At 41.9% G+C, this 72,089-nt stretch overlaps 2 protein-coding genes across 2 annotated transcripts; one reads left to right on the top strand and one right to left on the bottom strand.

Annotated features, from left to right (window-relative positions):
• The first annotated feature begins 39,879 nt into the window (after positions 1-39,879).
• On the top strand, positions 39,880-53,099 carry ttc36 (tetratricopeptide repeat domain 36). Its single transcript, XM_036965680.2, has 3 exons — positions 39,880-40,244; positions 50,556-50,744; positions 52,704-53,099. Exons 1-3 carry the CDS (start codon positions 40,139-40,141, stop codon positions 52,970-52,972), a joined length of 564 nt encoding a protein of 187 aa, XP_036821575.1. The 5' UTR covers positions 39,880-40,138; the 3' UTR covers positions 52,973-53,099.
• A 5,405-nt stretch (positions 53,100-58,504) lies between these two features.
• On the bottom strand, positions 58,505-69,497 carry LOC110508133 (F-box only protein 40). The gene is made up of 6 exons (XM_036965521.2): positions 69,406-69,497; positions 68,685-68,724; positions 68,190-68,524; positions 65,654-65,768; positions 64,085-65,551; positions 58,505-60,815 (listed from the first exon to the last, which is right to left on the bottom strand). The coding sequence occupies exons 2-6, from the start codon at positions 68,685-68,687 to the stop codon at positions 60,603-60,605; spliced, it is 2,133 nt and encodes a 710-aa protein (XP_036821416.2). The 5' UTR covers positions 68,688-68,724; positions 69,406-69,497; the 3' UTR covers positions 58,505-60,602.
• Between the last annotated feature and the right edge of the window lie 2,592 nt (positions 69,498-72,089).

The raw sequence follows: 72,089 nt of genomic DNA, 5'->3' as shown, positions 1-72,089 counted from the left end.
CAAACTGAATGGTGATCAGAGATAGACGGGAAGGTTTGACTGTAGTAGTTGAAGGATGGGACTGGATGGTGTTTAGAGATAGACGGGAGGGGTTGACTGTAGTAGTTGAAGGATGGGACTGGATGGTGTTTAGAGATAGACGGGAGGGGTTGACTGTAGTAGTTGAAGGATGGGACTGGATGGTGTTTAGAGATAGACGGGAAGGTTTGACTGTAGTAGTTGAAGGATGGGACTGGATGGTGTTTAGAGATAGACGGGAGGGGTTGACTGTAGTAGTTGAAGGATGGGACTGGATGGTGTTTAGAGATAGACGGGAAGGTTTGACTGTAGTAGTTGAAGGATGGGACTGGATGGTGTTTAGAGATAGACGGGAGGGGTTGACTGTAGCTGAAGGATGGGACTGGATGGTGTTTAGAGATAGACGGGAGGGGTTGACTGTAGTAGTTGAAGGATGGGACTGGATGGTGATCAGAGATAGATGGGAGGGGTTGACTGTAGCTGAAGGATGGGACTGGATGGTGTTTAGAGATAGATGGGAGGGGTTGACTGTAGCTGAAGGATGGGACTGGATGGTGTTTAGAGATAGACGGGAGGGGTTGACTGTAGTAGTTGAAGGATGGGACTGGATGGTGTTTAGAGATAGACGGGAGGGGTTGACTGTAGCTGAAGGATGGGACTGGATGGTGTTTAGAGATAGACGGGAAGGTTTGACTGTAGTAGTTGAAGGATGGGACTGGATGGTGTTTAGAGATAGACGGGAGGGGTTGACTGTAGCTGAAGGATGGGACTAAAAACAAACAAAATATAACTAATGTAAAATATACTGTGTCCCTAAAATGTATAGTATGTATAAGCTGGAAGTAGAAGTGTTGTTATCCTCTAGTTTACTTCAATTAGGGGAGGGATGGTAGGGTCAGGGGACAATAAAATAAAATATTAAATAAAAAATATATGGGGGACTGGAAATGATGCAGACAGCTACTTTGATGGAAGCTACAATCTATCTGCTAATCTATCTATTACAGCTCATCTACCCCACCAAAATAACAAATAGATTAAAAAAGCCTCAATCCCTCAGAGGCATAATAAATGTTGCTGCCAAGTTGTATAAATTGGGGATCAATGATAATTGATTTCCCAGTCTGATACATTTATTAAGGTGACAACCATTTAAGCATTTGCTTGCTTGTTCCACCCATCAGCCCCCAGCCTGTTCCATCTATCAGCCAGCTGCCTGGTCCCAGTCCCCAAGAGATAGATCCAGCCCACTGCTGACTAACCACACCACTTTGGTAGCAACTATCGGTCTTAGGAATTTAATTACAATGAAATAATTGCCGAGCACTGTCAAGGCAGATTCGACACGCATGGAGGCAGCAGTTCATTTTTCATTTTGGAGCAGACTGAAGAGGTCTCGGGCATAATCTGTTAACCACATGATGTGGATTATTGCGTGTTAAGACAGTCCAGAAATTGAATTTCCCATAAGAGCAGAATAAATTGGTTCTGGAGTGTCAGCTCCTGTCATAGAAGGTGATATACAACTGCAGATTAACCCTGTCATTCGGAAGGGAAGGGAACCACGGGTGATTATTTCATCTCAGACTTGGTGGCCCCTTCATGTCTTTCTTCAAAGTGATGGCACAGACATGGGCTTGTATATTGAACCAGGAATCATGACGATAATATTATTATTATTATTATTATCAGAACTCAGCCTAGCATTTTTCTCAGATGTTTTGTGTGCCATAGGATGAACCATAGGATGAACCATAGGATGAACCATATGTAACATGACATTTATATTTAACAAATAAATTACATTTTCTGATGGGGTTAAATATATATTGCGCACTTGCAATCAAATTTGGTGGCATGGGGTTTTCAAAAACCTGAGCATGTCGAACATGCAGAACATAGACATTACTGTCTGGTTGAACATATAGACATTACTGTCTGGCTGAACATATAAACATTACTGTCTGGTTGACCATATAGACATTACTGTCTGGTAGAACATATAGACATTACTGTCTGGTAGAACATATAGACATTACTGTCTGGTAGAACATATAGACATTACTGTCTGGTTGAACATATAGACATTACTGTCTGGTTGAACATATAGACATTACTGTCTGGTTGAACATATAGACATTACTGTCTGGTTGAACATATAGACATTACTGTCTGGTTGACATGCAGAACATATCAACATTACTGTCTGGTTGAACATATAGACATTACTGTCTGGTTGAACATATCAACATTACTGTCTGGTTGAACATATAGACATTACTGTCTGGTTGAACATATAGACATTACTGTCTGGTTGAACATATAGACATTACTGTCTGGTTGAACATATAGACATTACTGTCTGGTTGAACATATAGACATTACTGTCTGGTTGAACATATAGACATTACTGTCTGGTTGAACATATAGACATTACTGTCTGGTTGAACATATAGACATTACTGTCTGGTTGAACATGTAGACATTACTGTCTGGTTGACATGCAGAACTTATCAACATTACTGTCTGGTTGAACATATCAACATTACTGTCTGGTTGACATGCAGAACATATAGGAGGTTGGCATTACATAAGAATAACCATCCTCCATTCAGTATCAGACAGGGACAACGTTCTCTGTAACTTCATTAAGGAAACCAGACAGGGTCAACGTTCTCTGTAACTTCATTAAGGAAACCAGACAGGGACAACGTACTCTGTAACTTCATTAAGGAAACCAGACAGGGACAACGTACTCTGTAACTTCATTAAGGAAACCAGACAGGGACAACGTACTCTGTAACTTCATTAAGGAAACCAGACAGGGACAACATTCTCTGTAACTTCATTAAGGAAACCAGTGTTGACTAAGGGTATCAGTGTTGATTAAATAAATCAGTGTTGACTAAGGGTATCAGTGTTGATTAAGGAAATCAGGGATGACTAAGGGTATCAGTGTTGATTAAATAAATCAGTGTTGACTAAGGGTATCAGTGTTGATTAAGGAAATCAGGGTTGACTAAGGGTATCAGTGTTGATTAAGGAAATCAGGGATGACTAAGGGTATCAGTGTTGATTAAGGAAATCAGGGTTGACTAAGGGTATCAGTGTTGATTAAGGAAATCAGTGTTGACTAAGGGTATCAGTGTTGATTAAGGAAATCAGGGTTGACTAAGGGTATCAGTGTTGATTAAGGAAATCAGGGATGACTAAGGGTATCAGTGTTGATTAAGGAAATCAGGGTTGACTAAGGGTATCAGTGTTGATTAAGGAAATCAGTGTTGACTAAGGGTATCAGTGTTGATTAAGGAAATCAGTGTTGACTAAGGGTATCAGTGTTGATTAAGGAAATCCGGGATGACTAAGGGTATCGGTGTTGATTAAGGAAATCAGGGATGACTAAGGGTATCGGTGTTGATTAAGGAAATCAGTGTTGACTAAGGGTATCAGTGTTGATTAAGGAAATCAGTGTTGACTAAGGGTATCAGTGTTGATTAAGGAAATCCGGGATGACTAAGGGTATCAGTGTTGATTAAGGAAATCAGGGATGACTAAGGGTATCAGTGTTGATTAAGGAAATCCGGGATGACTAAGGGTATCAGTGTTGATTAAGGAAATCAGGGATGACTAAGGGTATCAGTGTTGATTAAGGAAATCAGGGATGACTAAGGGTATCAGTGTTGATTAAGGAAATCAGGGATGACTAAGGGTATCAGTGTTGATTAAGGAAATCAGGGTTGACTTGCCATGCACATGGAAATCCCCAGGCAAAGAAAATGCGAAGATTGTGTTTGACGGCTCACATATTTGTTGTCACAACATGAATTTTAACTGAATGCCACACTATTAATTGACTACAGCTCAATGTTCAACACCATAGTAAAAAACTCATCACTAAGCTAAGGATTAGCTCAGGGGTGCGTGCTTTGTCCCCTCCACATACTCCCTGTTCACCCACGATTCCAACACCATCATTAGGTTTGCTGACAACACAACAGTGGTAGGCCTGATCACCGACAACGATGAGCCATCCTATAGGGAGGAGGTCAGAGACCTGGCAGTGTGTTGCAAGGACAACAATCTCTCCCTCAATGTGAGACTAAGGAGCTGATCGGGACTATTGGTTCTGCTTGGTGCTGTTGAAAAACATCCCCACAGCATGATGTTTCCACCAGGGATGGTGCCAGGTTTCCTCCAGATGTGACCCTTGGCATTCAGGCCAAATAGTTCAATCTTGGTTTCATCAGAAAAGAGAATCTTGTTTCTCATGGGCTGAGATTCCTTTAGGTGCCTTTTGACAAACTCCAAGCGGGCGGGCTGTCATGTGCCTTTTACTGAGTAGTGGCTTCTGTCTGGCCACTCTACGGCCAGCTATAGGAGGAGTCTTGATGGTTCCAAACTTCTTCCATTTAAGAATGATGGAGGCCACTGTGTTCTTGGGGACCTTCAATGCTGTATAAATGTTTTGGTATCCTTCCCTAGATCTGTGCCTCGACACAGAATTGTCTCGGAGCTCTATGGACAATTCCTTCGACCTCATGGCTGGTTTTTGCTCTGACATGCACTGTCGACTGTGGGAACTTATATAGACAGGTGTGCCTTTCCAAATCATGTCCAATCAATTGAATTTACCACAGGTTGATTCCAATCAAGTTGTTGAAACATCTCAAGGATGATCAATGGGAAAAGCATGCACCTGAACCCAATACTTAAGTATATCAAATATTTCCATTTTATTTGATAAATTTGCACAAATTTATCACAACCTGTTTTTGCTTTGTCATTATGGGGTATTGTGTTTATTGATAACAAAACATATATAATTTAATACATTTTAGGATAAGGCTGTAAAGTAACAAATGTGAAAAAAGTCAAAGGGTCTGAATACTTTTCCGAAAACAGTGTATTTTTCAAGTTTCAACCTATGTGTTAACAGAACATACATTTCCCCCTTTGATTAACCCTAATAAAGAACATACATACTAACTAATATATATTTGAATGTTGTTCCAAGTACATACATCACATAGGAGATACCTACATTTCTTCAATTCGGGTTTCAATCAATTAGATCAGTTTCCTGTTAAGGAAGATACTATGTTAGTTCCATAACATGATGACTCCAAACACTTTCTTTAAATAAGATTGTCACATTTACTGGCTACAACATCTACAATATTGTAGCCAATTGATCATCTCAACAACAACACAAAACTGAACACATTAACTTGCTGACCAATATATTTTCATTCAGTAGAGTTTTCAGTACATTTATCTGACATCCCTCTTAAATACGCTGTACCATCTAATTACAATGTTGTCAGACTCACTAGAATACATTGAGAGATATTGGAGATCAATTAATTAAAGCCATCTAAATATATACATGTTTGTCTCTGTTTCAGCACCAACTGGTAGATGTAAAGATACTCAGGTCTTGTAGATTACTTATATTTATGAATCATAAAAAACTAATTTGGAGAGACTTTACACACGAAAGAAAGAAAACAGTGGCTTGATTCATTCAGAACATTTCCACATTCAGTTCTTGAACCCATGGTAATGGTAGAAGAGTAGTATACATAGAATTATAATATGGAGAATAATGTACAACAGCAGGCTAGCTATACCGTCCTCTATTGCCTGCACTAACCACTTGCTTCCCGACTCCCAGCGTCCACATTACAGTCAGATTCAATCTGTTATGGACTGTTCTCTGCGACATAACGATGTTTTTGCCTTCATGTCATTTAAAAAAATATATAATCAACTGTTACTAATGATCCTCAGCAACAACCACACGGCCGTGACGGCGTTTACAGAGGAAGCAAATGAAGGTAAACGAAATGGACCCAAATTCATGCAGTCAAATGACCTAGTGGCCCCATGGGTGGAATGTTTTTCATATTTTTCACAATTTTATAATGAATTAACTTTTTTTTTTTTTTAATGCTGAAAATCTGTTGTTTCTATGTCAAACAGTTTTGTTATATTTTCAGTCTTCTGTGATGTATTTGAAGTGTAATATTTGGACGCAAACTCCAAATGGAATACATTTCAACTCTGTATCTGACATGGTACAGGTGTCTTCTTTCTTTAAAGCCCATTTGTGTGAGGTGTATACTATTGTTTCAAAATTAGATTTGTTTAAGACTACCAAGAAACACTCTGACCCTGATTTAGTCCACTGGAATAAAAGGTTCAATGTAATTATAATGTAGATCGTACCAAATGAACGGTACTAGCAGTACATTTGCAGTTGAACATGTGCAATTATAAGGCAAGCCAAATGAAACTAGTTCAGACAGGACAAACCGTTCGGCAAGGGAGAGGAACGGTTAAAAAACAAATGTCACTTAAAGGGAATGTTTCCGGTTATGGGGGAGGGGAGTGCTTAAGGGAAGGATAGCAGGAAGGAGAGGTTGATGCTTAGAGCTGTGTGGAGGGAAGAATTACCACTGATGAATTGGTTTACAATTTCCATCAGTCATAAAAACCAAAACATTCCTCTTTTAGGGGTTATTGACTCCTGTTAGAAATGTAAAAACCAGCAACCAGACGGTCATTACTGATAGTGACTAATATTTAACATGATAGAAATAGGTAATAGAGAAATTCAGGGTAGCCTATAATTATGACATTCGAGAGTGCCCAGACCTGAAAGATAAAAAGCTGACTCATAATGGCACAGCATTTAAATCAACTTTTCTGCTTCAGTTTGCTGCCATACGACTGGTTTCACATTTGTCTGATTTATAAGGTAAAATATATCTAAAACAAGTGTCATTTACAACTCAAAACAGATTACTAATTTACCTAGCTCTTATCAAGTTGTAAATTACAGTGCATTGAGAGGTGTTTCAATCTGAAAAAATTAAGTAGATGCTGTTTCCAATTGGAACCAGTTCCCTCACAAGGTTGCTGTATCGGAATTATTAGGCCATTATTAGGCACATTGGGGTAGGTACTGACAGAGATCTGGGGAGGCAGGTAGCTTAGTGGTTAGACCAGTAACCGAAAGGTTGCTGTATCGAATCCCTGTTAACCTACTTGTGACGTAGAAGTCGGTCACTGGCCGCATTTGGTACTTTAAAGCACGCACACATTCATCACTCCTCCCTGCTCCATTATCAGATAAGGTAGCAATGTGGGTCGACACACAAGTTAACTTCTCTGTCTTAGTACATACATTTCACACTTGTCAGTGTTCAAATTTAATATAAGCAATATGTATTATACTTATCTATGTTGTGGATGAGCGCATTGTTTGTTTGTTTGTTTGTTCTGTTTCTCTCTCTCTCTCTCCATCTCTGTAGCTTCCGGGTATGCTGGATAAGGACCCGAGCAAAGGGAATTGGGCTAACTTTGTAGTGCCTGTCCTGAATGGCTCATTAATGTAAATGGACATATTGAAAGACACTGTCACTAGTGATGTAATTTTGTAAATGTTGTGGTGATATTGTTTAATAGACATGTTGCAATGTATAGACTTTAGTATGTTTAGTTAAATGGAAAATGTAGGTTTGTATAGGTAATTGCTTAATTGATGAGTGTTAATTGTTCTGAGGGGAGGGGCTAGCCCTACAAAAGGAGCCTCTCTTTCAGTTCATGGAGAGGCCATTTTGGATTGAGCTGTGAATGGGGCAGCATTGTTTTTAGTGGTCCCATAAGGTATATGTTTGATGGCAGTACGGTTGTTTTTGTTCCAGAATCACTTTGTAAATAAACACCCTGAAGCACAGAAGAACTTTTGCAGCTCCGCCATCTTTTTTTATTTTATAGAGGTTAGGTTCTCCAGTATAGCCTTCTGGCCTACTCTACGTGACATATGGTGGCAGTGGTGTTATGGCGCTCCGCAAATCCGTGAATTCCAACTAGAGAGGTAAAGGAATGTTTACAGGATTGCATACTCAGCAGCAAAATCAACTGTCAGAAAAGGTACCTGAAGTTGAACCGGGGTGGAAAACCATTGCATTTTCTGGTGAAGAAGAGGTCAAGTATGAGAAACTAGGAGCCTGACCAAGGGGCCAAACACAACCCGAACCTTTTGAGCTACCGGTTAAACCAGCAGATACAGCCATAAAAGACCATCTGACTGAAAGAGCAGTTGGGGGACCAGAACCACACCCAACCATGGTAGCCCTTTTCCAGCAACTGTTCACCTGCATTGAGAGGAGGGACGAAGACCTCAAGCAAGAGAGTTACGGGGTCTACGCCAATCTATCCTCACAGCTCCTCACCAAGCGGAACATGTCAGTGAGAGCCCAAGATTGGGTCTGCCATCACCGGGACGACAAAGGCTCAACGCAGCAGGAACTTCAACTCCACAGCAAGCAGTAATGAGGCCAGCCCCAGTAGACCAGTCCAGCAGTCCAACATCCATCTTCCAGCATTCCTGAGGAAGGAGCTAAAGATGCCCTCATACCAGCAAGGGGAGGACATTGAAAACTACCTGCTAAGGTTTGAGCGCATGGCCAAGACGTGGCAGTGGCCGAAGGTAGAGTGGGCCTGCAGGCTTGTCCCATTGCTCACGGGCAAGGCCTAAGAGGCTTACACAGCAATGGAGGAGGGGCTGTCCAACGTCTACAAGGGCTTGAAGGAGGTGCTGCTGGTGAAGTTCGACATCTCCCCAGAGACCTACCGTCAACGCTTCAGAGCTGCATCGACGCCATCGGGTGAGTCACCGACAGAGACGTACCACCGCCTTAAGGGCCTCTACCGACGATGGGTTTGACCGGAGGAGAAGACACAGGAGAAAATCGGTGAGGTCATCGTCCTCGACCAATTTCTACCATTTCTACCACACGACATTCGAACCTGGGTCCGAGAGCACGAGCCCAAGGACGGGCTTATGGCAGCCAAGCTTGCACTGCAGTACCTTAACCTTAAGGGGGCCCACCACGACCTGCAGCACCCGCTCCAAGGAGTCTCAGAGACACAAGGGACATCAGAGACACCAGAGATGGTGGAGGTAACTCTGGGGGTTATGTGTCTGGGAGGAGGGAGGTAAGGGATCATGCAGTTTGCTCTGATGGCAGGGGTCCGACCTGTTTTTACTGCCGGCAGCAGGGGAACAAAGCTTCAATGTGTCCCCTAAGTAAATCCAAGCTCTCAGGTTACTGTTATGTACCCAGAGGGTATATGAGCAGTCAGTTTGCCAGTCTGATGTTCAGGTGTCGTGTTCAGTTATCACTCATGCCCAGGCCAAAGCTGGTTTACAACCTCTGCCTGACTTGTGTGATGGTCTGTGCGAGGGGGGAACCAAAGGGTCCAGAAAGTCATGCCGCCAGGGGCGTCTTGAGAAGTATGTGGGAACCCCTGTACCTGTTGCTGATGTGTCTGGGTTAGAGGTGCAATGGGATGTTCCGCAAAATTTTGCTACACTGCAGAAGTCTGATGCAACCTTGACAAGTTTGACTGTCCCCAGCTAAGGCCTTGTCAAACTTCATGTGGGGGGATTTACACAGTAGACAACTACATACTCTACCTTGGGTCAGAGGCAGATAGCAGGAAGTTGGTCAAATCAAATCAAATCAAATTTTATTTGTCACATACACATGGTTAGCAGATGTTAATGCGAGTGTAGCGAAATGCTTGTGCTTCTAGTTCCGACAATGCAGTAATAACCAACAAGTAATCTAACTAACAATTCCAAAACTACTGTCTTGTACACAGTGTAAGGGGATAAAGAATATGTACATAAGGATATATGAATGAGTGATGGTACAGAGCAGCATAGGCAAGATACAGTAGATGGTATCGAGTACAGTATGTACAAATGAGATGAGTATGTAAACAAAGTGGCATAGTTTAAAGTGGCTAGTGATACATGTATTACATAAGGATACAGTCGATGATATAGAGTACAGTATATACGTATGCATATGAGATGAATAATGTAGGGTAAGTAACATTATATAAGGTAGCATTGTTTAAAGTGGCTAGTGATATATTTACATCATTTCCCATCAATTCCCATTATTAAAGTGGCTGGAGTTGAGTCAGTGTCAGTGTGTTGGCAGCAGCCACTCAATGTTAGTGGTGGCTGTTTAACAGTCTGATGGCCTTGAGATAGAAGCTGTTTTTCAGTCTCTCGGTCCCAGCTTTGATGCACCTGTACTGACCTCGCCTTCTGGATGATAGCGGGGTGAACAGGCAGTGGCTCGGGTGGTTGATGTCCTTGATGATCTTTATGGCCTTCCTGTGACATCGGGTGGTGTAGGTGTCCTGGAGGGCAGGTAGTTTGCCCCCGGTGATGCGTTGTGCAGACCTCACCACCCTCTGGAGAGCCTTACGGTTGAGGGTGGAGCAGTTGCCGTACCAGGCGGTGATACAGCCTGCCAGGATGCTCTCGATTGTGCATCTGTAGAAGTTTGTGAGTGCTTTTGGTGACAAGCCAAATTTCTTCAGCCTCCTGAGGTTGAAGAGGCGCTGCTGCGCCTTCTTCACAATGCTGTCTGTGTGAGTGGACCAATTCAGTTTGTCTGTGATGTGTATGCCGAGGAACTTAAAACTTGCTACCCTCTCCACTACTGTTCCATCGATGTGGATAGGGGGGTGTTCCCTCTGCTGTTTCCTGAAGTCCACAATCATCTCCTTAGTTTTGTTGACGTTGAGTGTGAGGTTATTTTCCTGACACCACACTCCGAGGGCCCTCACCTCCTCCCTGTAGGCCGTCTCGTCGTTGTTGGTAATCAAGCCTACCACTGTTGTGTCGTCCGCAAACTTGATGATTGAGTTGGAGGCGTGCGTGGCCACGCAGTCGTGGGTGAACAGGGAGTACAGGAGAGGGCTCAGAACGCACCCTTGTGGGGCCCCAGTGTTGAGGATCAGCGGGGAGGAGATGTTGTTGCCTACCCTCACCACCTGGGGGCGGCCCGTCAGGAAGTCCAGTACCCAGTTGCACAGGGCGGGGTCAAGACCCAGGGTCTCGAGCTTGATGACGAGCTTGGAGGGTACTATGGTGTTGAATGCCGAGCTGTAGTCAATGAACAGCATTCTCACATAGGTATTCCTCTTGTCCAGATGGGTTAGGGCGGTGTGCAGTGTGGTTGAGATTGCATCGTCTGTGGACCTATTTGGGCGGTAAGCAAATTGGAGTGGGTCTAGGGTGTCAGGTAGGGTGGAGGTGATATGGTCCTTGACTAGTCTCTCAAAGCACTTCATGATGACGGAAGTGAGTGCTACGGGGCGGTAGTCGTTTAACTCAGTTACCTTAGCTTTCTTGGGAACAGGAACAATGGTGGCCCTCTTGAAGCATGTGGGAACAGCAGACTGGTATAGGGATTGATTGAATATGTCCGTAAACACACCGGCCAGCTGGTCTGCGCATGCTCTGAGGGCGCGGCTGGGGATGCCGTCTGGGCCTGCAGCCTTGCGAGGGTTAACACGTTTAAATGTCTTACTCACCTCGGCTGCAGTGAAGGAGAGACCGCATGTTTTCGTTGCCGGCCGTGTCAGTGGCACTGTATTGTCCTCAAAGCGGGCAAAAAAGTTGTTTAGTCTGCCTGGGAGCAGGACATCCTGGTCCGTGACTGGGCTGGATTTCTTCCTGTAGTCCATGATTGACTGTAGACCCTGCCACATGCCTCTTGTGTCTGAGCCGTTGAATTGAGATTCTACTTTGTCTCTGTACTGACGCTTAGCTTGTTTGATAGCCTTGCGGAGGGAATAGCTGCACTGTTTGTATTCGGTCATGTTACCAGACACCTTCCCCTGATTAAAAGCAGTGGTTCGCGCTTTCAGTTTCACGCGAATGCTGCCATCAATCCACGGTTTCTGGTTAGGGAATGTTTTAATCGTTGCTATGGGAACGACATCTTCAACGCACGTTCTAATGAACTCACACACCGAATCAGCGTATTCGTCAATGTTGTTGTCTGACGCAATACGAAACATGTCCCAGTCCACGTGGTGGAAGCAGTCTTGGAGTGTGGAGTCAGCTTGGTCGGACCAGCGTTGGACAGACCTCAGCGTGGGAGCCTCTTGTTTTAGTTTCTGTCTGTAGGCAGGGATCAACAAAATGGAGTCGTGGTCAGCTTTTCCGAAAGGGGGGCGGGGCAGGGCCTTATATGCGTCGCGGAAGTTAGAGTAACAATGATCCAAGGTCTTTCCACCCCTGGTTGCGCAATCGATATGCTGATAAAATTTAGGGAGTCTTGTTTTCAGATTAGCCTTGTTAAAATCCCCAGCTACAATGAATGCAGCCTCCGGATGAATGGTTTCCAGTTTGCAAAGAGTTAAATAAAGTTCGTTCAGAGCCATCGATGTGTCTGCTTGGGGGGGGATGTATACGGCTGTGATTATAATCGAAGAGAATTCTCTTGGTAGATAATGCGGTCTACATTTGATTGTGAGGAATTCTAAATCAGGTGAACAGAAGGATTTGAGTTCCTGTATGTTTCTTTCATCACACCATGTCACGTTAGTCATAAGGCATACGCCGCCGCCCCTCTTCTTACCAGAAAGTTGTTTGTTTCTGTCTGCGCGATGTGTGGAGAAACCCGTTGGCTGCACCGCTTCGGATAGAGTCACTCCAGTGAGCCACGTTTCCGTGAAGCAAAGAACGTTACAGTCTCTGATGTCCCTCTGGAATGCTACCCTTGCTCGGATTTCATCAACCTTGTTGTCAAGAGACTGGACATTGGCAAGAAGAATGCTAGGGAGTGGTGCACGATGTGCCCGTCTCCGGAGTCTGCCCATCTACCTGTAGACCACTTGTTCTCAACCTTGCACATACAGTTCCATGGACAGATCATCTAGGGCAACATAAGACCTATCTTAGGCTCCCATTTCTTTTGGCCCTCCATGTATACTGGTGTACAAACCTACTGCAAATCATGCCCCATGTGCCAGAAAACCAGTGCTGTCCGTAGGTCTGACCTGGCTCCTCTATGTTCACTGCCAGTTATCTCTACCCCAGTCAAGAGAACTGCAATGGACATTGTTGGACCCTTGGAGAAGAGTAGTGCAGGTTACAAGTATATATTGGTGATCTGTGACTATGCCACCCGGTTCCCAGAAGCCTTCCCACTCCGTTCCATAACCACTCCAAAAATAATCAGTGCTCTTGTTCAGCTCTTCTCTTGTGTAGGAATCCCAGATTAAATCCTGACAGACCAAGGGACAAACTTCACCTCGCGACTGATGGTTCAACTCCACCAACAGCTTGGCATTAAAGGCTTGAGAACTCCCCACCATCCCCAAACGGATGGGCTTGTAGAGAGATTCAATCAAACGCTCAAGAACATGCTGAGGAAGTTTGTGGCTGACACTGGTAAAGAATGGGATAAGTGGTTACCCTTTCTGCTTTTTGCTTACAGGGAGGTGCCTCAGGTATTGATAGGTTTCTCGCCATTCAAATTCCTCTATGAATTGCTAGTGCAGTGACCACTGGACCTGCTGAATAAGTGCTGGGAAGGTTCACCAATAGCTACCTCAGGACAGGGGATTGTCCAGTACCTCCTCCAGATGCGAGACAGGCTGGAGCAGTACCGAGAGGAAGCTAGTGTAAACCTTCAGCAAACCCAGAAGGCCCAGAAGAAAGGGTATGCCCAGCACACTTGCCACAGGACAGAAAGTCCTGCTCTTCCTTCCCTCGTCTACCAGCAAGCTCCTTGCGCAATGGCAAGGACCGTACCTAATCGGGAGGAAGATGGGCCTGGTGACCTACGAGGTGCTGCACCCAGACAAGGGTAAGAAGAAGCAAACCTACCATGTGAACCTTCTCAAGGCCTGGGAGGAGAAAGAGGAACTCTTTCCAGAAAGGGAAAGTCCTTTCTGGTCCGCAGAGTAGAAGAAGACTACGATCCGGATGGGTTCACAGAGGCATGGAAAGGACAAGCAGAGGTCATACTGGCTCACCTATAAAAAAAACAAGCAAGATGAGCTGAAGCAGCTGTTTGGCAAGTATCCGGCCCTCGTCAGTCGGAGACCAGGAAGAATCAAAGTCCTGGAACACGGAATTTGTTTGAAGTCTTGCCAGAATCCTGTACACCAGCATCCTTACCGTGTGCCTTAGAGGCTGGTGGTAGCCCTCAAGGAAGAGGTCCACACCATGATAGAAATGGATGTTGTCGAGCCATCTTCAAGTGAATGGAGCAGCCCTATTGTCATTGTCCAAAGAAGGATGGGTCTTTGCGCGTCTGCATGGACTTCCGTAAGGTGAATTCCATCTCCCAGTTGAATGCCTACCCCATGCCCCGCATTGATGACTTACTGGAGAGAATAGGTAGAGCTCATTACATCACCACATTGGACCTCTGCAAAGGGTACTGGCAGGTGCCCCTGGATGAACAATCCAAGGCCTACACTGCGTTCCGGACGCCAATGGGACTGTTCCAGATCAAGGTCATGCCGTTTGGCCTTCATGGGGCCCCATGACTACCTATCAAGGCTCCCGAACATGGTCGCTTCAGCAGAGGAGGAAGGTAATGTGACGTAGAAGTCCATCACTGTCCGCGGGCAGCATTTGGTTCTTTAACGCACGCACACATTCATCATTGTTCCCTGCTCCGTTATCAGGTAAGGTAACAATGTGGATCGACACACAAGTTAACTTCTCTGTCTTAGTACATACATTTCACACTTGTCAGTGTTCAAATTTATTATAAGCAATATTTATTATACTTATCTATGTTGTGGATGAGCGCGTTTGTTTGTTCTGTTCCTCTCTCTCTCCATCTCTGTAGCTTCCGGGTATGCTGGATAAGGACCCGAGCAAAGGGAATTGGGCTGACTTTGTAGTGCCTGTCCTGAATGGCTCATTAATGTAAATGAACATATTGAAAGACACTGTCACTAGTAATGTAATTTTGTAAATGTTATGTTGTGATATTGTTTAATAGACATGTTGCAATGTATGTTTGTTTAGTTAAATGGAATATATAGGTTTGTATAGGTAATTGCTTAATTAATTAGTGTTAATTGTTCCGAGGGGAGGGGCTAGCCCTACAAAAGGAGCCTCTCTTTCAGTTCATAGAGAAGCATGGTGGATTGAGCTGTGGATGGGGCAGCATTGTTTTTAGCTGTCCCATAAGGTATATGTTTGATGGCAGTACTGTTGTTTTTGTTCAGGAATCACTATGTATACACCCTTGCACAGAATAACATTTGCGTCTCCTCCATCTTTTTATTTTGATAGGTTTTCCAGTATAGCCTTCTGGCCTACTCTACGTCACACCACTGTTCCCCTGTTGGCTGTCATTGTAAACTGGAATTTGTTCTTAACTGACTTTCCTAGTTAAATAAAGGTCCTGTTCTGCCCTCTCCTCTAATTTTGTAAGGACAGTGCACTGGGTCGAACCTACTCTGCCTTCTCATAATTTTTTTTTTTAAAAACATGGTAGGCTAGTTGAGAACAAGTTCTCATTTACAACTGCGACCTGGCCAAGATATAGCAAAGCAGTGCGACTCAGTGAACTGAGATAATGCGGCGCTTTACCTAGCATGGACTTGTAGATGACCTGGAGCCAGTGGGTCTGGCGACGAATATGTAGCGAGGGCCAGCCGACGAGAGCATACAGGTCGCAGAGGTGGGTGGTATAAGGGGCTTTGGTGACAAAACGGATGGAACTGTGATAGACTGCATCCAGTTTGCTGAGTAGAGTATTGGAAGCTATTTTGTAAATGACATCGCCGAAGTCGAGGAAATAATGTCTGCACTTGGCTCGTCACCATGGTGAAATAATGTTGAGGTAATATCTGCTCATGGCTCGTCACCATGGTGAAATAATGTCTGCTCATGGCTCGTCACCATGGTGAAATAATGTCTGCTCATGGCTCGTCACCATGGTGAAATAATGTCTGCTCATGGCTCGTCACCATGGTGAAATAATGTCTGCTCATGGCTCATCACCATGGTGAAATAATGCTGAGATAATATCGGCTCATGGCTCGTCACCATGGTGAAATAATGTCTGCTCATGGCTCGTCACCATGGTGAAATAATGTCTGCTCATGGTTCGTCACCATGGTGAAATCATGTCTGCTTATGGCTCGTCACCATGGTGAAATAATTTCTGCTTACGGCTCGTCACCATGGTGAAAAAATGCTGTGATAATGTCTGCTTATGGCTTGTCACCATGGTGAAATAATGTCTGCTTATGGCTTGTCACCACGGTGAAATAATGTCTGCTTATGGCTCGTCACCATGGTGAAATAATGTCTGCTTATGGCTCGTCACCATGGTGAAATAATGTCTGCTTATGGCTCGTCACCATGGTGAAATAATGTCTGCTCATGGCTCGTCACCATGGTGAAATAATGTCTGCTTATGGCTCGTCACCATGGTTAAATAACGTCTGCTTATGGCTCGTCACCATGGTGAAATAATGCAGTGACAATGTCTGCTCGTGGCTTGTCACCAAGGTGAAATAATGTCTGCTTATGGCTCGCAACCATGTAGAAATGATGCTGTGATAATGTCTGCTCATGGCTCGTAACCATGGTGAAATAATGTCTGCTTATGGCTCGTCACCATGGTGAAATAAAGTCTGCTTATGGCTCGTCACCATGGTGAAATCATGTCTGCTCATGGCTCGTCACCATGGTGAAATAATGTCTGCTCATGGATCGTCACCATGGTGAAATAATGTCTGCTTATGACTTGTCACCATGGTGAAATAATGTCTGCTCATGGCTCGTCACCATGGAGAAATAATGCTGTGATAATGTCTGCTTATGGCTCGTCACCATGGTGAAATAATGCTGTGATAATGTCTGCTTGTGGCTCATCACCATGGTGAAATAATGCTGTGATAATGTCTGCCTATGGCTCGTAACCATGGTGAAATAATGCTGTGATAATGTCTGCTTATGGCTCGTAACCATGGTGAAATAATGCTGTGATAATGTCTGCTTGTGGCTCATCACCATGGTGAAATAATGCTGTGATAATGTCTGCTTATGGCTCGTAACCATGGTGAAATAATGCTGTGATAATGTCTGCTTATGGCTCGTAACCATGGTGAAATAATGCTATGATAATGTCTGCTTATGGCTCGTAACCATGGTGAAATAATGCTGTGATAATGTCTGCTTGTGGCTCATCACCATGGTGAAATAATGCTGTGATAATGTCTGCTTATGGCTCGTAACCATGGTTAAATAATGCTGGGATAATGTCTGCTTATGGCTCGTCACCATGGTGATATAATGCTGTGATAATGTCTGCTTATGGCTCGTAACCATGGTGAAATAATGCTGTGATAATGTCTGCTTATGGCTCGTCACCATGGTGAAATAATGCTGTGATAGTGTCTGCTTATGGCTCGTCACCATGGTGATATAATGCTGTGATAATATCTGCTAATGTATCTCAATGGGGATGCTTTTGGATCTGGCTTAGAAACAACTACATCTCACACATTTTAAACCTTTGAAAATGGAATTCCTTCAGATCATTAATTCAACTCCTGAGCAGCGGATTGCTATATGGGGGGCTCCAGAGTGGAGCAGGGGTCTAAGACACTGCATCTCAGTGCTATGTGGGGGGCTCCAGAGTGGAGCAGGGGTCTAAGACACTGCATCTCAGTGCTATGTGGGGGCTCCAGAGTGGATCAGAGGTCCAAGACACTGCATCTCAGTGCTATGTGGGGGCTCCAGAGTGGAGCAGGGGTCTAAGACACTGCATCTCAGTGCTATGTGGGGGCTCCAGAGTGGATCAGAGGTCCAAGACACTGCATCTCAGTGCTATGTGGGGGCTCCAGAGTGGAGCAGGGGTCTAAGACACTGCATCTCAGTGCTATATGGGGTCTCCAGAGTGGAGCAGGGTTCTAAGACACTGCATCTCAGTACTAGAGGCGTCACTGCAGACATTGCTTCGGGTCCAGGCTGCATCACAAACGACCGTGATTGGGAGTCCCATAGGGAGGCGCACGATTGGCCCAGCGTCGTCTGGGTTTGGCCGGGGAAGGCATCATTGTAAATAAGGATTTGTTCTTAACTGACTTACCTAGTTAAGTAACTCTCAGACAACTTATAGTATATACTAACAGACCAACCAGACCTTTGGTTGTGGGCAGTAGATCGACTAAGGTGGCGATTTCACATGTGGAATCGTCGGGAAATTAATAGAAAATGACATCCGATTTGTGGTGGTAAGATGGGATAGGATGGCCTCCTGCTGCTGCCTTGGTGGTCAGATGGGATAGGATGGCCTCCTGCTGCTGCCTTAGTGATAAGATGGGATAGGATGGCCTCCTGCTAATGCCTTAGTGATAAGATGGGATAGGATGGCCTCCTGCTGCTGCCTTAGTGATAAGATGGGATAGGATGGCCTCCTGCTGCTGCCTTGGTGGTCACATGGGATAGGATGGCCTCCTGCTGCTGCTTTGGTGGTCAGATGGGATAGGATGGCCTCCTGCTGCTGCCTTGATGGTCAGATGGGATAGGATGGCTTCCTGCTGCTGCCTTGGTGGTCAGATGGGATAGGATGGCCTCCTGCTGCTGCCTTGATGGTCAGATGGGATAGGACGGCCTCCTGCTGCTGCCTTGGTGGTCAGATGGGATAGGATGGCCTCCTGCTGCTGCCTTGGTGGTCAGATGGGATAGGATGGCCACCTGCTGCTGCCTTGGTGGTCAGATGGGGTAGGAAGGCCTCCTGCTGCTGCCTTGGTGGTCAGATGGGATAGGATGGCCTCTTGCTGCTGCCTTGGTGGTCAGATGGGATAGGATGGCCTCCTGCTGCTGCCTTAGTGATAAGATGGGATAGGATGGCCTCCTGCTGCTGCCTTAGTGATAAGATGGGATAGGATGGCCTCCTGCTGCTGCCTTAGTGATAAGATGGGATAGGATGGCCTCCTGCTGCTGCCTTGGTGGTCAGATGGGATAGGATGGCCTCCTGCTGCTGCTTTGGTGGTCAGATGGGATAGGATGGCCTCCTGCTGCTGCCTTGATGGTCAGATGGGATAGGATGGCCTCCTGCGGCTGCCTTGATGGTCAGATGGGATAGGATGGTCTCCTGCTGCTGCCTTGGTGGTCAGATGGGATAGGATGGCCTCCTGCTGCTGCCTTGGTGGTCAGATGGGATAGGATGGCCTCCTGCTGCTGCCTTGGTGGTCAGATGGGATAGGATGGCCTCCTGCTGCTGCCTTGGTTGTCAGATGGGATAGGATGGCCTCCTGCTGCTGCCTTGATGGTCAGATGGGATAGGATGGCCTCCTGCTGCCTTGGTGGTCAGATGGGATAGGACGGCCTCCTGCTGCTGCCTTGGTTGTCAGATGGGATAGGATGGCCTCCTGCTGCTGCCTTGGTTGTCAGATGGGATAGGATGGCCTCCTGCTGCTGCCTTGATGGTCAGATGGGATAGGACGGCCTCCTGCTGCCTTGGTGGTCAGATGGGATAGGATGGCCTCCTGCTGCTGCCTTGGTTGTCAGATGGGATAGGATGGCCTCCTGCTGCTGCCTTGATGGTCAGATGGGATAGGACGGCCTCCTGCTGCCTTGATGGTCAGATGGGATAGGATGGCCTCCTGCTGCTGCCTTGGTTGTCAGATGGGATAGGATGGCCTCCTGCTGCTGCCTTGATGGTCAGATGGGATAGGACGGCCTCCTGCTGCCTTGATGGTCAGATGGGATAGGACGGCCTCCTGCTGCCTTGATGGTCAGATGGGATAGGATGGCCTCCTGCTGCTGCCTTGGTTGTCAGATGGGATAGGATGGCCTCCTGCTGCTGCCTTGATGGTCAGATGGGATAGGACGGCCTCCTGCTGCTGCCTTGGTTGTCAGATGGGATAGGATGGCCTCCTGCTGCTGCCTTGATGGTCAGATGGGATAGGATGGCCTCCTGCTGCTGCCTTGGTGGTAAGATGGGGTAGGATGGCCTCCTGCTGCTGCCTTGATGGTCAGATGGGATAGGACGGCCTCCTGCTGCCTTGGTGGTCAGATGGGATAGGATGGCCTCCTGCTGCTGCCTTGGTGGTCAGATGGGATAGGACGGCCTCCTGCTGCTGCCTTGGTTGTCAGATGGGATAGGATGGCCTCCTGCTGCCTTGGTGGTAAGATGGGATAGGATGGCCTCCTGCTGCTGCCTTGGTGGTCAGATGGGATAGGATGGCCTCCTGCTGCCTTGGTGGTAAGATGGGATAGGATGGCCTCCTGCTGCTGCCTTGGTTGTCAGATGGGATAGGATGGCCTCCTGCTGCTGCCTTGGTGGTCAGATGGGGTAGGATGGCCTCCTGCTGCCTTGGTGGTAAGATGGGATAGGATGGCCTCCTGCTGCTGCCTTGGTTGTCAGATGGGATAGGATGGCCTCCTGCTGCTGCCTTGGTTGTCAGATGGGATAGGATGGCCTCCTGCTGCTGCCTTGGTGGTAAGATGGGATAGGATGGCCTCCTGCTGCTGCCTTGGTGGTCAGATGGGATAGGACGGCCTCCTGCTGCCTTGGTGGTCAGATGGGAAAGCACGGTGTCCTTCATGGTTGAACACTGTGTTGTGATTTGCATGTAGGTCAAACAAAACGTTATCAAAGAGCATCTCTAGACAGCTAATTAATCACTACTTAGTTAATATATACAGAAAGTTTTGAAAATACAGAACAGACCTCTCCCCTGTCTTAGAGCTAGGGTTCCTCCCAGTGCAGAAATGCAGAAGAACATCTCTGTCTTATAGCTAGGGTTTCTCCCAGTGCAGAAATGCAGAAGAACATCACTGTCTTAGAACTGTGTTTTGTCTCCATCTCCTGGTGCAGATGAGTAAGTACAACAATAAACACGCATGGGAAAGCTGCAGAGCAGGGATTTAGGCCTTGATTCAATCACATGAGAGGTAAATCAGTGTTATATTAGGCTTTTTAAAGGTAATTTCCAATTGAGCCACCAAATACAACATATACCATGATAATGGCCCTGCCAATGAAGGAACATTGTTTTTAAAAGTTGCATAGCCAACAGAGCGTGATCTAATAAAATCCTGGCCCCAAATGATGCTGGTTTATGATGGTGGTGGATGCAATGACTCGATATAATGAAACTAGGTGACTTTACAGTCTGTCCATCCTATTAGGATTTTCCAGACCACCAGACCTGACCAGGGTTGATAAATCCCCTAATATTACTAAGTATTACTATAGCACAAAGTCACGTGGTCACTAGACACTGTCTCTAGAATAATACATAGACACTCCTGTCTCTAGAATAATACATGGTCACATGGTCACTAGACACTCCTGTCTCTAGAATAATACATGGTCACATGGTCACTAGACACTCCTGTCTCTAGAATAATACATGGTCACATGGTCACTAGACACTCCTGTCTCTAGAATAATACATGGTCACATGGTCACTAGACACTCCTGTCTCTAGAATAATACATGGACACTCCTGTCTCTAGAATAATACATGGCCACTCCTGTCTCTAGAATAATACATGGCCACTCCTGTCTCTAGAATAATACATAGACACTCCTGTCTCTAGAATAATACATAGACACTCCTGTCTCTAGAATAATACATGGCCACTCCTGTCTCTAGAATAATACATGGTCACTCCTGTCTCTAGAATAATACATGGCCACTCCTGTCTCTCTAATAATACATAGACACTCCTGTCTCTAGAATAATACATAGACACTCCTGTCTCTAGAATAATACATGGCCACTCCTGTCTCTCTAATAATACATAGACACTCCTGTCTCTAGAATAATACATAGACACTCATGTCTCTAGAATAATACATAGACACTCCTGTCTCTAGAATAATACATAGACACTCCTGTCTCTAGAATAATACATAGACACTCCTGTCTCTAGAATAATACATAGACACTCCTGTCTCTAGAATAATACATAGACACTCCTGTCTCTAGAATAATACATAGACACTCCTGTCTCTAGAATAATACATAGACACTCCTGTCTCTAGAATAATACATAGACACTCCTGTCTCTAGAATAATACATAGACACTCCTGTCTCTAGAATAATACATAGACACTCCTGTCTCTAGAATAATACATGGCCACTCCTGTCTCTCTAATAATACATAGACACTCCTGTCTCTAGAATAATACATAGACACTCCTGTCTCTAGAATAATACATAGACACTCCTGTCTCTAGAATAATACATAGACACTCATGTCTCTAATAATACATAGACACTCATGTCTCTAATAATACATAGACACTCCTGTCTCTAGAATAATACATAGACACTCCTGTCTCTAGAATAATACATAGACACTCCTGTCTCTAATAATACATAGACACTCCTGTCTCTAATAATACATAGACACTCCTGTCTCTCTAATAATACATAGACACTCCTGTCTCTAGAATAATACATAGACACTCCTGTCTCTAGAATAATACATAGACACTCCTGTCTCTAGAATAATACATAGACACTCCTGTCTCTAGAATAATACATAGACACTCCTGTCTCTAGAATAATACATAGACACTCCTGTCTCTAGAATAATACATAGACACTCCTGTCTCTAGAATAATACATAGACACTCCTGTCTCTAGAATAATACATAGACACTCCTGTCTCTAGAATAATACATGGTCACTAGACACTCCTGTCTCTAGAATAATACATGGTCACTAGACACTCCTGTCTCTAGAATAATACATTGTCACTAAACACTCCTGTCTCTCTAATAATACATGGTCACTCCTGTCTCTCTAATAATACATGGTCACTCCTGTCTCTCTAATAATACATGGTCACTCCTGTCTCTAGAATAATGCATAGACACTCATGTCTCTAGAATAATACATGGTCACTCCTGTCTCTAGAATAATACATAGACACTCCTGTCTCTCTAATAATACATAGACACTCCTGTCTCTAGAATAATACATAGACACTCCTGTCTCTAGAATAATACATGGCCACTCCTGTCTCTCTAATAATACATAGACACTCCTGTCTCTAGAATAATACATGGCCACTCCTGTCTCTCTAATAATACATGGTCACTCCTGTCTCTAGAATAATACATGGCCACTCCTGTCTCTAGAATAATACATAGACACTCCTGTCTCTAGAATAATACATAGACACTCCTGTCTCTAGAATAATACATGGCCACTCCTGTCTCTAGAATAATACATGGTCACTCCTGTCTCTAGAATAATACATGGCCACTCCTGTCTCTCTAATAATACATAGACACTCCTGTCTCTAGAATAATACATAGACACTCCTGTCTCTAGAATAATACATGGCCACTCCTGTCTCTCTAATAATACATAGACACTCCTGTCTCTAGAATAATACATAGACACTCATGTCTCTAGAATAATACATAGACACTCCTGTCTCTAGAATAATACATAGACACTCCTGTCTCTAGAATAATACATAGACACTCCTGTCTCTAGAATAATACATAGACACTCCTGTCTCTAGAATAATACATAGACACTCCTGTCTCTAGAATAATACATAGACACTCCTGTCTCTAGAATAATACATAGACACTCCTGTCTCTAGAATAATACATAGACACTCCTGTCTCTAGAATAATACATAGACACTCCTGTCTCTAGAATAATACATAGACACTCCTGTCTCTAGAATAATACATGGCCACTCCTGTCTCTCTAATAATACATAGACACTCCTGTCTCTAGAATAATACATAGACACTCCTGTCTCTAGAATAATACATAGACACTCCTGTCTCTAGAATAATACATAGACACTCATGTCTCTAATAATACATAGACACTCATGTCTCTAATAATACATAGACACTCCTGTCTCTAGAATAATACATAGACACTCCTGTCTCTAGAATAATACATAGACACTCCTGTCTCTAATAATACATAGACACTCCTGTCTCTAATAATACATAGACACTCCTGTCTCTCTAATAATACATAGACACTCCTGTCTCTAGAATAATACATAGACACTCCTGTCTCTAGAATAATACATAGACACTCCTGTCTCTAGAATAATACATAGACACTCCTGTCTCTAGAATAATACATAGACACTCCTGTCTCTAGAATAATACATAGACACTCCTGTCTCTAGAATAATACATAGACACTCCTGTCTCTAGAATAATACATAGACACTCCTGTCTCTAGAATAATACATAGACACTCCTGTCTCTAGAATAATACATGGTCACTAGACACTCCTGTCTCTAGAATAATACATTGTCACTAAACACTCCTGTCTCTCTAATAATACATGGTCACTCCTGTCTCTCTAATAATACATGGTCACTCCTGTCTCTCTAATAATACATGGTCACTCCTGTCTCTCTAATAATACATGGTCACTCCTGTCTCTAGAATAATGCATAGACACTCATGTCTCTAGAATAATACATGGTCACTCCTGTCTCTAGAATAATACATAGACACTCCTGTCTCTAGAATAATACATAGACACTCATGTCTCTAGAATAATACATAGACACTCCTGTCTCTAGAATAATACATAGACACTCCTGTCTCTAGAATAATACATAGACACTCATGTCTCTAATAATACATAGACACTCCTGTCTCTAGAATAATACAGACACTCATGTCTCTAGAATAATACATAGACACTCATGTCTCTAATAATACATAGACACTCCTGTCTCTAGAATAATACATAGACACTCATGTCTCTAGAATAATACATAGACACTCCTGTCTCTAGAATAATACATAGACACTCCTGTCTCTAGAATAATACATAGACACTCATGTCTCTAGAATAATACATGGCCACTCCTGTCTCTAGAATAATACATAGACACTCCTGTCTCTAGAATAATACATAGACACTCCTGTCTCTAGAATAATACATAGACACTCCTGTCTCTAGAATAATACATGGTCACTAGACACTCCTGTCTCTAGAATAATACATTGTCACTAAACACTCCTGTCTCTCTAATAATACATGGTCACTCCTGTCTCTCTAATAATACATGGTCACTCCTGTCTCTCTAATAATACATGGTCACTCCTGTCTCTCTAATAATACATGGTCACTCCTGTCTCTAGAATAATGCATAGACACTCATGTCTCTAGAATAATACATAGACACTCCTGTCTCTAGAATAATACATAGACACTCCTGTCTCTAATAATACATAGACACTCCTGTCTCTAGAATAATACATAGACACTCCTGTCTCTAGAATAATACATAGACACTCATGTCTCTAGAATAATACAGACACTCATGTCTCTAGAATAATACATGGTAACTAGACACTCATGTCTCTAATAATACATAGACACTCATGTCTCTAGAATAATAAATAGACACTCCTGTCTCTAGAATAATACATAGACACTCCTGTCTCTAGAATAATACATAGACACTCCTGTCTCTAATAATACATAGACACTCCTGTCTCTAGAATAATACATGGTCACTCCTGTCTCTAGAATAATACATAGACACTCATGTCTCTAGAATAATACATAGACACTCCTGTCTCTAGAATAATACATAGACACTCCTGTCTCTAGAATAATACATAGACACTCCTGTCTCTCTAATAATACATAGACACTCCTGTCTCTAATAATACATAGACACTCCTGTCTCTAGAATAATACATGGTCACTCCTGTCTCTCTAATAATACATAGACACTCATGTCTCTAATAATACATAGTCACTCCTGTCTCTCTAATAATACATGGTCACTCCTGTCTCTCTAATAATACATGGTCACTCCTGTCTCTAGAATAATGCATAGACACTCATGTCTCTAGAATAATACATAGACACTCCTGTCTCTAGAATAATACATAGACACTCCTGTCTCTAATAATACATAGACACTCCTGTCTCTAGAATAATACATGGTCACTCCTGTCTCTAGAATAATACATAGACACTCATGTCTCTAGAATAATACAGACACTCATGTCTCTAGAATAATACATGGTAACTAGACACTCATGTCTGTAATAATACATAGACACTCCTGTCTCTAGAATAATACATAGACACTCCTGTCTCTAGAATAATACATAGACACTCCTGTCTCTAATAATAAATAGACACTCCTGTCTCTAGAATAATACATGGTCACTCCTGTCTCTAGAATAATACATAGACACTCATGTCTCTAGAATAATACATAGACACTCCTGTCTCTAGAATAATACATAGACACTCCTGTCTCTAGAATAATACATAGACACTCCTGTCTCTAATAATACATAGACACTCCTGTCTCTAGAATAATACATAGACACTCCTGTCTCTAATAATACATAGACACTCCTGTCTCTAGAATAATACATAGACACTCCTGTCTCTAATAATACATAGACACTCCTGTCTCTAGAATAATACATGGTCACTCCTGTCTCTCTAATAATACATAGACACTCATGTCTCTAATAATACATAGACACTCATGTCTCTAGAATAATAAATAGACACTCCTGTCTCTAGAATAATACATAGACACTCCTGTCTCTAGAATAATACATAGACACTCCTGTCTCTAATAATACATAGACACTCCTGTCTCTAGAATAATACATGGTCACTCCTGTCTCTAGAATAATACATAGACACTCATGTCTCTAGAATAATACATAGACACTCATGTCTCTAGAATAATACATAGACACTCCTGTCTCTAGAATAATACATAGACACTCCTGTCTCTAGAATAATACATAGACACTCCTGTCTCTAGAATAATACATAGACACTCCTGTCTCTAGAATAATACATAGACACTCCTGTCTCTAGAATAATACATAGACACTCCTGTCTCTAGAATAATACATGGTCACTCCTGTCTCTCTAATAATACATAGACACTCATGTCTCTAATAATACATAGACACTCCTGTCTCTAGAATAATACATAGACACTCCTGTCTCTAGAATAATACATAGACACTCCTGTCTCTAGAATAATACATAGACACTCCTGTCTCTAGAATAATACATGGTCACTAGACACTCCTGTCTCTAGAATAATACATGGTCACTAGACACTCATGTCTCTCTAATAATACATAGACACTCCTGTCTCTAGAATAATACATAGACACTCATGTCTCTAATAATACATAGACACTCCTGTCTCTAGAATAATACATGGTCACTCCTGTCTCTCTAATAATACATAGACACTCCTGTCTCTAGAATAATACATAGACACTCATGTCTCTCTAATAATACATAGACACTCCTGTCTCTAATAATACATAGACACTCCTGTCTCTAGAATAATACATGGTCACTCCTGTCTCTAGAATAATACATAGACACTCATGTCTCTAGAATAATACATAGACACTCATGTCTCTAGAATAATACATAGACACTCCTGTCTCTAGAATAATACATAGACACTCCTGTCTCTAGAATAATACATAGACACTCCTGTCTCTAGAATAATACATAGACACTCCTGTCTCTAGAATAATACATAGACACTCCTGTCTCTAGAATAATACATGGTCACTCCTGTCTCTCTAATAATACATAGACACTCATGTCTCTAATAATACATAGACACTCCTGTCTCTAGAATAATACATAGACACTCCTGTCTCTAGAATAATACATAGACACTCCTGTCTCTAGAATAATACATAGACACTCCTGTCTCTAGAATAATACATGGTCACTAGACACTCCTGTCTCTAGAATAATACATGGTCACTAGACACTCATGTCTCTCTAATAATACATAGACACTCCTGTCTCTAGAATAATACATAGACACTCATGTCTCTAATAATACATAGACACTCCTGTCTCTAGAATAATACATGGTCACTCCTGTCTCTCTAATAATACATAGACACTCCTGTCTCTAGAATAATACATAGACACTCATGTCTCTAGAATAATACATAGACACTCCTGTCTCTAGAATAATACATAGACACTCCTGTCTCTAGAATAATACATAGACACTCATGTCTCTAATAATACATAGACACTCCTGTCTCTAGAATAATACATAGACACTCCTGTCTCTAATAATACATGGACACTCCTGTCTCTAGAATAATACATAGACACTCCTGTCTCTAGAATAATACATAGACACTCCTGTCTCTAATAATACATAGACACTCCTGTCTCTAGAATAATACATAGACACTCCTGTCTCTAATAATACATAGACACTCCTGTCTCTAGAATAATACATGGACACTCCTGTCTCTAGAATAATACATAGACACTCCTGTCTCTCTAATAATACATAGACACTCATGTCTCTAGAATAATACATAGACACTCCTGTCTCTAGAATAATACATAGACACTCCTGTCTCTAGAATAATACATAGACACTCCTGTCTCTAGAATAATACATAGACACTCCTGTCTCTAATAATACATGGACACTCCTGTCTCTAGAATAATACATAGACACTCCTGTCTCTAGAATAATACATAGACACTCCTGTCTCTAATAATACATGGACACTCCTGTCTCTAGAATAATACATAGACACTCATGTCTCTAATAATACATAGACACTCCTGTCTCTAGAATAATACATAGACACTCATGTCTCTAATAATACATAGACACTCCTGTCTCTAGAATAATACATAGACACTCATGTCTCTAATAATACATAGACACTCCTGTCTCTAGAATAATACATAGACACTCATGTCTCTAATAATACATAGACACTCCTGTCTCTAGAATAATACATAGACACTCCTGTCTCTAGAATAATACATGGACACTCCTGTCTCTAGAATAATACATATACACTCCTGTCTCTAGAATAATACATAGACACTCCTGTCTCTAATAATACATAGACACTCATGTCTCTAATAATACATAGACACTCCTGTCTCTAGAATAATACATAGACACTCCTGTCTCTCTAATAATACATAGACACTCCTGTCTCTAGAATAATACATAGACACTCCTGTCTCTAGAATAATACATAGACACTCCTGTCTCTAGAATAATACATAGACACTCCTGTCTCTAGAATAATACATAGACACTCCTGTCTCTAGAATAATACATAGACACTCCTGTCTCTAGAATAATACATAGACACTCCTGTCTCTAGAATAATACATAGACACTCCTGTCTCTAGAATAATACATAGACACTCCTGTCTCTAGAATAATACATGAGTCCACTTCATCAACACAATGTTGTTGATGTTTTATCTGTTCCTGAGTAAAACAATGTCAGTTTGACCTGGATGGTCTGCAATTGGAAAACATTATCTTTGCTTCTCTTTAAATACCAGGATACTGCGAACCACATCTCCCTATTACAAGATGATTGGCCATTTATTCAAAACTAATGTGTCCCTTCCCTGCCCCAGTCCTTTTAAAGACACTATAGACGTTGTAGATGCAGCATCCCAGGGCTGTGACAGACATGGTTAATCTGTAGGCTCTCTTCTACTGCAGACCGATTAGATCTCCCCCCGCAGCAATTCAAGGAACTTACATCTTCCAAACGAGCTGTGCCGCCTGCACAAATGATGTAGCCGCACGACATCAACTGTTAAATAGGCCTTTGGACCCAGGCAATCTATTCTACTTTACCACAGCCACTGTAAAGTCTGCTCTTCCATAAAAATCGTATTTTCCACACCCGTTCAGATAAACGCTCTAGGGATATTCTGTGTTGCTCATTTAAATTTGCAATGCAGATGGCTCTTTGCCACAACTAGATAGGGTATCTGGAGTGCATCCTGGCATGAGAGTAGTTGGCTGTAAAAAATGCATGAGATATGTGATTTACTGTAGGAGGATGGAAACGTCCAGCTGCTTTCCAGGTCTGAATACAATCAGTGCAGTATCTCTGGAAATAGATCTGGGTGTATTAGATACAACCTAGATATTTATCTGATATTACAGTACGTTATTGACAAATTAAAATATACAGTAAAAATATTGAACAGCAATAATATATTGTTCACAGGTGGCTGGTGGCAAATTAATTTGGTAGGATGGGCTCATAGTAATGGCTGGAAGGGAATTGTTGGAATGGTATCAAGCACATGGAACACATGGTTTCAAAGTGTTTGATACCATTCCATTCACAGTTGTTATTATGAGCCTTTCTCCCCTCAGCAGCCTCCACTAATATTGTTATATGCTAAAGTGTTTCCTAAGACCATCACAATTCTACACAGCATTTCAATGACCAGACATACACAAAAAACTGAAAATGAGATTGAAAATATATAATTTTTGTACATTTAAAAAAAAGTTTTTAAATGGTTTGATTGATTACTTGTGAATATTCTAAAGTTGATTGGATAAATCAATGCTGTATGTGTGTCTACAGTTTATAGGAGGGTGTTACATTAGAGAGCCAGCTCAGGTTGATTAGAGACAGCTCTGTGGTACTCAGTATGCAGGTTGATTAGAGACAGCTCTGTGGTACTCAGTATGCAGGTTGATTAGAGACAGCTCTGTGGTACTCAGTATGCAGGTTGATTAGAGACAGCTCTGTGGTACTCAGTATGCAGGTTGATTAGAGACAGCTCTGTGGTACTCAGTATGCAGGTTGATTAGAGACAGCTCTGTGATACTCAGTATGCAGGTTGATTAGAGACAGCTCTGTGGTACTCAGTATGCAGGTTGATTAGAGACAGCTCTGTGGTACTCAGTATGCAGGTTGATTTACATCAATGTCCACATGTACTCTACATTTGGATGCTTCATTACCTCTAATATCAAATAACTTTGAATAAGAAGTATACTAATTTACCTTGATTATATTTTACTATGACAAATGTTGTCCTGGCAGTTGCCGTTTTTACCTAAAAAAATAAAAAAATAAAATTACATTTAAATTACATCAGAACCTCTACATTCTAAATAGTGTCTTAATGGATATATACAAATTATATATTTTTCAGTGAACACACTGAATTTATAACCAGGATAATTATCTGTGAATACACTGCATTTATAACCAGGATAATTATCTGTGAATACATTGCATTTATAACCAGGATAATTATCTGTGAATACATTGCATTTATAACCAGGATAATTATCTGTGAATACACTGGATTTATAACCAGGATAATTATCTGTGAATACACTGCATTTATAACCAGGATAATTATCTGTGAATACATTGCATTTATAACCAGGATATATATCTGTGAATACATTGCATTTATAACCAGGATAATTATCTGTGAATACATTGCTTTTATAACCAGGATAATTATCTGTGAATACATTGCATTTATAACCAGGATATTTATCTGTGAATACATTGCATTTATAACCAGGATATTTGTTATCAGTGTGTTGGACCTCTCATATTCATTATGTTTCCTTTGTCAAAGAGAGAAGGGAAGCTATATAATTGTTTTCTCAGATGTACCTTTTAAGTCATGCTATGTTCCTTTAGATGCACTAATTGGTAATAGAACCAGCCTTTGAGCTTTCAAACTATACTGAACAACTGCTGCAGTAAGTGGTTTGCTGTTTTTATTTCTGTACACTGTGACTTTGAGGGTTAACTATTGATTTTCGTCTTCGGAGATGCACTATGAGGAAAATAGTGTGACCTTAGAGTCCATGTGTCTGTTCTCTTCAGTGGATTCAGTGGATCCTAGGTGTTATCTGGGATGATACTGGGAGTCTCTGTCCTCTTCAGTGGATCCTTGTTGTTATCTGGGATGATACTGGGAGTCTCTGTCCTCTTCAGTGGATCCTAGATGTTATCTGGGATGATACTGGGAGTCTCTGTCCTCTTCAGTGGATCCTAGATGTTATCTGGGATGATACTGGGAGTCTCTGTCCTCTTCAGTGGATCCTTGTTGTTATCTGGGATGATACTGGGCGTCTCTGTCCTCTTCAGTGTATCCTTGTTGTTATCTGGGATGATACTGGGAGTCTCTGTCCTCTTCAGTGGATCCTAGATGTTATCTGGGATGATACTGGGAGTCTCTGTCCTCTTCAGTGTATCCTTGTTGTTATCTGGGATGATACTGGGAGTCTCTGTCCTCTTCAGTGGATCCTAGATGTTATCGGATGATACTGGGAGTCTCTGTCCTCTTCAGTGGATCCTAGGTGTTATCTGGGATGATACTGGGAGTCTCTGTCCTCTTCAGTGTATCCTTGTTGTTATCTGGGATGATACTGGGAGTCTCTGTCCTCTTCAGTGGATCCTAGATGTTATCTGGGATGATACTGGGAGTCTCCGTCCTCTTCAGTTGATCCTTGTTGTTATCTGGGATGATACTGGGAGTCTCTGTCCTCTTCAGTGTATCCTTGTTGTTATCTGGGATGATACTGGGAGTCTCTGTCCTCTTCAGTGGATCCTAGATGTTATCTGGGATGATACTGGGAGTCTCTGTCCTCTTCAGTGGATCCTAGATGTTATCGGATGATACTGGGAGTCTCTGTCCTCTTCAGTGGATCCTAGGTGTTATCTGGGATGATACTGGGAGTCTCTGTCCTCTTCAGTGGATCCTAGGTGTTATCTGGGATGATACTGGGAGTCTCTGTCCTCTTCAGTGGATCCTAGATGTTATCTGGGATGATACTGGGAGTCTCTGTCCTCTTCAGTTGATCCTAGATGTTATCTGGGATGATACTGGGAGTCTCTGTCCTCTTCAGTGGATCATAGGTGTTATCTGGGATGATACTGGGAATCTCTGTCCTCTTCAGTGTATCCTTGTTGTTATCTGGGATGATACTGGGAGTCTCTGTCCTCTTCAGTGGATCCTAGATGTTATCTGGGATGATACTGTGAGTCTATGTTCTCTTCAGTGGATTCAGTGGATCCTAGATGTTATCTGGGATGATACTGGAAGTCTCTGTCCTCTTCAGTGGATCCTATATGTTATCTGGGATGATACTGGGAGTCTCTGTCCTCTTCAGTGGATCTTAGATGTTATCTGGGATGATACTGGGAGTCTCTGTCCTCTTCAGTGTATCCTTGTTGTTATCTGGGATGATTCTGTGGGTCTCTGTCCTCTTCAGTGGATCCTAGATGTTATCTGGGATGATACTGGGAGTCTCTGTCCTCTTCAGTGGATCCTAGATGTTATCTGGGCTGTAACCCACAATGTGTTACTGACTCCAGTCTCAGATAGGCAGACAGGCCGTCATAGCTTTATCTGTAATAACTATTTATTTTCTCCTGCGGTGTATCAAGTGGATATCAAGAGGGTATAAAATAGGACATGACCTCCGTCTGATAGCTTGAAGATTGGAAAAAGATTTGTTTTTGAATGGTGTTGTGTTTGCATATAAAACACTTCTGAGCTGAGAGAGCGCATGAATACCTGGATATGAATACCCACCAGTGAACGGAGACTTCTCCCATTTCAATCAAGAGATGACAATAACTGTTAGAGTGAATAGAGATTTAGCTGGGGGAAATCTGCAGGGCTGACAATCCTCCTCTAGTTAAGTGCTTCATGATGTGTTATAAAAGTTGTTGGTTTGTTTTTGCCCCTGCAGGTGAGGGAGAGAGGGGGACAGAGGGAGGGAGAGAGGGACCGAGGGGGAGAGAGCGATCGAGGGGGAGAGAGGGAGGGGGAGAGAGGGAGGGAGAGAGGACTTATTCCACATTTTGTTACGCTACAGCCTTATTAAAAAATATATTCATCAAATGTTTTTCCTCATCAATCTACACAAAATACCCCACAATGACAAAGTGAAAACAGGTTTTGAGAAATGTATTACAAATCATTTAAAAAATGTATTTTATTATTTACGTAAGTATTCAGACCCTTTGCTATGAGACTCTAAATTGAGCTCAGGTGCATCATGTTTCCAGTGATCATACTTGAGATGTTTCTACAACTTGATTGGAGTCCATCTGTGGTAAATTCAATTGATTGGGCATTATTTGGAAAGGCACACACTTGCACACACTTTCTAAGGTCTCACAGTTGACAGTACATGCCAGAGCAAAAACCAAGCCATGAGGTCAAAGGAATTGTCCGTAGAGCTCCGAGACAGGATTGTGTCGAGGCACAGATCTGGGGAAGGGTACCAAAAATGTCTGCAGCAATGAAGGTCCCCAAGAACACAGTGGCCTCCATCACAGTGGACTTGGTCAGGGAGTTAACCATGAACCCAATGGTCACTGACAGTGCTACAGAGTTCCTCTGTGGAGATGGGAGAACCTTTCGGAAGGACAACCATCTCTGCGGCACTCCACCAATCAGGCCTTCAGAGTGGCCAAATGGCAGTAAAGCATCCTGAGACCATTCATGTGTGGGGTTGCTTCTCAGCCAAGGGAGTGGGCTCACTCACAATTTTGCCTAAGAACACAGCCATGAATAAAGAATGGTACCAACACATCCTCCGAGAGCAACTTCTCCCAACCATCCAGGAATTGTTTGGTGACGAACAGTGCCTTTTCCAGCATGATGGAACACCTTGCCATAAGGCAAAAGTGATAACTAAGTGGCTAGGGGAACAAAACATCAATATTTTGGGTCCATGGCCAGGAAACTCCCCAGACCTTAATCCCATTGAGAAATTGTGGCCAATCCTCAAGAGGCAGGTGGACAAACAAATACCCACAAATTCTGACAAACTCCAAGCATTGATTATGCAAGAATGGTCTGCCATCAGTGGCCCAGAAGTTAATTGACAGCATGCCAGGGCGGATTGCAGAGGTCTTGAAAAAGAAGTGTCAACACTGCAAATATTGCCTCTTTGCATCAACTTCATGTAATTGTCAATAAAAGCCTTTGACACTTATGAAATGCTTGTAATTATACTTCAGTATTCAATAGTAACATCTGACAAAAATATCTAAAGACACAAACTTTGTTTTCTCAAAATAGGGTTCTGTACAAATATATTCAAAGTTTAGCCTTTTCTCATTCCCTCCTTGAGTGTAGCACGACTGTACATTAAGACCCAATCACTGGCCACTTTCATATATGGGGAACTAGTCACTTTAAATAATGCCACTTTAAAAATGTTCACATATCTTACATTACTCATATCACATGTATGTAATGTATTTTATACCATCTATTACACCTTGCCTATGCCGCTCGGTCATCACTCATCCATATATTTATATGTACATATTCTTATTCCATCCCTTCAGATTTGTGTGTATTAGGAAGTTGTTGGGGAATTGTTAGATTACTTGTTAGATATTACTGCACTGTCGGAAGTAGAAGCACAAGCATTTCGCTACACTTGCATTAACATCTGCTAACCATGTGTATGTGACCAATAAAATGTCATTTTATTTGAAGAAAACCTGCTCCAGAGTGCCCACGATCTTAAAGTGGGGCGAAGGTTCATCTTCCAAATGGACAACATCCCTAAGCATACAGCCAAGACAATGCAGGAGAGGCCTCGGGACAAGTCTATGATTGTCCATGAGTGGCCCAGCTAGAGCTCAGACATCTCTGGAAATAGCTCTGAAGCAAAGCTCCCCAAAGAATGGAAGAAACTCTCAAAATACAGGTGTACCAACCTTGTATAGTTATACCCAAGAAGACTCGAGGCTGTAATCGCTGTGAAAGGTGCTTCAACCAAGTACTGAGTAAAGGGTCTGAATACTTATGTAAATGTGATATTTAAGTTGTGATTTATTTATTTTTTTAAAACATTTCTAAAAACCTCTTTGCTTTTAGAATATGGCTGTAATGTAACAAAATGTGGAAAAGTCAAGGTGTGTGTGTGTGTATGTGTGTGTGTGTGTGTGTGTGTGTGTGTGTGTGTGTGTATATATATATATATATATATATATATATATATATACAGTTGAAGTTGGAAGTTTACATCCACTTAGGTTGGAGTCATTAAAACAAGTTTTTTGTCCACTTCGCACATTTCTTGTTAACAAACTATAGTTTTGTCCTAACCAACTTGCCATCTACTTTGTGCATGACACATGTAATGTTTCCAACAATTGTTTACAGACAAATTATTTCACTTATACTTCACTGTATCACAATTCCAGTGGGTCAAAAGTTTATATACACTAAGTTGACTGTGCTTTTAAACAGCTTGGAAAATTCCAGAAAATTATGTCATGACTTTAGAAGCTTCTGATAGGCTAATTGAAATAATTTGAGTCAATTGGAGGTGTACCTGTGGATGTATTTCAAGGCCTAACTTCAAACTCAGTGCCTCTTTTCTTGACATCATGGGAAAATCTAAATAAATCAGCCAAGACCTCAGAAAAAAAATTGTAGACCTCCACAAGTCTGGTTTAGGAGCAATTTCCAAATGCCTGAAGATACCACGTTCATCTGTACAAACAATAGTACGCAAGTATAAACACCATGAGACCACACAGTCGTCATACCGCTCAGGAAGGAGATGCATTCTGTCTCCTAGAGAGGAACGTACTTTAGTGTGAAAAGTGCAAATCAATCCCAGAACAACAGTAAAGGACCTTGTGAAGATGCTGTTGAAAAAGGTACAACAGTATCTAGATCCACAGTAAAAAGTGTCCTATATCGACATAACCTGAAAGGCCGCTCAGCAAGGATGAAGCCACTGCTCCAAAACCGCCATAAAAAAGCCAGACTACGGTTTGCAACTGCACATGGGGACAAAGATCATACTTTTTGGAGAAATGTCCTTTGGTCTGATGAAACAAAAATATAACTGTTAGGCCATAATGACCATTGTTATGTTTGGAGGAAAAAGGGGGATGCTTGCAAGCTGAAGAACACCATCCCAACCCTGAAGCACGGGGGTGGCAGCATCATATTGTGAGTGTGCTTTGCTGCAAGAGGGACTGGTGCACTTCACAAAATAGATAGCATCATGAGGTTGGAAAATTATGTGGATATATTGAAGCAACATCTCAAGACATCAGTCAGGAAGTTAAAGCTTGGTCGCAAATGGGTCTTCCAAATGGACAATGACCCCAAGCATACTTCCAAAGTTGTGGCAAAATGGCTTAAAGACATCAAAGTCAAGGTATTGGAGTAGCCATCACAAGGCCCTGACCTCAATCCTATAGAAAATGTGTGTGCAGAACTGAAAAATTGTGTGTGATTAAGGAGGCCTACAAACCTGACTCAGTTACACCAGCTCTGTCAGGAGGAATGGGCCAAAATTCACCCAACTTGTTGTGGGAAGCTTGTGTAAGGCTACCCGCAATGTTTGACCCAAGTTAAACAATTTAAAGGCAATGCTACCGAATACTACTTGTGTGTATGTAAAGTTATGTCCCACTGGGAATGTGATGAAATAAATAAAAGCTGAAATAAATCATTCTCTCTACTATTATTCTGACATTTCACATTTTTTATATAAAGTGGTGATCCTAGCTGACCTAAAACAGGGATTTTTTTACTCAGATTAAATATCAGGAATGGTGAAAAACTGAGTTTAAATGTATTTGGTGAAGGTGTATGTGAACTTGTGACTTCAACTGTAGATATTAGTTGATATGAAATGTTGAACTGATTGGCGGCAGGTACTTCAGTTCTTAATATCCTCAATAAGAATCAATGTTGTTGCTTTGATCACCTCAGAAATCCTCGGAATCTCCACAGGACAACTTTGTTTGGACCTATCAAAGGACCATTCACCGAAACTGAAGCTACACATTTTTGCATGTGGAAAAAAATGGTGTACAGAGACTTGCTAGCTACATTAGCTAGCTTGCGGGGATTTTTTGACAAGGAATCTGCCTCCGGAAAAAGCTTTTCCCAAACGGGTGACACCTACTCCTGCTGCACTGCTGCTTGGATTCCACCTGGCGATCTGTTCACCATCTGCCCTGGCCGGTCTCCCTCACTCTGGTACAGGTACCCCCGTTACTCTCCCCTTTCTCTCCCGAGCTGTCGCTCGCCTCCAGCACACGTACACGTACACGTACACAAATTGATCAGCTGGTTTTAAGCATTACACTTTTAAATCTACATTGTTGACTGTTGCTGGGTGTTAACGTCCATCATCAGCACCGGCCTGTAGCCTACCTGTACCCTACCTGTACACTACCTGTACCTTAGCTGTACCCTACCCGTACCCTGCCTGTACCCTACCTGTACCCTACCCTACCTGTACCTTACCTGTACCTTACCTGTACCCTACCTGTACCCTGCCTGTACCCTGTCTTTACCCTGCCTGTACCCTACCTGCCCGAAGTTCTCTACTGACCCCTTACACTTAGTCTCAATTTGTCCTGCTAGGTGACCTAAACTGGGACATGCTTAAACCACCTGACCAAGTCCTAAAGCAATGGGACTCCCTAACTCTTTCTCGGATTATTACCAATTCCACAAGGTCTGACTCCAAACACCAAGAAAAGGCTACACTCCTTGGTGTCATCCTCACAAATAATCCTGGTAGGTGTCAGTCTGGTGTTTTCTGTAATGACCTGTCTTGATTTGTCATAGAAGCTGACTAAAAAACTTTAATGAGCAAGCCTTCCTTCATGACCTGGCCTCTGTAATTTGGTATAGAATCAGCTTGATCCCCCTCTGTTCAAGATGCTTAGACATTATTTATTTTAAATATTTTCAGTGGTATTGTTAACTCCCATGAAGAAAAATATAATTGAAAACAGTTCCTCCACCTCAAGAATTTAATTTGGAACACGGCTCGGCACACACATGTTCAGGATGACTGGCTCTCGTTCAGGCTTATGAGAAAAAAATGTACTCGTGCTAACCAGTGGGCCCAAAGTTAGTTACTTTAAGGAGCAGTTCTCTCTCTGTGGGTCTAACCCCAAGAAGTTCTGGAAAATGGTTAAAGACGTGGAGAATAAACCCACCTCACAGCTGCCCACGTCCCTTAAAGTTGATGATGTGGTTGTTAACGACAAGTTGCACATGCCAGAGTTTTTTAATCACGACTTACTCTCGAGCAGCTAGACGTTCTTTACCATTCAGCCATCAGATTTGTCACCAATGCACCTCTAAGGACACATCACTGCACTCTATTCTCCTCTGTAAACTGGTCACCTCTGTATACCCATCGCAAGACCACTGGTTGATGTTTATTTATAAAACCGTCTTAGGCCTCACCCCCTTATCTGAGTTATCTGCTGCTGCCCTCATCTTCCACAAACAAGACCCGGTGCGTAGCGTGGGCTGACCAGTAGAAACTTGTGCGTGCGTTGTCTAACCAGTAGAAACTTGTGCGTAGCGTTGTCTAACCAGTAGAAACTTGGCTAGTCAGGTAGCTAAACGTCTGTCTACTGTCGTCGGGGCATTGGCTGGTCAGGTATATAGAGGTCCGTCTACTGTAGTCAGGGAATTGGCAGGTAAGGTAGCTGGTCAGGTATATAGAGGTCTGTCTTTCTGTCTGTCAGGAATATAGAGGTCTGTCTTTCTGTCTGTCAGGTATATAGAGGTCTGTCTGGTCAGGTATATAGAGGCATGTCTGGTCAGGTATATAGAGGTCTGTCTGGTCAGATATATAGAGGTCTGTCTGGTCAGATATATAGACGTTCTGTCTCTTTGTGAATATGAAAACGCATCTGGAAGAACAATAATAATGTTGTAACTAAACTGTTAATGTTTCAGACTCCATATTTTATACACTTCATACATTTAACGTCACTATAATTGTGAAAGTGGCTGATCTTTACAGTCATGAATAAAGACTCACAGAAGTGTAGATGGACTGTACAAACAAGATACCTGTGTGTGTGTGTGTGTGTGTGTGTGTGTGTGTGTGTGTGTGTGTGTGTGTGTGTGTGTGTGTGTGTGTGTGTGTGTGTGTGTGTGTGTGTGTGTGTGTGTGTGTGTGTGTGTGTGTGTGTGTGTGTGTGTGTGTGTGTGTGTGTGTGTGTGTGTGTGTGTGTGTGTGTGTGTGTGCGAGAGAGAGAGAGAGTAACAGGAGCACTGCCTCCTCTATTCCAGCACCATTTCAACTTAAATATATAAACTTATTCAAATCAATAAGGCCATACAGTATGCTTAGTCTGATACACTGAAAACAAACGTAAAAATATCCATTCAATGTTGCTCAATATCATGTGGCAGTCCATGGTGGGGATTTCTCTGTGTGCGTGTGTCCAGTGTTTCAAAGTATACACTCACAGCAGAGTTTATGTCTGAGTTAACCAAATACAGATGTCCTCTCTGCCCAATGATCTCAAAGTCTGCCTGTTTCCACCCCCTGCTTCGATTGGTTGAGGAGAAATCTGTGAGAATTTGAGGAGAAAATGCACCCCTCTCCCACCACTTAGGATCGCAATTCCACTACTCTGCCTTCTACTTTCCACCCATCTGGAACAATGGCTTCAGCCCATGACAGAGCTGTACTTCAGGCCATCTTTAACCCCACCAGCCCGCCAGGAGACGTCCCTGGGTTAAACCAAGAGGAGGAACTGACAGACGATGGTGAAAACCTTTTTTTACAATGGATTTAGTTGTTAGTAGTTATCATGTGTGTCAGTAGTTATCATGTATGTTAGTAATTATCATGTGTGTTAGTATTTATGTGTTAGTAGTTTTCATGTGTGTTAGTAGTTTTCATGTGTGTTAGTGGTTATCATGTGTGTCAGTAGTTATCATGTGTGTTAGTAGTTAAGTGTTAGTAGTTATCATGTGTGTTAGTAGTTATGTGTTAGTAGTTATTATGTGTGTTAGTAGTTATCATGTGTGTTAGTGGTTATCATGTGTGTCAGTAGTTACCATGTGTGTTAGTAGTTATCATGTGTGTTAGTAGTTATGTGTTAGTAGTTTTCATGTGTGTTAGTAGTTATGTGTTAGTAGTTATCATGTGTGTTAGTAGTTATCATGTGTGTTAGTGGTTATCATGTGTGTCAGTAGTTATCATGTGTGTTAGTAGTTATCATGTGTGTTAGTAGTTATCATGTGTGTTAGTAGTTATCATGTGTGTTAGTAGTTATCATGTGTGTCAGTAGTTATCATGTATGTTAGTAATTATCATGTGTGTTAGTATTTATGTGTTAGTAGTTTTCATGTGTGTTAGTAGTTTTCATGTGTGTTAGTAGTTATCATGTGTGTTAGTAGTTATCATGTGTGTTAGTAGTTATGTGTTAGTAGTTTTCATGTGTGTTAGTAGTTATCATGTGTGTTAGTAGTTATCATGTGTGTTAGTAGTTATCATGTGTGTTAGTAGTTATCATGTATGTTAGTAATTATCATGTGTGTTAGTAGTTATGTGTTAGTAGTTTTCATGTGTGTTAGTAGTTATCATGTGTGTTAGTAGTTTTCATGTGTGTTAGTGGTTATCATGTGTGTCAGTAGTTATCATGTGTGTTAGTAGTTAAGTGTTAGTAATTATCATGTGTGTTAGTATTTATGTGTTAGTAGTTTTCATGTGTGTTAGTAGTTTTCATGTGTGTTAGTGGTTATCATGTGTGTCAGTAGTTATCATGTGTGTTAGTAGTTAAGTGTTAGTAGTTATCATGTGTGTTAGTAGTTATGTGTTAGTAGTTATTATGTGTGTTAGTAGTTATCATGTGTGTTAGTGGTTATCATGTGTGTCAGTAGTTACCATGTGTGTTAGTAGTTATCATGTGTGTTAGTAGTTATGTGTTAGTAGTTTTCATGTGTGTTAGTAGTTATGTGTTAGTAGTTATCATGTGTGTTAGTAGTTATCATGTGTGTTAGTGGTTATCATGTGTGTCAGTAGTTATCATGTGTGTTAGTAGTTATCATGTGTGTTAGTAGTTATCATGTGTGTTAGTAGTTATCATGTGTGTTAGTAGTTATCATGTGTGTCAGTAGTTATCATGTATGTTAGTAATTATCATGTGTGTTAGTATTTATGTGTTAGTAGTTTTCATGTGTGTTAGTAGTTTTCATGTGTGTTAGTAGTTATCATGTGTGTTAGTAGTTATCATGTGTGTTAGTAGTTATGTGTTAGTAGTTTTCATGTGTGTTAGTAGTTATCATGTGTGTTAGTAGTTATCATGTGTGTTAGTAGTTATCATGTATGTTAGTAATTATCATGTGTGTTAGTAGTTATGTGTTAGTAGTTTTCATGTGTGTTAGTAGTTATCATGTGTGTTAGTAGTTATCATGTGTGTTAGTAGTTAAGTGTTAGTAGTTATGTGTTAGTAGTTTTCATGTGTGTTAGTAGTTATCATGTGTGTTAGTAGTTATCATGTGTGTTAGTAGTTATCATGTGTGTTAGTAGTTATCATGTGTGTTAGTAGTTAAGTGTGTTAGTAGTTATCATGTGTGTTAGTAGTTATCATGTGTGTTATTAGTTATCATGTGTGTCAGTAGTTATCATGTGTGTTTTAGTTATCATGTGTGTTAGTAGTTATGTGTTAGTAGTTATTATGTGTGTTAGTAGTTATCATGTGTGTTAGTAGTTATGTGTGTTAATAGTTATCATGTGTGTTAGTAGTTATGTGATAGTAGTTATCATGTGTGTTAGTAGTTATCATGTGTGTTAGTAGTTAAGTGTTAGTAGTTATCATGTGTGTTAGTAGTTATGTGTGTTAGTAGTTATCATGTGTGTTAGTAGTTAAGTGTTAGCAGTTATCATGTGTGTTAGTAGTTATCATGTGTGTTAGTAGTTATCATGTGTGTTAGTAGTTATCATGTGTGTTAGTAGTTAAGTGTTAGTAGTTATCATGTGTGTTAGTAGTTATCATGTGTATTAGTAGTTATGTGTGTTAGTAGTTATGTGTGTTAGTAGTTATCATGTATGTTAGTAGTTATCATGTGTGTTAGTAGTTATCATGTGTGTTAGTAGTTATGTGTGTTAGTAGTTATCATGTGTGTTAGTAGTTATCATGTGTGTTAGTAGTTATCATGTGTGTTAGTAGTTAAGTGTTAGTAGTTATCATGTGTGTTAGTAGTTATCATGTGTATTAGTAGTTATGTGTGTTAGTAGTTATGTGTGTTAGTAGTTATCATGTATGTTAGTAGTTATCATGTGTGTTAGTAGTTATCATGTATGTTAGTAGTTATCATGTGTGTTAGTAGTTATCATGTGTGTTAGTAGTTATCATGTGTATTAGTAGTTATGTGGGTTAGTAGTTATGTGTGTTAGTAGTTATCATGTATGTTAGTAGTTATCATGTGTGTTAGTAGTTATCATGTGTGTTAGTGGTTATCATGTGTTTTAGTAGTTATCATGTGTGTTTGTAGTTATGTGTGTTAGTAGTTATGTGTGTTAGTAGTCATCATGTGTATTAGTAGTTATGTGTGTTAGTAGTTATCATGTGTATTAGTAGTTATATGTGTTAGTAGTTATGTGTGTTAGTAGTTATCATGTGTGTTGGTGTTTGTTGTGTGTGTTGGTGGTTGTTGTGTGTGTTGGTGGTTGCTGTGTGTGTTGGTGGTTGTCGTGTGTGTTGGTGGTTGTCGTGTGTGTTGGTGGTTGTCGTGTGTGTTGGTGGCTGTTGTGTGTCTTGGTGGCTGTTGTGTGTGTTGGTGGCTGTTGTGTGTGTTGGTGGTTGTTGTGTGTGTTGGTGGTTGTTGTGTGTGTTGGTGGTTGTTGTGTGTGTTGGTGGTTGTTGTGTGAGTTGGTGGTTGTTGTGTGTGTTAGTAGTTATCGTGTGTGTTGGTGGTGGTCATGTGTTGGTGGTTGTCGTGTGTTGGTGGTTGTCGTGTGTTGGTTTGTCGTGTGTTGGTGTTTGTTGTGTGTGTTGGTGGTTGTTGTGTGTGTTAGTAGTTATCATGTGTGTTGGTGGTTGTCGTGTGTTGGTGGTTGTCGTGTGTTGGTGGTTGTTGTGTGTGTTAGTTGTTATCGTGTGTGTTGGTGGTTGTTGTGTGTGTTGGTGGTTGTTGTGTGTGTTAGTATTTATCATGTGTGTTGGTGGTTGTCGTGTGTTGGTGGTTGTTGTGTGTGTTGGTGGTTGTCGTGTGTTGGTGGTTGTCGTGTGTTGGTGGTTGTCGTGTGTTGGTGGTTGTCGTGTGTGTTAGTAGTTATCATGTGTGTTGGTGGTTGTCGTGTGTTGGTGGTTGTCTTGTGTGTTGGTGGTTGTCTTGTGTGTTAGTATTTATCATGTATGTTGGTGGTTGTCGTGTGTTGGTGGTTGTTGTGTGTGTTGGTGGTTGTCGTGTGTTGGTGGTTGTCGTGTGTTGGTGGTTGTCGTGTGTGTTAGTAGTTATCATGTGTGTTGGTGGTTGTCGTGTGTTGGTGGTTGTCTTGTGTGTTGGTGGTTGTCTTGTGTGTTAGTAGTTATCATGTGTGTTGGTGGTTGTCGTGTGTTGGTGGTTGTCGTGTGTTGGTGGTTGTCTTGTGTGTTGGTGGTTGTCTTGTGTGTTAGTAGTTATCATGTGTGTTGGTGGTTGTCGCGTGTTGGTGGTTGTCGTGTGTGTTACTATTTATCATGTGTGTTGGTGGTTGTCGTGTGTTGGTGGTTGTCGTGTGTGTTCGTAGTTATCATGTGTGTTGGTGGTTGTCGTGTGTTGGTGGTTGTCTTGTGTGTTGGTGGTTGTCGTATTATAGTGGTTGTCTTGTGTGTTAGTAGTTATCATGTGTGTTGGTTGTCGTGTGTTGGTGGTTGTCGTGTGTTAGTAGTTATCATGTGTGTTGGTGGTTGTTGTGTGTTGGTGGTTGTCTTGTGTGTTAGTAGTTATCATGTGTGTTGGTGGTTGTCATGTGTTGGTGGTTGTCTTGTGTGTTGGTAGTTATCGTGTGTGTTGGTGGTTGTCTTGTGTGTTGGTGGTTGTCATGTGTGTTGGTGGTTGTCTTGTGTGTTAGTAGTTATCATGTGTGTTGGTGGTTGTCATGTGTTGGTGGTTGTCGTGTGTGTTAGTAGTTATCATGTGTGTTGGTGGTTGTCTTGTGTGTTGGTGGTTGTCATGTGTGTTGGTGGTTGTCATGTGTGTTGGTGGTTATGTGTTAGTAGTTTTCATGTGTGTTAGTAGTTTTCATGTGTGTTAGTAGTTATCATGTGTGTTAGTAGTTATCATGTGTGTTAGTAGTTATGTGTTAGTAGTTTTCATGTGTGTTAGTAGTTATCATGTGTGTTGTAGTTATCATGTGTGTTAGTAGTTATCATGTATGTTAGTAATTATCATGTGTGTTAGTAGTTATGTGTTAGTAGTTTTCATGTGTGTTAGTAGTTATCATGTGTGTTAGTAGTTATCATGTGTGTTAGTAGTTAAGTGTTAGTAGTTATGTGTTAGTAGTTTTCATGTGTGTTAGTAGTTATCATGTGTGTTAGTAGTTATCATGTGTGTTAGTAGTTATCATGTGTGTTAGTAGTTATCATGTGTGTTAGTAGTTAAGTGTGTTAGTAGTTATCATGTGTGTTAGTAGTTATCATGTGTGTTATTAGTTATCATGTGTGTCAGTAGTTATCATGTGTGTTTTAGTTATCATGTGTGTTAGTAGTTATGTGTTAGTAGTTATTATGTGTGTTAGTAGTTATCATGTGTGTTAGTAGTTATGTGTGTTAGTAGTTATCATGTGTGTTAGTAGTTATGTGATAGTAGTTATCATGTGTGTTAGTAGTTATCATGTGTGTTAGTAGTTAAGTGTTAGTAGTTATCATGTGTGTTAGTAGTTACCATGTGTGTTAGTAGTTAAGTGTTAGTAGTTATCATGTGTGTTAGTAGTTATCATGTGTGTTGGTGGTGGTCATGTGTTGGTGGTTGTCGTGTGTTGGTGGTTGTCGTGTGTTGGTTTGTCGTGTGTTGGTGTTTGTTGTGTGTGTTGGTGGTTGTTGTGTGTGTTAGTAGTTATCATGTGTGTTGGTGGTTGTCGTGTGTTGGTGGTTGTCGTGTGTTGGTGGTTGTTGTGTGTGTTAGTTGTTATCGTGTGTGTTGGTGGTTGTTGTGTGTGTTGGTGGTTGTTGTGTGTGTTAGTATTTATCATGTGTGTTGGTGGTTGTCGTGTGTTGGTGGTTGTTGTGTGTGTTGGTGGTTGTCGTGTGTTGGTGGTTGTCGTGTGTTGGTGGTTGTCGTGTGTTGGTGGTTGTCGTGTGTGTTAGTAGTTATCATGTGTGTTGGTGGTTGTCGTGTGTTGGTGGTTGTCTTGTGTGTTGGTGGTTGTCTTGTGTGTTAGTATTTATCATGTATGTTGGTGGTTGTCGTGTGTTGGTGGTTGTTGTGTGTGTTGGTGGTTGTCGTGTGTTGGTGGTTGTCGTGTGTTGGTGGTTGTCGTGTGTGTTAGTAGTTATCATGTGTGTTGGTGGTTGTCGTGTGTTGGTGGTTGTCTTGTGTGTTGGTGGTTGTCTTGTGTGTTAGTAGTTATCATGTGTGTTGGTGGTTGTCGTGTGTTGGTGGTTGTCGTGTGTTGGTGGTTGTCTTGTGTGTTGGTGGTTGTCTTGTGTGTTAGTAGTTATCATGTGTGTTGGTGGTTGTCGCGTGTTGGTGGTTGTCGTGTGTGTTACTATTTATCATGTGTGTTGGTGGTTGTCGTGTGTTGGTGGTTGTCGTGTGTGTTCGTAGTTATCATGTGTGTTGGTGGTTGTCTTGTGTTGGTGGTTGTCTTGTGTGTTGGTGGTTGTCGTATTATAGTGGTTGTCTTGTGTGTTAGTAGTTATCATGTGTGTTGGTTGTCGTGTGTTGGTGGTTGTCGTGTGTTAGTAGTTATCATGTGTGTTGGTGGTTGTTGTGTGTTGGTGGTTGTCTTGTGTGTTAGTAGTTATCATGTGTGTTGGTGGTTGTCATGTGTTGGTGGTTGTCTTGTGTGTTGGTAGTTATCGTGTGTGTTGGTGGTTGTCTTGTGTGTTGGTGGTTGTCATGTGTGTTGGTGGTTGTCTTGTGTGTTAGTAGTTATCATGTGTGTTGGTGGTTGTCATGTGTTGGTGGTTGTCGTGTGTGTTAGTAGTTATCATGTGTGTTGGTGGTTGTCTTGTGTGTTGGTGGTTGTCATGTGTGTTGGTGGTTGTCATGTGTGTTGGTGGTTATGTGTTAGTAGTTTTCATGTGTGTTAGTAGTTTTCATGTGTGTTAGTAGTTATCATGTGTGTTAGTAGTTATCATGTGTGTTAGTAGTTATGTGTTAGTAGTTTTCATGTGTTAGTAGTTATCATGTGTGTTGTAGTTATCATGTGTGTTAGTAGTTATCATGTATGTTAGTAATTATCATGTGTGTTAGTAGTTATGTGTTAGTAGTTTTCATGTGTGTTAGTAGTTATCATGTGTGTTAGTAGTTATCATGTGTGTTAGTAGTTAAGTGTTAGTAGTTATGTGTTAGTAGTTTTCATGTGTGTTAGTAGTTATCATGTGTGTTAGTAGTTATCATGTGTGTTAGTAGTTATCATGTGTGTTAGTAGTTATCATGTGTGTTAGTAGTTAAGTGTGTTAGTAGTTATCATGTGTGTTAGTAGTTATCATGTGTGTTATTAGTTATCATGTGTGTCAGTAGTTATCATGTGTGTTTTAGTTATCATGTGTGTTAGTAGTTATGTGTTAGTAGTTATTATGTGTGTTAGTAGTTATCATGTGTGTTAGTAGTTATGTGTGTTAGTAGTTATCATGTGTGTTAGTAGTTATGTGATAGTAGTTATCATGTGTGTTAGTAGTTATCATGTGTGTTAGTAGTTAAGTGTTAGTAGTTATCATGTGTGTTAGTAGTTACCATGTGTGTTAGTAGTTAAGTGTTAGTAGTTATCATGTGTGTTAGTAGTTATCATGTGTGTTAGTAGTTATCATGTGTGTTAGTAGTTATCATGTGTGTTAGTAGTTATCATGTGTGTTAGTAGTTAAGTGTTAGTAGTTATCATGTGTGTTAGTAGTTATCATGTGTATTAGTAGTTATGTGTGTTAGTAGTTATGTGTGTTAGTAGTTATCATGTATGTTAGTAGTTATCATGTGTGTTAGTAGTTATCATGTGTGTTAGTAGTTATGTGTGTTAGTAGTTATCATGTGTGTTAGTAGTTATCATGCGTGTTAGTAGTTATCATGTGTGTTAGTAGTTAAGTGTTAGTCGTTATCATGTGTGTTAGTAGTTATCATGTGTATTAGTAGTTATGTGTGTTAGTAGTTATATGTGTTAGTAGTTATCATGTATGTTAGTAGTTATCATGTGTGTTAGTAGTTATCATGTATGTTAGTAGTTATCATGTGTGTTAGTAGTTATCATGTGTGTTAGTAGTTATCATGTGTATTAGTAGTTATGTGGGTTAGTAGTTATGTGTGTTAGTAGTTATCATGTATGTTAGTAGTTATCATGTGTGTTAGTAGTTATGTGTGTTAGTAGTTATCATGTATGTTAGTAGTTATCATGTGTGTTAGTAGTTATCATGTGTGTTAGTGGTTATCATGTGTTTTAGTAGTTATCATGTGTGTTTGTAGTTATGTGTGTTAGTAGTTATGTGTGTTAGTAGTTATCATGTGTATTAGTAGTTATGTGTGTTAGTAGTTATCATGTGTATTAGTAGTTATATGTGTTAGTAGTTATGTGTGTTAGTAGTTATCATGTGTGTTGGTGTTTGTTGTGTGTGTTGGTGGTTGTTGTGTGTGCAGGTGGTTGTTGTGTGTGTTGGTGGTTGCTGTGTGTGTTGGTGGTTGTCGTGTGTGTTGGTGGTTGCTGTGTGTGTTGGTGGTTGTTGTGTGTGTTGGTGGTTGTTGTGTGTGTTGGTGGTTGTTGTGTGTGTTGGTGGTTGTTGTGTGAGTTGGTGGTTGTTGTGTGTGTTAGTAGTTATCGTGTGTGTTGGTGGTGGTCATGTGTTGGTGGTTGTCGTGTGTTGGTGGTTGTCGTGTGTTGGTTTGTCGTGTGTTGGTGTTTGTTGTGTGTGTTGGTGGTTGTTGTGTGTGTTAGTAGTTATCATGTGTGTTGGTGGTTGTCGTGTGTTGGTGGTTGTCGTGTGTTGGTGGTTGTTGTGTGTGTTAGTTGTTATCGTGTGTGTTGGTGGTTGTTGTGTGTGTTGGTGGTTGTTGTGTGTGTTAGTATTTATCATGTGTGTTGGTGGTTGTCGTGTGTTGGTGGTTGTTGTGTGTGTTGGTGGTTGTCGTGTGTTGGTGGTTGTCGTGTGTTGGTGGTTGTCGTGTGTTGGTGGTTGTCGTGTGTGTTAGTAGTTATCATGTGTGTTGGTGGTTGTCGTGTGTTGGTGGTTGTCTTGTGTGTTGGTGGTTGTCTTGTGTGTTAGTATTTATCATGTGTGTTGGTGGTTGTCGTGTGTTGGTGGTTGTTGTGTGTGTTGGTGGTTGTCGTGTGTTGGTGGTTGTCGTGTGTTGGTGGTTGTCGTGTGTGTTAGTAGTTATCATGTGTGTTGGTGGTTGTCGTGTATTGGTGGTTGTCTTGTGTGTTGGTGGTTGTCTTGTGTGTTAGTAGTTATCATGTGTGTTGGTGGTTGTCGTGTGTTGGTGGTTGTCGTGTGTTGGTGGTTGTCTTGTGTGTTGGTGGTTGTCTTGTGTGTTAGTAGTTATCATGTGTGTTGGTGGTTGTCGCGTGTTGGTGGTTGTCGTGTGTGTTACTATTTATCATGTGTGTTGGTGGTTGTCGTGTGTTGGTGGTTGTCGTGTGTGTTCGTAGTTATCATGTGTGTTGGTGGTTGTCGTGTGTTGGTGGTTGTCTTGTGTGTTGGTGGTTGTCGTATTATAGTGGTTGTCTTGTGTGTTAGTAGTTATCATGTGTGTTGGTTGTCGTGTGTTGGTGGTTGTCGTGTGTTAGTAGTTATCATGTGTGTTGGTGGTTGTTGTGTGTTGGTGGTTGTCTTGTGTGTTAGTAGTTATCATGTGTGTTGGTGGTTGTCATGTGTTGGTGGTTGTCGTGTGTGTTAGTAGTTATCATGTGTGTTGGTGGTTGTCGTGTGTTGGTGGTTGTCTTGTGTGTTGGTAGTTATCGTGTGTGTTGGTGGTTGTCTTGTGTGTTGGTGGTTGTCATGTGTGTTGGTGGTTGTCTTGTGTGTTAGTAGTTATCATGTGTGTTGGTGGTTGTCATGTGTGTTGGTGGTTGTCATGTGTGTTGGTGGTTGTCATGTGTGTTGGTGGTTGTCGTGTGTGTTAGTAGTTATCATGTGTGTTGGTGGTTGTCTTGTGTGTTGGTGGTTGTCATGTGTGTTGGTGGTTGTCTTGTGTGTTAGTAATTAAAATGTGTGTTGGTGGTTGTCATGTGTTGGTGGTTGCTGTGTGTGTTGGTGGTTGTTGTGTGTGTTGGTAGTTGTCGTGTGTGTTGGTGGTTGTCTTGTGTGTTGGTGGTTGTCATGTGTGTTGGGGGTTGTCTTGTGTGTTAGTAGTTATCATGTGTGTTGGTGGTTGTCATGTGTGTTAGTAATTAAAATGTGTGTTGGTGGTTGTCATGTGTTGGTGGTTGTCATGTGTGTTGGGGGTTGTCTTGTGTGTTAGTAGTTATCATGTGTGTTGGGGGTTGTCTTGTGTGTTAGTAATTAAAATGTGTGTTGGTGGTTGTCATGTGTTGGTGGTTGTCTTGTGTGTTGGTGGTTGTCGTGTGTGTTAGTAGTTATCATGTGTGTTGGTGGTTGTCGTGTGTTGGTGGTTGTCTTGTGTGTTGGTGGTTGTCGTGTGTTAGTAGTTATCATGTGTGTTGGTGGTTGTCTTGTGTGTTGGTGATTGTCGTGTGTGTTGGTGGTTGTCGTGTGTTGGTGGTTGTCGTGTGTTGGGGTGATGTGCTGTTTCATGTTCATCATTTTGTAACATATGTGGTTTATTCTGACTCCAGAGCATTTATATTCCTCTTAAAGTAATTTCAAAACTGGATTATTCCTGTGTGTATGAATGTCTGGTGACACCACTGTTATTGTTGTCCAGTCTTCTATACCATACACCTGTCATTCCATTAGAACACTGTTTATCTGTCTCCTCCAGACAGTGGCTTTGAGGTTGGGCTGCTACAGCAGGTAAAAGAGCTGGAGATGGAGGGGGTTGCAGCAGCAGAGGCTGGGGATCTACCCATAGCTCTGGAACGGTTCAGCCAGGCCATAGACACACTGCCGCAGAGAGCCTCTGGCTACAACAACAGGGCCCAGACCAGACGACTCCAGGAGGACACAGAAGGTAGTAGGCTGCTGAGGCCACGTATAAAGTGGCTTGGGAAAGTATTCCCCCCCTTGGCATTTCTTCTATTTTGTTTTCTTACAACCTGGAATTAAATTGATTTTGGGCGGATTTGTATCATTTGATTAACTCAACACACTTTTTTTTATTGTGAAACAAACAAGAAATCAGACGAAAAACTAAAAACTTGAGCTTGGATAACAATTAATCCCCTCAAAGTCAATGCTTTTTAGAGCCACCTTTTCTTTTGGGGTAAGCTTGGTAATCTAGCCACCACGATTCTTTCCCCATTCTTCAAGGTAAAACTGCTCCAGCTCCTTCAAGTTGGATGGGTTCCACTGGTATACAGAAATCTTTAAGTCATACCACAGATTCTCAATTGGATTGAGGTCTGGGCTTTGACTAGGCCATTCCAAGACATGTAAATGTTTCCCCTTAAACCACTCAAGTGTTGCTTTAGCAGTATGTTTAGGGTCATTGTCCTGCTGGAAGGTGAACCTCCGTCCCAGTCTCAAATCTCTTTAACACTGAAACAGGTTTCCCTCAAGAATTTCCCTGTATTTAGTGCCATCCATCATTCCTTCAATTCTGACGAGTTTCCCAGTCCCTGCCGATGAAAAATATCCCCACAGCATGATGCTGCCACCACCATGCTCCACCTTGGGGGTGGTATTCCTGGGGTGATGAGAGGTGTTGTGTTTGCGCCAGACATAGCATTTTCCTTGATGGCCCAAAAAATAAATGTTTGTCTCATCTGACCAGACCTTTTTTTTTGTTTTTTTTACATTTATTTAACTAGGCAAGTCAGTTAAGAACAAATTCTTATTTCAATGCCTAGGAACAGTGGGTTAACTGCCTTGATCATATGTTTGGGTAGTCTCCCACATGCCTTTTGGGGAACACCAAACATGTTTACTTACTTTCTTCTGGCCACTCTTCCGTAAAGCCCAGCTCTGTGGAGTGTATGGCTTAAAGTGGTCCTATGGACAGATACTCCAATCTCCGCAGTGGAGCTTTGCAGCTCCTTCAGGGTTATATTTGGTCTCTTTGTTGCCTCTCTGATTAATGCCCTCCTTGCCTGGTCTGTGAGATTTGGTGGGCGACCCTCTCTTGGCAGGTTTGATGTGGTGTCATATTCTTTCAATTTTTTTATGGATTTAATGGTGCTCCGTGGGATGTTCAAAGTTTCTGATATTTTTTTATAACCCAATCCTGATCTGTACTTCTCCACAGCTTTGTCCCTGACCTGTTTGGAGAAGTCCTTGGTCTTCATGGTGCCGCTTGCTTGGTGGTGCCCTTTGCTTAGTGGAGAAGTCCTTGGTCTTCATGGTGCCGCTTCTGAAAGTCCCCAGAAAGGCCACAGACTCTGGGGCCTTTCAGAACAGATGTATATATACTGAGATCATGTGACAGATCATGTGACACTTAGATTGCACACAGGTGGACTTTATTTAACTAATTATGTGACTTCTGAAGGTAATTGGTTGCACCAGATCTTATTTAGGGGCTTCAAGGGGTGCATGCATATTTTTTTTTCACCTCACCAATTTGGACTATTTTGTGTATGTCCATTACATGAAATCCAAATAAAAATATATTTATATTACAGGTTGTAATGCAACAAAATAAGAAAAACGCCAAGGGGGTGAATACTTTTACAAGGCACTATAGAAGGGCCAGTCACCATACTTTCACTTTCATATCACCCACTATGCAGTTTTCCATTGTGGTTTAAAATCTACATAATTTACAGTTCAGTACGTTATGAAATATGTCTCTGAAATCACCCACATGCGGTGACAGTGTTCTACCTAATATAAATGTATGGGGATTTTTGTGATCATATCAACCACATTTTCATTTTAAAACCACATGTCCTTGAAAGTAACCCTGTTAAAGTCTACATACAAACACTTGTTCTCGCCGTTTGCATAATCTGTGGGTTCTGTATTCCTCCAGGAGCCCTAGAGGACCTGGAGCGTGCCATCGCTCTGAGTGGGGGTGTAGGGCGTACAGCGTGTCAGGCTCTGGTCCAGAGAGGCCTGCTGCTGAGGCTGGCCTGCCAGGATGATAAGGCCCGGGAGGACTTTGAGAGGGCAGCCACCCTGGGCAGTGAGTTCGCCCGGCAACAGGTAGTGGTTCTGAATCCGTACGCTGCCCTCTGCAACCGCATGCTGACGGAGGTCATCAACAAGCTACGCAACCCGGAGGTGTCAGAGACACAGTAGTCAAAGGACAAGACTTACCACCCCAACACTGGCAAACCAGATACATTTATTTGTATCACTTGTGCATGCATTACATTTTGTCTTGAGAAATTAATTAATAAACGTTTACGTTTTATTGAAGGTGAAAGATTTTATTGAGTTATCCTGAGTCATTCTGTGGAATTCAATCAATCAAATGTATTTATAAAGCCCTGTTTACGTTAGCAGATGTCACAAAGTGCTATACAGAAACCCAGCCTAGAACCCAAAACAGCAAGCAACGCACATGTAGAGGCACAGTGGCTAGGAAAAACTCCCTAGAAAGACAGAAACCTAGGAAGAAACCTAGAGAGGAACCAGGCTCTGAGGGGTGGCCAGTCTTCTTCTGGCTGTGCTGGGTGGAGATTATAAGAGTACATGGCCATTAAGGCCAGATTGTTCTTCAAGATGTTCAAACGTTCATAGATGACCAGCAGGATCAAACAGTAATCACAGTGGTTGTAGAGGGTGCACCAGGTCAGTACCCCAGGAGTAAATGTCAGTTGGCTTTTCATAGCCGAGCACTCAGAGGTCGACACAGCAGGTGTGGTGGAGAGAGAGAGAGAGGGAGAGTCAAAACCTGTTGAGTGTGTTTGTTGCAGTAATAGTGACTGTTAGGCACCTATGGTATTGTAGTCTGACCTGTGGAGAGGTTTAAAATGCTTTCCAGATAGATAAATCATGTTATCTCCAACTGGCCCGGCTGGGAAGGGAAAGGGAACGGAAAGTACATGGCATTGTTATCCCTCATGTGATCCCCATGTGGTCCACTAAGTGTCTGGAATGGAAGGGCAGATGCTTGGCGAATCCGTGGCTAGCTCTGTGGCTGGCGGCGTGGCAGGCTCCATGGCAGGCTCCGCGGCTGGCTCTGTGGCAGGCTCCATGGCTGGCTCCGTGGCAGGAGCCAGCCATAACACACATCACGACAAGAGAGACACCACAACACTACATAAAGAGAGACCTAAGACAACAACACAGCATGGTAGCAACACAACATGGTAGCAGCACAACATGGTAGCAACACAAAACATGGTACAAACATTATTGGGCACCGACAACAGCACAAAGGGAAAGAAGGTAGAAACAACAGTACACCACGCGAAGCAGCCACAATTGTCAGTAAGAGTGTCCATGAATGAGACTTTGAATGAAGAGATGGAGATAAAACTGTGAAGTTTGAGTGTTTTTTACAGCTCGTTCCAGTCGCTAGCTGCAGGGAACTGAAAAGAGGAGCGACCCAGGGATATGTGTGCTTTGGAGAGCATATCGGGGTGTATACAGAGGTATCAGACACCTTATAAACAGGCTTAAATCTGGTTTCAAATTCTTAAAGAATTTCTCAAAACAAAGTTGTTGCCTGTCAGTTTGTTTGGGCACTTTGCTTTGGAGAAAAGCAAAGCTGGAGGAGAGGAATTTGTTACAGACTTGACTTCCATATTTAGCCACAGGGGGGCAACAGTGTACAATTTATCAGGGAAACCCAGTTGCCAGTATGTTGATGCCCTGGCATTTGCAGCCCAGTATTAATGCTTAAAGGTGGGTAGGGCTAAGCTGACACTTTCCTTGAGATTTCTTCCCAGGTGGGGAAAACTTTCATTGCCTGGATTAATTCCTCTGTTGAGATAATTGAGTTGTCATCAAGTTTTGGCAGGCTGATGGAGTCAAATAAGGCTGAAATATCAGAACTGGAAGCCAGGCTGATGGAATCAAAGAAGGCTGATACATCAGAACTAGAAGCCAGGCTGATATAATCAAAGGAGGCTGATACATCAGAACTAGAAACCAGGCTGATGGAATCAAAGGAGGCTGATACATCAGAACTAGAAGCCAGGGTGATAGAATCAAAAGAGGCTGATACATCAGAACTAGAAGCCAGGGTGATAGAATCAAAGGAGGCTTATACATCAGAACTAGAAGCCAGGGTGATAGAATCAAAGGAGGCTGATACATCAGAACTAGAAGCCAGGCAGATGGAATCAAAGGAGGCTGATACATCAGAACTAGAAGCCAAGCTGATAGAATCAAAGGAGGCTGATACATCAGAACTAGAAGCCAGGCTGATAGAATCAAAGGAGGCTGATACATCAGAACTAGAAGCGAGGCTGATGGAATCAAAAGAGGCTGATACATCAGAACTAGAAGCCAGGCTGATAGAATCAAAGGAGGCTGATACATCAGAACTAGAAGCCAGGCTGATGGAATAATCAAAGAAGGCTGATACATCAGAATGTTGTATCCAGATGTCCACTACATTCCTGTGGGATGTTGCAGTCTCCAGATGTCCATAAGATTTGTGTGGGATGTTGCAGTCTCCAGTAGTTCACTAGATTCCTGTGGGATGTTGCAGTCTCCAGATGTCCACTAGATTAATGTGGGATGTTGCAGTCTCCAGATGTCCACTAGATTAATGTGGGATGTTGCAGTCTCCAGATGTTCACTAGATTCCTGTGGGATGTTGCAGTCTCCAGATGTCCACTAGATTAATGTGGGATGTTGCAGTCTCCAGATGTCCACTAGATTCCTGTGGTATTTTGCTGTCTCCAGATGTCCACTAGATTAATGTGGGAGGTTGCAGTCTCCAGATGTACACTAGATTCCTGTGGGATGTTGCAGTCTCCAGATGTCCTCTAGATTAATGTGGGATGTTGCAGTCTCCAGATGTCCACTAGATTAATGTGGGATGTTGCAGTCTCCAGATGTCCACTTGATTCCTGGATTTGATTAGATTATTCAGAACCTGGACAGAGGTGATATTTGGTGGAGTTTGTTTAGACAGTCTGCCAAGATACGGATCAAGATAACAATTAAAACCGCCTTCGATTATTCGATTAGTTGTACTAAGATCTGGGAGTAAGTCAAAAACATTACGAAAGAAATGTGGGTCGTCAGTGTTTGGGGCATAGACGTTCAATAAGGTGACAGGGAAAGAGTTAATGTTCCCTGATACTATGATGTACCTTGTGGGTCCTGTAGACAAGGACGAAAGCTGAAAAGAATGTTTTTTACAAAAGACAATAACAATACCACTTGCCTTGGAGGAGATTCATCAATTTGAGAAATGCAGTTGGGTTATGTCGGCACCATGTGATTTCAAGTGCTTAAATAGAATACCTCTTTTACGCGAGTGCCAGAAACATGCACAATCCACAAGACTAATGTGACACCTTATACATCTGACTGATTCCCAAGATCGTTTCCTGACATTTATATGCAAGAGCATTTCAAATAAAACGTGTTAAACATGCACGTATTAATTCAAATAGAACTTGTCTGGCAGCAGAAAACAAAAACCGAACACAGGAACAGACCCCCAGAGAAACCTGCTCTCCCCACTATTCCCCCAGAGAAACCTGCTCTCCCCACTGCTTCCCCAGAGAAACCTGCTCTCCCCACTGCTTCCCCAGAGAAACCTGCTCTCCCCACTGCTTCCCCAGAGAAACCTGCTCTCCCCACTGCTTCCCCAGAGAAACCTGCTCTCCCCACTGCTTCCCCAGAGAAACCTGCTCTCCCCACTGTTTCCCCAGAGAAACCTGCTCTCCCCACTGCTTCCCCAGAGAAACCTGCCCTCCCCACTGTTTCCCCAGAGAAACCTGCTCTCCCCACTGCTTCCCCAGAAAAACCTGCTCTCCCCACTGTTTCCCCAGAGAAACCTGCTCTCCCCACTGTTTCCCCAGAGAAACCTGCTCTCCCCACTGCTTCCCCAGAGAAACCTGCCCTCCCCACTGTTTCCCCAGAGAAACCTGCTCTCCCCACTGCTTCCCCAGAAAAACCTGCTCTCCCCACTGCTTCCCCAGAGAAACCTGCCCTCCCCACTACTCCCCCAGAGAAACCTGCTCTCCCCACTGCTTCCCCAGAGAAACCTGCTCTCCCCACTGCTTCCCCAGAGAAACCTGCTCTCCCCACTGCTTCCCCAGAGAAACCTGCTCTCCCCACTGCTTCCCCAGAGAAACCTGCTCTCCCCACTGCTTCCCCAGAGAAACCTGCCCTCCCCACTACTTCCCCAGAGAAACCTGCCCTCCCCACTGTTTCCCCAGAGAAACCTGCCCTCCCCACTACTTCCCCAGAGAAACCTGCTCTCCATACTACTTCCCCAGAGAAACCTGCCCTCCCCACTGTTTCCCCAAATGAAGCACTGTTCTCCCCATATCACGTAAATGAGGACTGCCGGGCATGATGGCTAGCACAGACCCAATACTACGCTAGCAAGCTATCAATAGTCAGACTTAACTAATAGCCCTCTCTGCAATTGTTGGAAAACAAATGAATACGTCACCGTTTATGAATAAACCCTGTTTACTCAGTCAGTATCCCAGAAATTAGTGTCGAGGGACTTCACCCTTTCAGGGGTTTTCTGTGTTTTTAATACATAGCTTGCAGCCTCTTCGGGCTTGGTGAAGACTCTTGTTATGCCGTTGTGATGAACATGTAGCTTAGTGAAGACTCTTGTTATGCCGTTGTGATGAACATGTAGCTTGGCTGGAAAACGCAGGCTGTATTCACCTCCACCTCTCTCATGGTCTGCATCACATTGCTCCATCACCTCCATGGTGTAGTCGGGGAAGATGAAAACCTTTTGGCCTTTGTATTCCATATCTCGTAGAATGAGCTCCTTATCCTGAAGGTGATGTACCCTTGAGATTATGGTGCTCGGCTTGACACCAGGTGAGGCCTTCACTGGTAGAGAGCGGTGTGCATGGTCAATAATGAGGGGCTTTGGGAAGTTGTCGTCACCCAGGAGCTTGGGAATTAGCTTGGACACAAACTTTGTGGGTTTCCCTTGTTCTTCGTCCTCCAAAATCTCCACAAGTTTGATGTTCAGCCTGCGACTCTTGCCTTCTAAATCGAGAACCTTGGCTTGGTGAGCTCATTCTTCTTTTTAAGCTGAGCCCAGGGGGTTTTCAGGCCTCCTATCAGGGTGTCATGATCAGACATGGACAATCGGCTATGTCCATGCGGCCCTTCATTTCGGCCTGTGCTGTCTTTAGAGACTCAAACTTTGTTTAGAGCTTATCGAAACGATTCTTGATTGTAATAAAAAACTGACTCTTTCATTTCCGTGGCAGAATCTTGTTGCTGGGTATCTGGAGAGATGTTGTCATCAAAATGGCACTAGCTGTAGCTTGTTGGGCCTGGGCCTTTGTTGACTTTGCAGTCCCTGTTCTGTTGGACTCTATGGAGGATCTTTGAATGTCGGAACTTCCAAAAGTTGGCTTAACGTTGGACCAAAGCTAGCTAGCTAGGCAGTTAACAAGATTGTGTGTGTGCAGAGTGGCACCAGAATTAGCATGTCTTACCTCTTTGTAGTTAATAAATCCAATGTAAAACGTAATAACTATAGTATCTCTAACTAGCATTGAAAAAGTTAATCCATTCTGCTCTAATTAAAAATCTTTCTCCCTAATTACTGAAACATCAGTAGGTTACAGTAGCCTAAGCTTCAAAGGGGACGGGCAGGTTGCCAACACACACACACACACACTGGCAAAGATCAGCTGGCAGAAAGAGACTTGAATACATATCTGAGTGACAAAGTGTGCTTTGTCGTCTTTATTGTGGGATTGAACGGAACATAAATGTTATTAACCGGTTCCCATACTTTTAAAATAAAGTTTATGGTCCAGACCACTAGATGTCACTTTCGTTTGTGGTTCTGAATCTGTTCCTCAGAAAAAGACATCCCTGAACCGGTTCCAACCTCTGGTGTACAGCGCTTTAGGGTTATTAGAATAATAATAATAATAAAAATAATTTATTAAGAGTTAGTACATAGTTTAAAAGGCTCTACATGAATTATCAACTGAGGTATTAGTAAGTGCATATACTCACATTTACAACTGCACTCATTAACAATCAATAAATATACCATTTATGACACATATACAGTAAATATGTGTATAAATTGTGAATCGAACCATTAATCAACCGTTAACTTGGGGGGCAGGGAGACTAGTTGTTAGAGCGTTGGACTAGTAACCGAAAGATTGCAAGATCGAATCCCCGAGCTGACAAGGTAAAAATCTGTCATTCTGCCCCCTGAACAAGGCAGTTAACCCACTGTTCATAGACCAGTTAACCCACTGTTCCTAGACCAGTTAACCCACTGTTCATAGGCCGTCATTTGAAATAAGAATTTGTTCTCTACTGACTTGCCTGGTTAAATACAGGTAAAACTAAATAAAATAACTCAATACTTTATAAATAATCTTATGAGATGACAATAACTCATTTATATAAGTACCCTAATGGTACATTATTAATATGAGATGACAATAACTCATGTATAACTGGTTTATAAGTACCCTAGTGGTACATTATTAATATGAGATGACAATAACTCATTTATACCTGGTTTATAAGTACCCTAATGGTACATTATTAATATGAGATGACAATAACTCATGTATACCTGGTTTATAAGTACCCTAGTGGTACATTATTAATATGAGATGACAATAACTCATGTATAACTGGTTTATAAGTACCCTAGTGGTACATTATTAATATGAGATGACAATAACTCATTTATACCTGGTTTATAAGTACCCTAATGGTACATTATTAATATGAGATGACAATAACTCATGTATAACTGGTTTATAAGTACCCTAGTGGTACATTATTAATATGAGATGACAATAACTCATTTATACCTGGTTTATAAGTACCCTAATGGTACATCATTAATATGAGATGACAATAACTCATGTATGACTGGTTTATAAGTACCTAGTGGTACATTATTAATATGAGATGACAATAACGCATTTATACCTGGTTTACAAGTATCCTAGTGGTACATTATTAATATGAGATGACAATAACGCATTTATACCTGGTTTACAAGTATCCTAGTGGTACATTATTAATATGAGATGACAATAACTCATTTATACCTGGTTTATAAGTACCCTAGTGGTACATTATTAATAATACACAAATTGTTAACATACATTGATCAAACACAGTATTCATTATCTTATAAATCATGTATAATATTGTTTATAAATACTTCATAAATCATGTAAAATAGTGTTTATAAATAATTATAAATCATTAAAATAGTATTTATTAATAATTAATAAATTACGTAAAATAGTGTTTGACATTTTTTGTTATCATTAAAATAGTATTTATTAATAATTTATAAATTATGTAAAATAGTGTTTATAAATAATTATAAATCATTAAAATAGTGTTTATAAATAATTTATAAATAATGTAAAATTGTGTTTATGAATCATTTATAAATCATGTAAAATAGTGTTTATAAATGCATTAATTACTTTGTAGAAATTGCTTATTGACATTTATAAATTTAGTAACAATGATTAATTGTAAGCTCTTACAGCGTATTTCTACGAGGTTTATTAAGGGACCTTAGTCTTCTGCTCATTTTCCCAGCATACATCACACGCACACAGTTGAGAGGAGCACAGGGTCAAGCTGCAGTGCAGTGCCTTGCTCCAAGGCCCAACAGTAGAGAATTGTTGTTATGATTTAAAGCCAGTGCTCAGATCAATCGAGTGCCAGCCCAGGATTCAAATTGCTGACTTTTGGGCTACAGGTCCAAATCCTTAGCTGCTGGGTTACCTACCGCCCACTCCTTATAATGTCATTGGTCTGCTAGAGGCAGGTCATACTCCTGGGACAGGTCCAGTAGGCCCTGGGGTCTCTCTCTAGCCCCCTCCATGCTGGCTAGCTTTACAGGCTGACTGAGCTCCTCTCTCTGGTAGAAAGGGCAGACCTTCAGGTGCTCAGACATGGAGGGGACATCATCAAAGCACCACCTGTCCACCTTGGAAAACAGACTGCTAAACTCCCATACCTTAGGAAACCAGCCACAGAGAGAAAGAGAGAGAGAATGTTTTTTATTACACAGAGTATTAGATTGGGTCAAGGAGTTTTTCCTGACGATGTGACCTGACCAGGAAAAACTGTAAACTCTATGACCTCTAGAGCCACGTGGTCAGGAAAAACTCCTAGTAAAGTATAATAATATAATTGTATGTAATGTATATAATATAACTCTAGTATACTAAGTTCTGATGCATGGTACCTCTTGATATGAAGCTCTATTACATTGGTAACAAAATCCTGTTTATTCAGTATGCAGGTTTATACTGTCCCCGTTGTTGATGTGTATGGATTTCCTGCCTAGCAATCTGTTGTCTGTATGTGGCATTCCAGACCACTGATATCATTGGCATGCTCTTTGTCCCGTGGACACACAGACTGGCTCTCTCTCTCTCTCTCCGATTGGTTGGTGACAAACACTGGGATGGGTAATTCAACTCATAATCGTGTCTCAGAGGAATGCAGGGAGTAGTCAGGGGGCTCTTTACAATGCAACAGCTGTCATAGGACTAGAAATGCATCCCAAATGGCATCCTATTCTCTACATAGTGCACTACTTTTGACCAGGGCCCATAGCTCTATAGGGTTCCTGATGGGACAAGACTGAGATTTAGTCAAGTGGCAACCTATTACCTACATAGTCCAGTAGTTCAGGTTACAGGGAATAGGGTGCAGATTGGGAAGCAACCCTCAGACTAGGCTGGATCCATTTCTCTGTCCAAAAGAGATGTAGAGAATGTGGCTGGATGCCATATAGGGCCGGGCGGTCATATTAGGGTGACCTGGTAACTATGCTATCGCACAGTGACTGACGGACCTAACCACCTGGTCAGTAGACAGAACTAAATCACATGATGTGACCGAACAACAACAGTATGTTTGAACCTTTGGCTTTGTTTCGAATCAGTGACATGTTTACAACCAAACACATGTTCATTCTGCCTTTCACTTTCCATTGAAAGTTTATGGCAGGACGAATAGACCTACATCCACCAGTATTTGTCCTACCACAGATTTAGGCTATAGGCCTGCCTACCTCTGGAGGGGAAGGGTGGGGATGGAGATAGGAAACTCTTTATGTTGTTGTTGTGTGTATATATATATATATATATACAGTGCCTTGCGAAAGTAGTCGGCCCCCTTGAACTTTGCGACCTTTTGCCACATTTCAGGCTTCAAACATGAAGATATAAAACTGTATTTTTTTGTGAAGAATCAACAACAAGTGGGACACAATCATGAAGTGGAATGATTGGGCGTGCACAATTATTCAGCCCCCTTAAGTTAATACTTTGTAGCGCCACCTTTTGCTGCGGTTACAGCTGTAAGTCGCTTGGGGTATGTCTCTATCAGTTTTGCACATCGAGAGACTGACATTGTTTCCCATTCCTCCTTGCAAACAGCTCGAGCTCAGTGAGGTTGGATGGAGAGCATTTGTGAACAGCAGTTTTCAGTTCTTTCCACAGATTCTCGATTGGATTCAGGTCTGGACTTTGACTTGGCCATTCTAACACCTGGATATGTTTATTTTTGAACCATTCCATTGTAGATTTTGCTTTATGTTTTGGATCATTGTCTTGTTGGAAGACAAATCTCCGTCCCACTCTCAGGTCTTTTGCAGACTCCATCAGGTTTTCTTCCAGAATGGTCCTGTATTTGGCTCCATCCATCTTCCCATCAATTTTAACCATCTTCCCTGTCCCTGCTGAAGAAAAGCAGGCCCAAACCATGATGCTGCCACCACCATGTTTGACAGTGGGGGTGGTGTGTTCAGCTGTGTTGCTTTTACGCCAAACATAACGTTTTGCATTGTTGCCAAAAAGTTCAATTTTGGTTTCATCTGACCAGAGCACCTTCTTCCACATGTTTGGTGTCTCCCAGGTGGCTTGTGGCAACTTTAAACAACACTTTTTATGGATATCTTTAAGAAATGGCTTTCTTCTTGCCACTCTTCCATAAAGGCCAGATTTGTGCAATATACGACTGATTGTTGTCCTATGGACAGAGTCTCCCACCTCAGCTGTAGATCTCTGCAGTTCATCCAGAGTGATCATGGGCCTCTTGGCTGCATCTCTGATCAGCTGCATCTCTTCTCCTTGTATGAGCTGAAAGTTTAGAGGGACGGCCAGGTCTTGGTAGATTTGCAGTGGTCTGATACTCCTTCCATTTCAATATTATCGCTTGCACAGTGCTCCTTGGGATGTTTAAAGCTTGGGAAATCTTTTTGTATCCAAATCCGGCTTTAAACTTCTTCACAACAGTATCTCGGACCTGCCTGGTGTGTTCCTTGTTCTTCATGATGCTCTCTGCGCTTTTAACGGACCTCTGAGACTATCACATTGCAGGTGCATTTATACGGAGACTTGATTACACACAGGTGGATTGTATTTATCATCATTAGTCATTTAGGTCAACATTGGATCATTCAGAGATCCTCACTGAACTTCTGGAGAGAGTTTGCTGCACGGAAAGTAAAGGGGCGAAATAATTTTGCACGCCCAATTTTTCAGTTTTTGATTTGTTAAAAAAGTTTGAAATATACAATAAATGTCGTTCCACTTCATGATTGTGTCCCACTTAAAAATACAGTTTTATATCTTTATGTTTGAAGCCTGAAATGTGGCAAAAGGTAACGCCCTGTTAAGACACTTGTAGACTCTATGCCAAGGTGCATTGAAGCTGTTCTGGTTCGTGGCCTAACGCCCTGTTAAGACACTTGTAGACTCTATGCCAAGGTGCATTGAAGCTGTTCTGGTTCGTGGCCTAACGCCCTGTTAAGACACTTGTAGACTCTATGCCAAGGTGCATTGAAGCTGTTCTGGTTCGTGGCCTAACGCCCTGTTAAGACACTTGTAGACTCTATGCCAAGGTGCATTGAAGCTGTTCTGGTTTGTGGCCTAACGCCCTGTTAAGACACTTGTAGACTCTATGCCAAGGTGCATTGAAGCTGTTCTGGTTCGTGGCCTAACGCCCTGTTAAGACACTTGTAGACTCTATGACAAGGTGCATTGAAGTTGTTCTGGTTCGTGGCCTAACGCCCTGTTAAGACACTTGTAGACTCTATGCCAAGGTGCATTGAAGCTGTTCTGGTTCGTGGCCCAACGCCCTGTTAAGACACTATGTTGGTGGTTCATTTACATTCAATAACCATGGACTCTATACCAGATAGTACTAGACAAGAAAATATAATACCACAAAAAGGGATGATTTCCATCCCTTAAATTCAGGCAAAGTACTCACATTTTTTCTACATTTCCATGAAGACCCTCCATGGGAGTAGGTCTTCTTCTCCCATTTCAGATAGACCATCCCCCTCTCCTCTAGCAGTGTGACACACACCTCCCTCATCAACTGGGACACCTGGGACAGCTGAGACAGGCTAAAGCTGTCCAGGAACCCTGCCAGGTGATGGAGGATCTCAAAGGGAAGTCTGCTCAACGGGTCCAGCTTACGGGGATGCTTCCTGTCAGAGGTGATGCTGATGGTCTTCTCAGAGTTGGACAGCATTGAGGGGCCCTCTGGTTTGAGGCTGAAGGTGCTGAGATCCTGGTGGTAGGTGACGGTGGCTCTTTGACCTGCGGGATGGAACCTCCTCTGGCTGTAGTTACAGCCTAGGTACGCTAGAGGGCAGCGCTGCTCGAACCAGCCGTTCAGGCAGGACTGGATGTCCAAGTGCACATTCTTGAAGTGAGTGTGGTATTCATCGCGGCGGAAGACGTGGCCACAGAGGTAACTAAAAGCAGAATTGGTAAAGTTGTGTCTTCTGGTTATGTCCTCAGCTTGGATCTGGACATAGAGGCCTTTGTGTGTGTCTGTGATGATGTCTGCCAGAGAGGCTTCAGGTTTGAACGGAGCAGATGGGATGTTGTAAGTCTGTGTTCCAATGTGTACATAGAAGCCGTCTGCTCCTCCACTTTCTGAGATGTTGTGACCCTTCAGTTCTTTCTCCAAGAAGCACAACAAAGTTGCATTGACTTCATCACACTTCGGTAGATCTTCTACGGACACGCCTAGATCTGACGTGTCAACACTTTTGTTGACCATCGGTGACCAAGGGTCGTGCATGTGAATCCGTTTTGGCCGGTAGCTCGTCGGAACGTTGAACGTTCTGACAGTTTGAACCTCTATGGGCTCCAGCTTTCCATAAACAAAGTCCTTGTCCCTTGGGGTGCAGGCGGCAAGCTGACCGAAGTTGATCAGCATAGCTCCATGGTGGACCAAATACATGTTGTAGTCTGCAGTGGTGACCTCTCTACGCAGTCTCTCCATGACCCCGTCCTGCCACGGTGCAAGGCCAGACCTGGTGACGTCTACAGCACGTGCAGTGGCTCCATTCTCCTGGCACTCCTTGGATGATTCATCCCCATCCAGCTCTCTATGACCATTTGACAAGCTAAATGCTTTCTCTTCTTCACCATCACCGGGATTCAACTTCTTTTCCATGTTTTTGACGGTTTGTTGGCATCCCTTCATCTCCTTCCTGTACTTGGCCTCATAGGAGCTGTAGTTCTGGAGAGTGGCCACGTCCATGTTCTTGGCCAAGGCCTCCCTCTCTTCCTGACTCAGTTCCTTCTCCTGCCCCATCCCATCTCCATAACCGTTATATCCATCCTCCATTGCTTCACTGGGGTCTAACGAACTACAACCTTCACCTGCAGAGCTGGTGACCCCTACATCTATCTCTTTCTGAGCAGGTTCTGCTTTCACCTTCAGAAAGAAGACAACAAAGCTAGACAGTTTGATGCAGAAAACATGACTAACTATTAACAAAATATTAACAGAAATATGTATTAAAAAAAATCGCATTACCTTCTCCATCAGCTCAGGGAAGACGGTCTTCATCTTGAGGCATCTGAAGAGGAGCTCCTGGTCTCTCAGGGCCATGGACACGTTCAGCTGCTTCTCAGGGTCAGCCAGGGTGGTCCTGTAAAAATAGTAGTAAACTCCATTAAGAGGACCATGGACACGTTCAGCTGCTTCTCAGGGTCAGCCAGGGTGGTCCTGTAGAAATAGCAGTAAACTCCACTATTACGAGGACCATGGACACGTTCAGCTGCTTCTCAGGGTCAGCCAGGGTGGTCCTGTAGAAATAGCAGTAAACTCCATTATTAAGAGGACCAGGGACACATGCAGCTGTAGCAGAATCATCTATATTTTTTCAGTGTCTTTGTTTCTCTATGTTGATCTGAATCTGTAAAGCCCGATCTGTCTCAGTCCCAGTATTCATTAGGTTATTCAGTATTCAATATTCAAATTGTGACACAGCCCACTGGGCACACACTGGTTGAATCAGCGCTGATTCCATGTCATTTCAATGATATTAACTTCAACCAATGTGGAGTAGACGTTGAATTGACGTCTGTGCCCAGTGGGAGTACACACAATGAAATAACATGACATAGCACAACACAACACACTGCCACACAGCACAACACACTGCCACACAGCACAACACACCACAGCACACCATAACACACGACAACACAGCACACCACAACACAACACACCACAACTCATGAAAACACAGCACACCACAACACACCACAACACAGCACACCAATGAACCAAGACCAGCTCAGCTAATCCCTACCATTGTGACGCAGAGTTGTCATAATTCTTCAGCAAATGTACATTACACCAGGGGCGTTGTTAGACACAATTTAAAGTCATCTAATTTATGTCCCTCTATCTGCCCTGAATGCCTCTACTGATCCTACAGCTAATGTATGCAGCACTCATGTACCTGTGAACCAGATTTATACTGTTAGCACTGAGGCGGTGTGCCCTAGGAGGAAGACCACTGTGTGCAGCTCACCCTGCACTAACATAAATAACATGAGCATGTCTACTTTTGCTAAGCTTCCCTGTAAAGCAATGAAAACAATCAAACATCCCAAAAAAGTGCTCAGAATAGTCCACATTAACATATGTAGCCTAAGAAACAAGGTTCATAAAATTAATAACTTGCTAGTAACAGATGACATTCATATTCTGACTATCTCTGAAACTCAATTAAATAATACCTTTGATACAGTGGTAGCAATACGTGGTTATAACATCTACCGAAAAGACAGATCCATAATAAACCCCAGAAAGAGTATCTTCTGCCTTGGCAGGAACTAATGGGGATCCGTAATAAACCCCAGGAAGAGTATCTTCTGCCTTGGCAGGAACTAATGGGAATCCGTAATAAACCCCAGGAAGAGTAGCTGCTGCCTTGGCAGGAACTAATGGGGACCCATAATAAACCCCAGGAAGAGTAGCTGCTGCCTTGGCAGGAACTAATAGGGATCCATAATAAAACCCAGGAAGATTATCTTCTACCTTGGCAGGAACAGATGGGGATCCATAATAAACCACAGGAAGAGTAGCTGCTGCCTTGGCAGGAACTAATGGGGATCCATAATAAACCCCAGGAAAAGAATCTTCTACCTTGGCAGGAACTAATGGGGATCCATAATAAACCCCAGGAAGAGTATCTTCTACCTTGGCAGGAACTAATGGGGATCAATAATAAACCCCAGGAAGAGTAGCTGCTGCCTTGGCAGGAACTAATGGGGATCCGTAATAAACCCCAGGAAGAGTAGCTGCTGGTTTGGCAGGAACAGATAGGGATCCATAATAAACAACAGGAAGAGTAGCTGCTGCCTTGGCAGGAACAGATAGGGATCCATAATAAACAACAGGAAGAGTAGCTGCTGCCTTGGCAGGAACTAATGGGGATCCATAATAAACCCCAGGAAGAGTAGCTGCTGCCTTGGCAGGAACAGATAGGGATCCATAATAAACAACAGGAAGAGTATCTTCTGCCTTGGCAGGAACAAATGGGGATCCATAATAAATACCACACCATACCACAGCACATTATACCATACCACAACACATTATACCACACCACACCACAGTACAGCACATTATACTACAGCACATTATACCATACCACAACACATTATACCACACCACACCACAGCACATTATACCACACCACAGCACATTATACCACACCACACCACAGCACATTATACCACACCACACCACAGCACATTATACCACACCACAGCACATTATACCACACCACACCACACCACACCACACCACAGCACATTATACCACACCACAGCATATTATACCACACCACACCACAGCACATTATACCACACCACACCACAACACATTATACCACACCACAGCACAACACATTATACCACACCACAACACAGCACACCACAGCATATTATACCACACCACACCACAGCACATTATACCACACCACACCACAACACATTATACCACACCACAACACAGCACACCACAGCACATTATACTACACCACAGCACAACATACCTGTAGATGGAAGAGTCTGTGTCTGCCACTGGGAAGCGGATCCATTGCTGGGAGCAGATAACAGTGCTAGCGGGACAGACCTCCAGGTGCTTGGCTAGCCTGTGGCGGAGCAAGGTGAAGGGACAGCCGTAGTCAACGTTGAGGCAGGGGACCATCTCATTGGGACATAGTAACTGGTGCTCCTCCTCCTTACACTTATGGAAGGCAGCGCCACAATCTAGATGACACTTAATGACCACACAGGAGACAGAGGTGTTCACGGGGGCTTGGCAGTGGAGGCTGTAACACCTCTCACAGTGCTGATGATGCCCCTCTGGGTACATACTGCCTTTCACCTACAGAGGGAGAGAAAGGTTTTGCATCAGTGTCAGGAATACTGTTTTTTTGGCGTTTTTGATTGTGATGTTGAATATCCTACAGTATGGGGTTGGTGAACATTGTAGTTTGATGATTAACTGTGTAGTTTGACACCGAGGTCTTAATAAATACACTCACCATATCAACAAATATTATTAGTTCAGAAGAATTTCACCATCTGAAAAAGTAAACCAATGAAAACAGATCAATGGGAATGTATACTTTGAACCTAAAGGCAGAGACCACAGGAGGCTGGTGGCACCTTAATTGGGGAGGATGGGCACGTGGTAATGGAAAGGTATAAACAACATCAAACACATGGGTTTCATGGTTTCCATGTGTTTGATGCCATTCCATTTGCTCCGTTCCATGCATATTTAAGAGCCGTCCTCCCCTCAGCAGCCTCCACTGACAATAACAAGTATCACTTTTTATTGTTTTACCTTTATTTAACTAGGCAAGTCAGTTAATAACAAATTCTTATTTTCAATGACGGCCTAGGAACAGTGGGTTAACTGCCTGTTCAGGGGCAGAACGACAGATTTGTACCTTGTACCTTGTCAGCAACCTTTCCGGTTACTAGTCCAACACTCCAACCACTAGGCTACCCTGCTGCACCGTAGCCTATATCCTCCACAGCAAAGACAGTTGAAAACTCTAAATTAAGGTCACGGGCATGATCTTCACATCTTCTGAATGAATCCTATTATTCTGTCCAAATCTCTTGTGCTTGACCACTTTAAAACAGTTTTCATCAAACACACATGTTCTCAGGATAGCAGTGCAGCAAAGTACCAAAATATTTTCCAGTAATATTTCATATCAAAATTCAACAGAAATAATTGGCGTCCCCACTCACCCTCTGTACCTCTTCGTGTCCCTCTGTCGGTCTGGGTTATGTTTGTAAGCACTTCTGACTACTGTCCTACCTTTCTGATCAGCTTCTGCAGTGTGTCTATGCGTTATAAATAGCCAGACAGAGGGGTTGACAGGCCATTGTGACAGAGCACTGGTACTAAGCCTTTGACAGACAAGGTCAAGTTACTGGCTCCGATACCACTAGACTAGTGTCTGTGGAGTGTCAATTGACCAATAATCAATCAATAGTCAATCGTCTGTTGAATGGCTTGTTTTAAGCCGTGATGACTTCAGATGAAGTATTTATCAAATGCAGTAATAGTTGTATGCAATAAATCAGATAACATTCATTCTCTGTATCAACTTTGAAGTGGCTCTGTATTGTGTTCCTGTTTCTTTGTGGAAAATGTATTGTTGTTTGAGGTCACATGTATATTGTACTTGCTAAATGGACTCGTCTCCTACAGCAGTGTACCAGCAGATGTCACTAGTGGTGTTTGAATTAGTTTGAACAAGCTATAAAATCCACTAGATGTATTCAGATTCAAACCAATGCACCTCAACATCATGTTTTTGTGTGGATTTTTTAACACTGTGAATGAGAATGCCAGCTGCAGACTAAAGCGGTCAATACCAAATCGGTGTTCCTAATCTAACTGGGGACATTGTCAGAAATCATTCACAGAATCAAGGTGTAAATGATACAGGAGTAATTAAGTCCTGTGAAAAATATGAAATATTCTGAGAATCTCAATACTTGGAGACAACATGAGCCCTTCTCTAAATGATGACGTTATTGCTTCCTTGCATTATATACTGTCACAGTATTTTTAAGATTAGGTTTTAATTCACTGAAAGATAATAATAATAATTTACCATCAGCAGGGTAGTTACTAATATAATAATATACCATCAGTAGGGTAGTTACTAATATAACAATAATATACCATCAGTAGGGTAGTTACTAATATAATAATATACCATCAGTAGGGTAGTTACTAATATAACAATAAAATACCATCAGTAGGGTAGTCACTAATATAACAATAATATACCATCAGTAGGGTAGTTACTAATATAACAATAAAATACCATCAGTAGGGTAGTTACTAATATAACAATAATATACCATCAGTAGGGTAGTCACTAATATAATAATATACCATCAGTAGGGTAGTCACTAATATAACAATAAAATACCATCAGTAGGGTAGTTACTAATATAACAATAATATACCATCAGTAGGGTAGTCACTAATATAACAATAATATACCATCAGTAGGGTAGTCACTAATATAACAATAATATACCATCAGTAGGGTAGTCACTAATATAATAATATACCATCAGTAGGGTAGTCACTAATATAATAATATACCATCAGTAGGGTAGTCACTAATATAACAATAATATACCATCAGTAGGGTAGTCACTAATATAACAATAATATACCATCAGTAGGGTAGTCACTAAAATAACAATAATATACCATCAGTAGGGTAGTCACTAAAATAACAATAATATACCATCAGTAGGGTAGTTACTAAAATAACAATACTATACCATCAGTAGAGTAGTTACTGATATAATAATATACCATCAGTAGGGTAGTCACAAATATAATAATAATATACCATCAGTAGGGTAGTCACTAATATAATAATATACCATCAGTAGGGTAGTTACTAAAATAACAATAATATACCATCAGTAGGGTTGTCACTAATATAATAATATACCATCAGTAGGGTAGTTACTAAAATAACAATACTATACCATCAGTAGGGTAGTTACTAATATAACAATAATATACCATCAGTAGGGTAGTTACTAATATAACAATAATATACCATCAGTAGGGTAGTCACTAATATAATAATATACCATCAGTAGGGTAGTCACTAATATAATAATATACCATCAGTAGGGTAGTCACTAATATAATAATATACCATCAGTAGGGTAGTTACTAATATAATAATTTACCATCAGTAGGGTAGTCACTAATATAATAATATACCATCAGTAGGGTAGTTACTAAAATAACAATAATATACCATCAGTAGGGTAGTCACTAATATAATAATATACCATCAGTAGGGTAGTTACTAAAATAACAATACTATACCATCAGTAGGGTAGTTACTAATATAACAATAATATACCATCAGTAGGGTAGTTACTAATATAAAAAAGTACCATCAGTAGGGTAGTCACAAATATAATAATAATATACCATCAGTAGGGTAGTTACTAAAATAACAATAAAATACCATCAGTAGGGTAGTCACAAATATAATAATACTATACCATCAGTAGGGTAGTCACTAATATAATAATATACCATCAGTAGGGTAGTTACTAAAATAACAATAATATACCATCAGTAGGGTAGTTACTAATATAACAATAATATACCATCAGTAGGGTAGTCACTAATATAATAATATACCATCAGTAGGGTAGTCACTAATATAATAATATACCATCAGTAGGGTAGTCATTAATATAATAAAATACCATCAGTAGGGTAGTTACTAATATAACAATAATATACCATCAGTAGGGTAGTCACTAATATAATAATATACCATCAGTAGGGTAGTCACTAATATAACAATAAAATACCATCAGTAGGGTAGTTACTAATATAACAATAATATACCATCAGTAGGGTAGTCACT

Source organism: Oncorhynchus mykiss, chromosome 27, assembly GCF_057628025.1.
Source record: "Oncorhynchus mykiss isolate SJ-2025 chromosome 27, ASM5762802v1, whole genome shotgun sequence".
Taxonomy (NCBI): domain Eukaryota; kingdom Metazoa; phylum Chordata; class Actinopteri; order Salmoniformes; family Salmonidae; genus Oncorhynchus; species Oncorhynchus mykiss.
This window is presented reverse-complemented; position numbering and strand designations above follow the sequence as displayed.

Bases quoted from the DNA above. Each gene is read 5' to 3' on its own strand.
- ttc36 (XM_036965680.2), top strand. From the start codon at position 40,139: ATGGCTTCAGCCCATGACAGAGCTGTACTTCAGGCCATCTTTAACCCC. The intron at 40,245-50,555 runs GTGAAAACCTTT...TGTCTCCTCCAG, and splicing joins GGAGGAACTGACAGACGATG to ACAGTGGCTTTGAGGTTGGG. The intron at 50,745-52,703 runs GTAGTAGGCTGC...GTATTCCTCCAG, and splicing joins ACTCCAGGAGGACACAGAAG to GAGCCCTAGAGGACCTGGAG.
- LOC110508133 (XM_036965521.2), bottom strand. The intron at 65,769-68,189 runs GTATGTTGTGCT...CTATTTTTACAG, and splicing joins ACAGACTCTTCCATCTACAG to GACCACCCTGGCTGACCCTG. The intron at 65,552-65,653 runs GTAATGCGATTT...TTCTTTCTGAAG, and splicing joins TCCCTGAGCTGATGGAGAAG to GTGAAAGCAGAACCTGCTCA.